The sequence below is a fragment of the Semicossyphus pulcher genome, unplaced genomic scaffold (assembly GCF_022749685.1).
Source record: "Semicossyphus pulcher isolate SPU_LCO1_2020_fin unplaced genomic scaffold, fSemPul1.0.p SCAF_21, whole genome shotgun sequence".
NCBI classification, from domain to species: Eukaryota; Metazoa; Chordata; class Actinopteri; order Labriformes; family Labridae; genus Semicossyphus; species Semicossyphus pulcher.
The window spans coordinates 22130933-22196217 of NW_027211695.1; the positions used below are offsets into that span (position 1 = coordinate 22130933).

Sequence of the window (65285 nt, forward strand, 5' to 3'; positions counted from 1 at the left end):
TTCTGTTCTGTCAGTGTTGTGATCACCTGTTGTACATGTTCCATGTCTCCCTCATTCTTCTCTAACTCCTCATCAAGTTTAGCCTTTGTCATGTCTAAGTACTTTATCTTTTCATCTTCTGTCCTGGGCTGCTCTGTGTCTCCTTCATTCTCCATCAGAAGCTGAAGTTCGATGTTTCCGAATGATGTGTTCCTCATTTTTCTTTCTCCTGGTTTAGTTTCAGCCTTTTGGTGCATCTTGTTTTCTATGAGAATAGAAAATGTCTTTATTTACTTTCAAATACTTTTATTTTTTTTGCAGTGTTCCACTGTGATGAGAAAAGTTTAAATGGGAGTTACAGCGTCACACAGCAAAAACCAAATAAAAATTCTAATTAAATGTGATATTAATCACCAGAAAATGAATCTGGTGAGCTGATATAACCTTTATAAAATGCAGCATCTTAAAGAATTCTACATTTTTTGATTTAGTTATTAAAGAAGTATTAAACATTCAGTGCACACGATGACAGTGAGAAGAGTTTTGTGTCACTTATGTAACCACCACCACCAGACAAAATAAACATCTGATTACCAACTAAGTTTAGTTTTAAGTGTGACCAAATAAACCAAGGTGGGAAAGAGAATAAATTGGTAACTCACTCTTGTTTCGTCGCCCTTTACACACAAGGAGGACAACTGCAACAACAGACATGAGGCACACAGCAACGCAGATGGTGATGCGGACAGCAGAACTAGACTGGACCATGAAGAGTTCAGCTGAAATAAAACATAAAACACGTGTTAAATTAGACCTTAAAAAAGTCCATACCTGATGAATCATTTCTCTACCTTGAACATGAAGGTGTGCCTCTCTGGTCTGGTTGATGTCCTTCTGTTGGACTCTACAGGTGAAGCTGTTGCTGTTCTCCACAGTCAGTCTGCTGCTGACAGTATAGAGGTAACCAGGACCTCTGACTGTCTCAGTGGGTCCAGCAGAGAGATGGTTTCCCTCACCGTCCAGCCACAACACCTCAGGCTCTGGATACCAGCCTTCAGATTTACAGTCTAACAGAACTCCACTGCTGACTGTAGAAATGTTTATAACAAGTGAGGAGACAGAACCTGGCAGAGAGGGGAAACCCAGAAGAGTTTTAATGTAACATAACCACAAAATGAAAATACAAGTTCAGCTCAGACACCACGCCTCCTGTGTGTTCACCTTTTCAACCTGAAAATGACTTTGCTCAGTAAGCTGTTTGCTCGTGATAGGCCTTTATATTGATTGATTGCCCCAATGAGATGCTCCAATCATTGATTGTTTTCCCTAAAGTAACCAAAGAAGTGCTCAACAATCTCAACCTGATCCTGCAGTGTGTCAAGTTGTACTAGTAGAAGGGTCAGTCCAAGTACCCCAAAGGTCCTGCTGAAGGGCAAAGGTCCCCTGTGGTCATCCCACCTACGTGTCAGGTCAGCCTAAGCGCCTTTGTTCTCCGCTCATGGGGCTCATGTTTGGCCAAAATATCCCCCAGAAGACCAAAATGCTCCTGTGGTTATTCCAAACGCTCCAGTCCATACTCTTCTGTCTGTTTCTATCTGAGAGCCAAGTGTCTCGTTTTACCTTTTTATGAACAACGTGGAAAATATCTTCTTTGTTTGTTGGTGTTTGACAAACAACAAACTTGAGTGGCTCTTATGCTACATGTATGGACTGGTTTCCAACAAATAACCAGTGCTTCCTTAAACATAACCCATCCACCACGTTCCCTTTTCTTTATGTGGCTGAATGAATGTCAAAATGAACATGTGCCTACTTACCAAAGACGAGCTGGACGGTTGAGTCTCTGTTGATCATGGGGATGTAGCACCTGTATGTTCCCCTGTCAGACGGTTTCACATTGGAAAGCTTCAGTGAAACGTCTCCATTCTTCAGCTTGTTGGTGTGCAGTGATGTTCTTCCCACAAAGGATGGATGCTGATCATCGAGTAGTTCTTGACCAGAACGCCACACGTGTACAAATCTGGGTCTGAGGTCGGGTCTCGTCCACTCCACGGTTTGGGAAGTGGCATCCAGGGCCGGTTTCAGGTGACATGGCAAAATGATGTCTCCACCAACAGTGGCCACTATTGGTTGAGATGGACCAATTACTTGAGAAAGACCTAGGAAGAAATGAGGTGAAATTGATAAGTTGAGGCAACACTAGCCCTTGCCTTATAACTAATAACCTCTTCACTTAATACTCATAATGACTGTGTGTGTAAGTTACCTTTACAGCAGCGCGGCAGCAGAAGCAGGACAGTGTAGTGGAAAACAAACACACTCAGGAGTTGTGCTTTTAGGGATTGTCCATCCTTCAGGTGAAACATCCTGGCTCTGAAAGTCACAACACATGTCAAACATCATACAGACAAAAGCCGGAAGCTTTTTGTAGACGCTTTGACATCAGACCGACTTAAAACTTTATCAATTTAAATGAAAAACTCCAGATCACCTTTCTCTTTCATGTCTTCATCTACTGTTAAAGCAGGTTGGCAGCTTTTATGCTCTTTGGGCTGGAGTTGGAGAGGAGGGAGGGGTTAACAAAGCTAATCAGCCTTTGCTAGTGCTAGCTTGGTTAGCAAGGTGCTTCACTTGTTCACAGATTCTGTGATGTTAATTGGGATGCTAATTTTGGCTAGCAAAACCAGGCTTTAAACAAATTGTACTTCAGTTAATAAGCTCCTCGGTGTGTTTAAATAAAACTCTGCACAAACTTTCAGGGTCCTGTGGAAGCTGGTCCCACGTCCCAAAACAAACCCTGCTTCATCGTCTGTTTTTCTCTAAGTAGAACCATCATTAACAAAGGAAAATAAATATTGTTTGCTGTTTGAAAGAATGAAGGTTGAAGGCACTGCTGTCATGGTTGCGATTTTCAGACCTGTTAAACTATAAAGTTGATGATACTATGATATGAGTAAAATGTGACTTTGCTTACAGTGTGAAACACATAAATTAGTAATTGCACATGTTGTGCTTTTACAACAGCAGATTAGGTTTTTCAGTATCTTGTCACAAATATGTCGATTTGAGTCCGTCCTCTCCGGAGCGAGACATCACGTTTGTGCTAACAGCATGAAGCAAACAAGGGTCACACCTTTTCTGACCTCACCTTTATCCGTTTCTTTCTCTAGAGGCCATTATTGATTTCTTTAAGCCAAAATGAATCAGATATGCACAGACGATAAAATATCAATTCTTCAAATCTCACATACCTGCTGAAACGTCTTTGCTGAGGAAACAGAGACATAAATTCTGCATGATCAAAGTCAAATGACCACATGGACTTTGAACCCACATAAAACTCAGATTAGTGATTCACTACATCACTTTGTCTTCATTGTTTCTGCAGTGCTCTGAAAGTCTGCACATTTTCCGCATCTTTAATCAGATGTACTGAAGTGATCTCATCTTTAACCACATTATAACATCAGTCAATAGTTGAAACAAAGTTCAGGAAGGAAGAGCACCTGTTGTGTTCCTTGAACTGCTACCTTCAGTTTCAGTTCTCGGGCCCTAGAACTACACAACCTGACAGCATTATTATATTCATTAAAACCACAGTAAGAAAAAAGGAGAGTTACGGCCACAGCCACGCCCCCTTCATTTTAAGTGTTCTGGGTAAGCGTGTGTGTGTGTGTGTGCGTGGTGTGTCCTCCAGGCCGGCCGTTATCTCATCCACCTGTGTTGTTGGCTGGAGCAGATTGAGTGGTCACAACAGAGACGTCCACCAATCAGGAGAGAGTTGAGTACCCACCGACACACTCCTTTTAAGGACCTGTGCAGCTCATCGTGGGGGCGGGCTTCTGACCGGGACCTTTCCCAGCCTCTCGTGTTATCAGACTTTGTTGTTAATCAGTAATTATCAGATTGTGAAGAGGCGCTCGTTCTGTCCGGACTGGGCCAGGTATGGATTAGGTTAGTATTCACACACGCTCACTCAGAATAAATCACTTTGTTAGACACTCTAGGTTTAGAGGTGCAGTTCACTTGTTTGGTCCGGGTAGTCGTATTAGTAAGTTGGTTCTCTTTTCCCCTCTAGCTGAGGCCTAACGAGGAGTTAATCCTAAAAGTCTGATAAAGATTAAAATCCAGCTGCTGTAGAGAAACAAACTATGAGTGTAAAAGGTTTTTTTAAGTGGTCAATATCGTACTGTACTTTACCTTCAAGATGATGTGTCAAGACATAATCGATTAGTTGATTTATCAATAGTGAACTGCAGAAATGTTTTCTGATGTGTGTCCTGGACAGAAGTCATGACAGATGTTTATTCTTTTTTTTTTCTTTTTTTTACAAAGCACCATATCAGTTTAAAAAAAAAGGATAAAAAAAATCTTATATATAAAACCACAGAAATTGTGACTGATTTGCATATTTTTGTTACGGTTTGATTTTCTTGTCACATGGGAGTGCTTGGAGGATACTCTACTAATTTATTGATTAGTAGGGATTTCTTGTTGTTTAAAATCTGAGCAAAGAAAATTTTATTTTAAACAATTCTCAATTCTCAATACAATAATTTAGAGTAACAAAAATGTCTAACATAAATCAATTCAGCAAAATAATATAATAGCTAAATATATTCAACACAGCAACATTATGAAAAGCAGTAATGATAAAAAAGACATTTTTCTTGAGAAAGTAAACCAAAATAAAAACGCATGAATGTTGATGAATTATCTTTGGTGTTGAGGATGGAAGCAAAGAAAAGACGGATCAAACTTCACGGTGATCACACTCGCTGGGAATAACAAAGGTATGATTACTTAAACTAACAATACTGCAGATCTAAATACACAAGACTTTGTAAATGTATGATTTTGAACACAATATGAAGAAAAACAATCAGTTATTGTCCTCGAATGATGGAGCATTTGTTTTGACTTCTCCCCCTGGCTGCTCTAACTGATGTTCCCTCTAAGCCTCATGTTTCCTCTGAGCCTCATGTTTCCTCTGAGCCTCATGTTTCCTCTGAGCCTCATGTTTCCTCTGAGCCTCATGTTTCCTCTGAGCCTCATGTTCCCCCTGAGCCACATGTTCCCTCTGAGCCTCATGTTTCCTCTGAGCCTCATGTTCCCCCTGAGCCACATGTTCCCTCTGAGCCTCATGTTTCCTCTGAGCCTCATGTTTCCTCTGAGCCTCATGTTCCCCCTGAGCCACATGTTCCCTCTGAGCCTCATGTTTCCTCTGAGCCTCATGTTCCCCCTGAGCCTCATGTTTCCCCTGAGCCTCATGTTTCCTCTGAGCCTCATGTTCCCTCTGAGCCTCATGTTCCCTCTGAGCCTCTTCTCTCTGTCTCTTCACCTCTCTCAGATGTTTGTTGATTTGCTCCTTGTCCTTCTCTAGTTTCCCCTTCCTTTCAGTCATTCTAACAATCATAGTGTCTGTTGTCTCCAGTAGTTTCTCTGTGGTCTTTAACAGTTCATCATGTTCTGTCTTTCTCGTCCCCAGATCCTCTTTGGTCTTTTCACGCTTCTTCATTTTGTCCCCTTTCTGAGTTTTTGGTTTGTTCTCCAGCTTCTTCTCATTCTCGCGTATCTGTACCCTGTCGTCGTGCTGCAGTGAGATGAGTTTCTCTCTCTGGTTCTTCAGATTGTTCTTCTGTTCTGTCAGTGTTGTGATCACCTGTTGTACATGTTCCATGTCTCCCTCATTCTTCTCTAACTCCTCATCAAGTTTAGCCTTTGTCATGTCTAAGTACTTTATCTTTTCATCTCCTGTCCTGGGCTGCTCTCCGTCTCCTTCATTCTCCATCAGAAGCTGAAGTTCGATGTTTCCAAATGTTGTGTTTCTTATTTTTCTTTCTCCCGGTTTAGTTTCAGCCTTTTGATGTTGTGGGGTTTCTATGTGAACAGAGGAGATGTTTACTACCTTACTTTTTATACAGTCTTACCCTTTGTTGAGAAAGGGTTCAAAGGACATGTAGCACAGCAAAGATGTGTTGGCATATAAAGCATAGCAGCATTACAAACAACACATTTGCTTTGTCAGGCCTAACTGGTTGGAAGGACTTGTTTAAATGTGGCATTGTGTTGGATTACGGTATAAACTGGATAATCCTCAACAATTTATATGTGCTGTGATTGCCATGGATTGACTTGTTGCTCTTCTAAGCACTTACCTCTTAACATAACCAATGTAAAAAATAACCTGCAAAGAGATGTGACATTAACTTGTTTAAGAAGTTCAATGAAGCAGAAACTTACTCTTGTTTCGTCCCCATTTCCACACAACAAGGACAACTGCAACTACAGACATGAGGCACACACCAACGCAGATGGTGATGCGGACAGCAGAACTAGACTGGACCATGAAGAGTTCAGCTGTAATAAAAGAACACAAAATCAACTGTCTATAAAACTACAACTACAACATCAACAGCTCATGAGCCATTTCTCTACCTGGAACATGAAGGTGTGCCTCTCTGGTCTGGTTGATGTTCTTCTGTTGGACTCTACAGGTGAAGCTGCTGCTGTGTCTCTCCTCCACAGTCAATCTGCTGCTGACAGTATAGAGGCCATCAGGACCTTTGACTGTCTTTGTTGGTCCAGCAGAGAGATGCTTTCCCTCACCATCAGACCACAACACCCCAGGCTCTGGGAACCAGCCATTAGATTTACAGTCTAACAGAACTCCATTGCTGACTGTAGAAATGCCGAGAACAGGTGTGGAGACAGAAGCTAACAGAGAGGAGAGATGTCCAAACAAGTGTTTCAATTAAAAAGTACCAGAAGATTGAAAATACAGCCCTTCCTTAATTAGCCTGTGTGCCCTCTTGTCAGTCCCAATGCCTTTGCTCCCCCCAAGTAGGCCTAAGTTATCTTCTTGTTGGAAGGAATGCAGATCTGGTCGACCAAAATACCTTTACAGCCCACTTACAGTACCGACACATTCTCATCCAAGGCTGTCAAATACCAATGCTTTGTCATTGATCATTAATGCTAACTTACCTACAGTCAGCTTGATCTCAGAGTCTGTATTGGTTAAGGGAACAATGCATCTGTATGTTCCTGCATCAGAGAGTTTCACTCTGGAGAGTGTCAGTGAAACGTCTCCACACTTTAGTTTGTCGATGGACAGCGATGTTCTCCCGTTGTACGTTGGATGTTTGTCGTGTAGAAGCTCCGAGCCGCCTCGCCTCAAGAGGACAAATCTTGGGTTTAGGTCAGGCCTCGCCCACTCCACAGTCAGCTCACGAGCATCCACGACAGACTCAGGGTGACAGGGCAAAATGATGTCATTACCAATCATCGCCACGATTGGCTGAGATGTGCCAATCGCCTGGGAGTGACCTAAGGGAAAAAACATCACAACCAGGTTTGTTTTTTACTCAGACTTATTCTCTTCTATAAGCAATGATCAAACAAGTGCAACAATATAGTGTCTGCTTTCTCATTCGCTCAGCCTCGACAGATGAACATGCCTGTGTGAAGGAGAGACGACAGTTTGCAACAGATCAGAGGCCACATGTTAAATGTTCAGGGCACAATGATATCCCATTATTTCCCAAATAACTTGAAGTGCTGACTTTTGTGTCAATGTCGTTGGTGCAGGCAATACTTCAGTGTGCAGTTATGTAGCAAGAAGTAAAGTTCCAGCAAGTTCCCGACACCAAACTGGGAACCGTCTCCCAGTTTCTGTGGTCCATGCTGGTGTAGCCAATGCTCTTTGACAATGTACGGGGAGCTACGGACAGATCTACAAGTACAAAAGATGGCTTGAACTTCTTCCTGTACTTATCAATATTTATCTGGCAGCTGTTATGGTTTTGAAGGTGGTATCACAAGCCAATCATCATCAAGGAATCATGTACAGTCAGGGTTGCAACTAACCACAAAATATTGGGCTGGCAAACACTGGGTCCATTTGATCGCTGAAGTAACGGAATTGTTTGGTTCACAGAAGTTCACACAGCCCAACACATGGTCCATTCAGCTTATGGGTGTGACTGTCTGGGAGGTGGATGGGTCTATACTTCCTCTGACTAAACGCAGGAGAATGATGATGAATGAGCCTATCACTACTGCAGCCAGAGATTTTAGAAAGCAAGAATTTAACAAAAAGTTGGCATTGAATGCAAAATGTAGCCTGGTGAAGAGTATTGCATTTAAATTATCTTTAGTAGCTTTTAAACTGTCATAATGTATGAATATACAGTTTGGGAAACCACGGCAACAACATGTTATTTATTAACTTTTACCATCGTGTCGCTAAACATCAATGTACGATGAATGAATGGCAAGATAAGATAACACGGCATCCAAAAACTTACAACAAAAAACTTCCGAGAAAATAAGACAAAAATAATCTTATTTTGTGTCAAACCTCGAATCAAAGTATTTCACCGTGTGTGTGTGTGTGTGTGTGTGTGTGTGTGTGTGTGTGTGTGTGTGCAGGATTTACCTCCCCGAAGGAGAAGACAGACCAGAGTGTGAAGCAGAGCCAATGTCCAGAAGTCACTGAGCTGAGCTTTCAAGACGAGCCTGCACTTCATGTGAGACATCATGGAAAGCTGGAAATAAAATAAACTCTAAATCATGCAAGACCGATTCAATCTGAAATATCTCACTGACACTGAGCAGTCTGAAGACAATCAGAACAGAATGCTGGAATCATTGGACGAAACCTGGCGGCACTGAGAAACTTTAATACATTTTCTTTAATTCTTGCAGCTTATGGTTCACTTTATAAACCATAACTAAGTGTATAAATGATATCGTCATTCCAATTGGAAGTTGTACTTTGGTTTTCCAAATGCTTGTTCTGACGTTAACTGATGACCTCATTTTGTGTTTTCTAAGCAAGTGAATGGAGCAACAAAACCCGCCAAGAAAATGCTGAAAACAGGCTGCAAATAAATAAAACAATGGCAAGTTAAAGAATGTGGCTAAAATTATCTAAAAATACATGTTTTTAATGTAAAGTTATTACGTACCAGTTGTGGTGTGTGTCAGTCACCTCACCCCGAAGGATTGCAGTCTGGAAGGTCGAAGTCCAGAATGAAAAGACACATCTACTTTAAACCCCGCCCTCTGCAGGGCAATCAAGTGCTGAACATTATAAAGCTTGTTAGAGTTCACAGATACATATGTCTGATGACCTTTGAACTAAAACACAGCTTTTAGCAAGTGTGAAAAAAAACAAACAAAAAAAACCAAATCACAGGATTTAACAAAGCAAAAGCACGTGCAGCGATCCAGTCACATTTATAGGTGAATATGTCGAGCAAAACAAAACACTTCTTACAACATCAGAGTCGTTTACACGAAATGGGTCAAATATACTGGTAATGAACTCTGTGTGTGTGTGTGTGTCCTTGTGTTGCACTTTCATTTTCTCTAGTCTGTTAATGAATGACCTGTTTTACTGACGGACCTGAGCTGAACTCTACAGCCTGCTACCTGCTGTAGTTTGTTACCTGCTGTAGGCTGAAGAAGGGAGACGTGTCGGCAGAACATGTGAATAATAACAATAGATGTGTTTGTCAGAATGTTACATTGGTTGAAATAAAAGTGTTTATGATGTTTTTTGTTATGTCTCTTTATTCTTTGTATCTATTTGTGTAATGTAACGCCTTTGGGTCTATATCCGTCCCAAATGTCCTTAGAGCATGGTTGTCTGTTCTTAGGCATCTTGTTAACCACATGTTGTGTTCTAAAAATCCGGTCCTCTGGCGCCACCTATTGATCATCAAACCCCCCCTTGTTTAAACTCAGAGCAACTCTGTCTCAGAAACCACCAAACCTGCTGCTTCCTCACTCAGCAGCACAGAAACAGGAAGAGGAGGAGGATCGAACTTAAAACATTTCACTTCAGTCTGATGTTCAGGCAGTCAGCAGCAAGGCAACATGGAGGTCACAGCTCTCTGCATCAGGCTGAGTGAGTACTTGGTCTTATGTTGCTAACTGACACACGAGGAACTGAATAGTTTCTTTGGTTCAAAGAAAACAGAAATGATAAACCATGCATGTGCTGTCTCTGAGGTCTGCATAGAAAACACAGGTAACACAGAGTCAGAGGAAACCCTGATAAACGCCGTGTCAGTGATGGACCTAATATAACGGACAATTACATGTTACAGGTATGTTATATGTTACATGTAAGACTGCTCTCGTGTCTCTGCAGTGATGACCGTACTGGTCCTGCTGGCTGCACAAGATGACTACAGTTATTCTCAAAGAGCCGGTGAGTAAGTTAGAAACTTGTAGTAGTTTTACCAACAACAACTTTAATAATCTTCAGTATATCCCATAATGCCAACTATTTCAGTCATGAGAATTCGGGGAACAAAAAAAACAGTGTGCTACAAAAGCTCGACAAATACATCTTAAGCTCTATCCCTTATCTAAGGTGATTATACCTCAGTGCTTACATGTCTAAACTAACAGACCAATACTTCATCTCATGCACAAAGTCGCATCTAAAGAAGACTTCTTAAACATTATAAGATTGTGTCATTGTGTTATGTTTGTACAAAACATCATTTTGGCCTAAATGTTCGAATACGGAACAACTTCTTTAAACAATGGCCGAAATAATAAAGTCCTGTAATTCTGTGTAATGTTATTCTGGAAAATGTGGAAAATGTAAAGTTGATTGTGACTTCTTTGTGTCTGTGTCTCAGATGCTGCTTTTCCTACGGTTGTTCCAAACAGACAGCAGTTCTTTAAATATGAATCCATTGTTGTCAGTTGTGAGGGGCTGGCAGGACTGACAGGATGGAGAGTGATGAAGAACGTCAAAGGAGGTGTTCAAACATGTTCTGGTCAGTGGTCGACATCAACAGGACCCTGCAAAATTCAAAATGCCTTTCCGGAAATCGACACTGGTGGATACTGGTGTGAAACTGGAGGGAGGAAGAGCAACACTGTCAACATCACCGTCACTGGTACGCAAACTCTAAAACACTCAGTACCTGTTGTAGAGTTTCATGTAAAGTTATCACATTTTCAGATATTGGTTTCAGATGTGCACGCTTTGTTCCCAGTGTAAAAGAGTGGTTTTATTGTCAATCCTGCTTCCCCAGAAAGAGGAAGCATTGACGCATGGTCGGGGTGCACAGGGAAAGAGCACATGAGCAAAAGATACTGCAAAACTAAGCTCTTAAGCATACGACTGCTCTATTTATGTCACTAAATTCAATGTTTATGGTTAGATAGATTTTTTGTTAAAGTGTGACTTTCACTTTGAAAGGACATCATTGTTTTGACATTTCCATGAGGATAAAACAGCCAGAAATTGGCTTTGAAAGATAAAGACGCTGCTTGAAACTCAGGAACTTACCTTCGTATCTTCTCACTTAATGTCTTAATATGTTTAAACGTGTTGTTCAGCTGGTTCTGTGATCTTGGAGAGTCCCGTCCTGCCTGTGATGGAGGGAGACAACGTGACTCTGTCCTGCAGAAAGAAGCCGTCGTCTTCCAACCTCACCGCTCATTTCTTCAAAGATGGCGTCTTGATGGATTCTAGCCCCACAGGAAACATGACCATCGACAGTATTTCCCAGTCTAATGAAGGAGTTTACAAATGCAGCATCCCTGAAGCTGGAGAATCAGCAGGCAGCTGGCTAATTGTCAGAGGTGAGTACCAGTGGTTAAATCTAAATCTAAATCTAAAGTCCATTCTTCATCTATCAGTAGCACTACTTTAAATGCCAAGCTGTATTTACAGGGTTATATTCTCATGAGCAGCACAAACCATTATCTCTCCAGCAGCTTCTGAGGAAGGCCCACCTTCCCCTGAACAAGTCCCTCATCTGTATGTGCTGCGCTGCGTTGGTCTGTGTTTATTCCTGGTTGTTATGTCGCTGTTGGTGGCATCACTGCAGTCTACAAAAGTTCAAACAATCATCATCACAGGTATCGAGAATATATATAAAGAAACCAACTAAGTTGCATGCTGAAAGTCAACTCTTCTTTGTAGGAAGTGGAAACATTATTTCAAACTGTTACAGTGGGTCATGAGTCATGAGAGATGTCAGTGTTGACTCACTGTTTGTTTTTACTTCAAACAGCTACCACTCCTTCATCCAGTCTCCCCCTCCTTGTCAAACAGGTGAGCAACACCAACCTCCTTTAACATAACTACTTCAACATGCTGCATTACATTGTATGATGGAAACTCTACCATGTAGGAGGATGAGCTAGGATGATAATCCCAATTTACTATCTGCCTTACACAGCCCTTACATCTATTCAGTTACATTATCAGATTTACATATTTCTTTTCTGATACATGTCCCATTGTCGGATGAATGCCTTGTGAATAGTATTACTGCTATGTAATGTAAGGAAAGTCATTTGAATGTGTCATGATGTAGCTCATTAAGAGTTATAGATTTAAAGCACACAGAAAGCAGCTGTTGTTCATGAGACCCCAACATTAACTTTGACTGAAGCAGATTAAATACAGTTATGTAAAAATGAGCAGAACAGCTTTACAATTCTAAAAAGTCATGAGAAAACCATGTGAAGCATAGTTCTGTAGAACCACAAACAAAACATTGGGTTAAAATAAGTAAAGAAACTTTAAAGTTGTAAAGTATAATTTCAAAATGTTTTAAAGCGAGGTCTGGGTCTGCCCCGGGGTCTCCTCCCAGTTGGACGTGCCCAGAAAACCTCCAAAGGGAGGCACCCAGGAGGCATCCTAATCAGATGCCCGGACCACCTCAACTGGCTCCTTTCGATGCAAAGGAGTAGCGGCTCTACTCCGAGCTCCTCCCGGATCTCTGAGCTCCTTACCCTATCCCTTAGGCTGAGCCCAGACATCCTCCGAAGGAAACTCATTTCAGCCGCTTGTATCCGCGATCTCATTCTTTCAGTCACTACCCAAAGCTTGTGACCATAGGTGAGGGTTGGAACGTAGATCGACTGGTAAATCGAAAGCTTTGCCTTCAGGCTCAGCTCCCTCTTCACCACAATAGTCCAGTACAACGCCCCCATTACTGCTGATGCTGCACCGATCCACCTGTCAATCTTACAATCCATTTTACGGCCTTTGCCTGCTGTCCGGTTTGCAACACACCCAACCCCTATGCTTATCCTTGCAGGTGGTTGGCCCACAATGTTGTATATGTTGCATGACAATATCGTGTAGATTTCTAATTCGAGTTTAAATGACCACAGCACAATTTACTCAAAAACATTGTTGAACATCATTAGTGTCGGGGCAGAAACTCTTGCTTCCCTTGCAAAATGTACTAAGTCAGACACAGAATGGCTTTGTTTTGCACATGTATCACGTTGGACATCACCTGCATAATGATAATGTTAAAACACAATCAAAGCTCTGGATGATTTGAACCAATGCTATAATATTTTATTGAAAAAGACATGAGCCAACACTCTCAATAAGTACACAACCAGATACAACCAGCCAGAATTTAAATAATTGTTGAATCATATTTTTATGTGCACTTTAAGCTCTCTGAAATTGTCTCTCTATCATAAAGGATAATCACGCGCTAATACCAGGTTAACACACCTTGAGCCTCAGAGAGGTTTGAGAAACAAACCCAGCTTAAATCCTGAACTGGAGTCCCATCGTTTGACTCCTGCTGTTCTAACAAAATTAGTGACCTACCAGGACACAATGTGTTTTTATCGAAGAGTAGGAATATAACAAGCTTAACCACATATAGATACATAGATAAGTAATTGTTTTGTATTGCCATACCAGCACAGTGTCTGTGGCAGTATGGAGAATGCTTCACACTAGCTTTTTGACGTCCATATCAGGAATCAGAGTCAGAATCAGGTTTATTCAACGTTTCACATACACCCATGGTATATTGGTGCATTCTATAAATATGGCAAGATTAAGATTACTGCAAAAGTCATGTATCAAAGATACTAGATATTCAATATAGATTGTGACATATGTAATGGACGCTTAACTAAATAAATAACATGACCAAAGTTTTATATTTTATACTCCACTACAGGACCAGGAGTATCCAGCTGCTCCACAGGACCAGTTCCCAGAGCAGGTTCCAACCCACTTTTAAAAGAAGAGGATCTCTAAAGTTACAGAGGCCCTGCATACCAGCCTTTAGACTGACAGTCTAACAAAACTCTACTGCTGACTGTACAAAAGCCAATGGAAGGTGAGGATTTCTGCCACTTGATGTTGACTTCAGGACAAAGTCTTTACAGACATCCTATGGAACAAAAATCGCAACCATGTTTGTTTTTAACTCTCTTTTATAAGCCATGATGATATAAGTACAATTATATACTATATTACAATGTACTACATTAAATGCTTTTCAATTTAACATGCCTCTGTCAAGGAGAGACTACAGCTGGTAACTTCTGCTGATCAGAGGCCACAAGTGAAAAATACAGTAGAACGGCACATTAAAGGTCCCATCATTTCCCATAATGTCCCAGAGCCAATCCTTTAAAGACTCAGGGTGACAACTTTTATGTGAAGTTAGTTAGTGCACAGACTACTGCCATAAAGAAGGGAATGGGTAAGTAAAAGCCCCAACAAGTTCCCAACACCAAACTGGGAACCATTTCCCAGTTTCTATAGTCCAAGCCGGTGTAGCCGTTGCTCTTTGACATTTACATGAAAGTCTGGACAGAGCTACAAAAGACTGATCTTCCAGCCTTTAACAATACATTCTTCATCTGGCTGGTGTTATGGTTTTGATGGGGCCATTTGTTGACTGTTTCTCAGACCAATGATCATCATCAAGGAGCCATGTATAGTCAGGGTTGCAACAAATGACAATTGTGGGCTCGCAAACACTCGGTCCATTGGCTAGCTGAAGTAAAATGCAATCAATGTACAGAGCAAATAAAACATTGATTGACAAACTCATTGAATACTGTATGTCTGTTGTTGGAAGTTATACAACTGTATGTTTTTCTTCTTTGATCAAACCTCTAATAAAGGCTTTCACCATCTGGTTGTGCGTGATTTACCTCCCCAAGAGTCTGACAGCAGAAGAAGAAGAATAATACATTTTATTTATATAGCGCTTTAAAAGGTACTCAAAGACACTTTACATGTTAAAACAACATAACAAAGACATTAAAAGCAATATACAGTATGAAACAATCAAGGTGCAATTAAACACACGGTCACAGATTAAAAGCAGATTTGAAAAGGTGGGTTTTGAGTCCAGTTTTGAAAGAGGGGAGTGAGGGAGAGTGTCTGAGGTGATGGGGGAGGGAGTTCCTGAGGGAGGGGGCAGCAATAGAGAAGGCTCTGTCCCCCCAGGTCCGGTGCTTGGATCGGGTGAGAGGAGTGAGGAGGTTGCTGTTGGCGGATCTGAGGTTGCAAGTGGGAGTGTATTGGTGAAGGAGGTCAGTGAGGTAAGGCGGGGCTAGGTTGTGGAGGGCCTTGTAGGTGATGAGGAGGATTTTAAATTGGATTCTTTGGATGAGAGTGGATTGCTAAAGCAGTTTGCAGAACAGACCTTTAACCTAAAACACACCTTTTAGCAAGTGTAAATGAAATTTAAAAACATTACAGGATTTCATTTCTATAAAAACTACAGCAACACAAAGGTCGACTGGTCGCTGCAGAAGGACGTGTGTCGGCAGAAAATGGCTCCATTGGTTGAAATAAAAGTGTACATGATGAGATATGAGGCTGCAACATAAATCTGCTCAGCAGACCAAACCAGTTCAAAAAATGATTATGATGTTTTTTGTTATGTCTCTTTATTCTTTGTTTCTATTTGTGTAATGTAACACCTTTGGGTCTATATCCGTCCCAAATGTCCTTAGAGCATGGTTGTCTGTTCTTAGGCATCTTGTTAACCACATGTTGTGTTCTAAAAATCCGGTCCTCTGGCGCCACCTATTGATCATCAAACCCCCCCTTTGTTTAAACTCAGAGCAGCTCTGTCTCAGAAACCACCAAACCTGCTGCTTCCTCACTCAGCAGCACAGAAACAGGAAGAGGAGGAGGATCGAACTTAAAACATTTCACTTCAGTCTGATGTTCAGGCAGTCAGCAGCAAGGCAACATGGAGGTCACAGCTCTCTGCATCAGGCTGAGTGAGTACTTGGTCTTATGTTGCTAACTGACACACGAGGAACTGAATAGTTTCTTTGGTTCAAAGAAAACAGAAATGATAAACCATGCATGTGCTGTCTCTGAGGTCTGCATAGAAAACACAGGTAACACAGAGTCAGAGGAAACCCTGATAAACGCCGTGTCAGTGATGGACCTAATATAACGGACAATTACATGTTACAGGTATGTTATATGTTACATGTAAGACTGCTCTCGTGTCTCTGCAGTGATGACCGTACTGGTCCTGCTGGCTGCACAAGATGACTACAGTTATTCTCAAAGAGCCGGTGAGTAAGTTAGAAACTTGTAGTAGTTTTACCAACAACAACTTTAATAATCTTCAGTATATCCCATAATGCCAACTATTTCAGTCATGTGAATTCGAGGAACAAAAAAAACAGTGTGCTACAAAAGCTCGACAAATACATCTTAAGCTCTATCCCTTATCTAAGGTGATTATACCTCAGTGCTTACATGTCTAAACTAACAGACCAATACTTCATCTCATGCACAAAGTCGCATCTAAAGAAGACTTCTTAAACATTATAAGATTGTGTCATTGTGTTATGTTTGTACAAAACATCATTTTGGCCTAAATGTTCGAATACGGAACAACTTCTTTAAACAATGGCCGAAATAATAAAGTCCTGTAATTCTGTGTAATGTTATTCTGGAAAATGTGGAAAATGTAAAGTTGATTGTGACTTCTTTGTGTCTGTGTCTCAGATGCTGCTTTTCCTACGGTTGTTCCAAACAGACAGCAGTTCTTTGAATATGAATCCATTGCTGTCAGTTGTGAGGGGCTGGCAGGACTGACGGGATGGAGAGTGATGAAGAACGTCAAAGGAGGTGTTCGAACATGTTCTGGTCAGTGGACAACATCAACAGGACCCTGTGAAATTCAAAATGCCATTCCGGAAATCGACACTGGTGGATACTGGTGTGAAATTGGAGGGAGGAAGAGCAACACTGTCAACATCACCGTCACTGGTACGCAAACTCTAAAACACTCAGTACCTGTTGTAGAGTTTCATGTAAAGTTATCACATTTTCAGATATTGGTTTCAGATGTGCACGCTTTGTTCCCAGTGTAAAAGAGTGGTTTTATTGTCAATCCTGCTTCCCCAGAAAGAGGAAGCATTGACGCAGGGTCGGGGTGCACAGGGAAAGAGCACATGAGCAAAAGATACTGCAAAACTAAGCTCTTAAGCATACGATTGCTCTATTTATGTCACTAAATTCAATGTTTAGATAGATTTTTTGTTAAAGTGTGACTTTCACTTTGAAAGGACATCATTGTTTTGACATTCCCATGAGGATAAAACAGCCAGAAATTGGCTTTGAAAGATAAAGACGCTGCTTGAAACTCAGGAACTTACCTCCGTATCTTCTCACTTAATGTCTTAATATGTTTAAACGTGTTGTTCAGCTGGTTCTGTGATCTTGGAGAGTCCCGTCCTGCCTGTGATGGAGGGAGACAACGTGACTCTGTCCTGCAGAAAGAAGCCGTCGTCTTCCAACCTCACCGCTCATTTCTTCAAAGATGGCGTCTTGATGGATTCTAGCCCCACAGGAAACATGACCATCGACAGTATTTCCCAGTCTAATGAAGGAGTTTACAAATGCAGCATCTCTGAAGCTGGAGAATCAGCAGGCAGCTGGCTAATTGTCAGAGGTGAGTGGTTAAAACTAAATCTAAAGTCCATTCTTCATCTATCAGTAGCACTACTTTAAATGCCAAGCTGTATTTACAGGGTTATATTCTCATGAGCAGCACAAACCATTATCTCTCCAGCAGCTTCTGAGGAAGGCCCACCTTCCCCTGAACAAGTCCCTCAGCTGTATCTGCTGCTTTGCATTGGGGTCTGTGTATTCCTGCTGGTTGTGTCGCTGTTGGTGGGATTACTGCGATGTAGGAAACATCAAACAGTCATCACAGGTATAGAGAAGATCTACAAAGAAGTCACCTGAGTTCTATGCTTAAAGTTAACTCTTTGTTGTAGAGTACGAAAACAGTAGTTAGTTCTGCATATTTTAGAAACTTTGCTGATTAATTTAAGAGCACCAAAACTGTTTTTATTCCAACAGGTACAACTTCTCCTCCCTCTATCCAGTCAGGTCCTTCCCCACAAACAGGTCAGGAACATCAGCGTTTCAACATGCTTAGTTTTTAGGACGGAAAAGATACCATGTAGGATAAAAGTCCCAATTTTCTGTCTTCCTTCAATCTATTGAGTCACTAATTTCTTAGGAGAAACAAGTGTGGCCGTAAAATCGTATTTATACATTTCTGATACATTTCAGATTGAGTGCAATAAATGCAGTGTGAATAGTAATGCTGCAGTGTAAGTTACAGAATGTCATGCGTGTGAGCACATTAATATGTGTACATGTGCAATGTTCATATACTCCTTTCACTAACGAGTGATATCTGTATATATAGTTCATTAGTTAAGGCGTGCTTTCATTATGCTCCAGTGTCTGAGGAGGACTGTACAGGCGTTGATATGCAGACAACATATGCTGCCATCACTAAACCCAAGAAGAAGAATGGTAAGGCATAGTAATAAGTCAAGTTACTTCATCACCACTGATTTAAGCATTTAGAAAATGAATGAATAGAAAATAGAAAAATTAATTTCATACAGCCACTTTCAGCAGCGGCTGTCCATGAGACTGTGATTACCTGCTTTCATTATGTTCCAGAGTCTGCGAAGGGCTGCACAGGTGTTCCAATGCAGACAACATATGCTACCATCGAGAAAGGTAAATAATTGATACTGAGGGAATATAATGTAATATCTTTAATATATCCTGTTATGACACAGCTTTTTATCATAAGGGTCTGACATCTAATTCTGATTGTAAAAGTTAATTATATTTTTAACTGTATTAGTTTGCATCTGTTTCTGGATACGTAGAGCTTCTGTTTTAGCATCTCAGACAAAAACCACACGACAAACCAACATACAAAAAGGAGTAGATCGGCTCTGCAGGTCGTAGCTGTTCTTCTTTTAATAGGGAGGCTGCTCAAAAGTCACGTAGCCCTAGTGAAAGTGCTACAAGACAATGCATGCATTCATTTAAGTCACCTCACACTCATTTCCCATTTCTGGCCCAGTGAGTCAGTGGTCAGGTTTTGTTACAGATAATTGATCCACAGCCGTAAAAACTACAGATATCTGCGAGGTTGCATGTAATTATTTGGTATTTTGGTGCATTCTATAAACACGGTAGGAGAAACAAAAAAAAGTTCTGCAAAAGTCGATTGATTCATAAATATAAGAAGAGCTGATATAAAGTATGACAAACATATTTTTAGAAAACTAGATACATAAAATGGAAAACTAATGTAAATAGTTAATTCTGTAAATACTGTAATTGTTGGAATATAAACTCTTGGCTACCACAGCGGACCACAACCTCTGACAGCTTGATGTTATAACAATAGAGACTTTAAACCTCCTCAGGGTGGTATAGATCACAACCAGACAAATGAAAAACTTAGTGTTGTTTTCAATACAGGATCAGGAGTATCCAGCGGCTCCATGGGACCAGTTTCCAGAGCAGGTACCAATCCACTTTTGAAAGAAGAGGATCACCACTATTATACAATTGATTAGGCAAGACTGAGGGTAATACAGGTTTCCAGTATCTCTCTGCTCTGTTCAATGCATCTCTGTTTCACAGAGACGTGGTACAGAAAGGGTGATCTGGCATTTGGGGAGGGGGCTGAAGGCATCTTCGTTAACACGTTGATCTTAAATGATACAATTTTCAAATTTGATTTTCCAAAAACATGAAAAAAAACACGAGTGTAAATGTTCCAACTGTCTTGACAGCTTCAGTCTTGGTATCTTGTGTGTGTTGCAGGTTACTGAGAGCAGAAACACCTGACTGAAGACGATAGAGACTATTTGAAGCCGTTATGAGTTCAAAGTAGAAAGTCACATGACCACACATAGGGCTTGTGAAGTACTGCAGGAGCTCTTTTAATAAACACTGACATTCTCTATTATTAACAAACAAGCCGTTTTGATCTGTTACACATTTGATTTTCAAATGATGTTGTGGTTTCACACTTAAATATGTCCGTTTATACAAATATATCAAGATACAGACAGCAGTATTACATGTTATGTACATTTGTAAGGAGGGTAACTATGTTCAATCCTAATGAATGAAAACGTGATTTGTTATAAAGATGATTCTTCATTATGTTCTAACAGTGAGAGCTGCAGCTAACTCACAGCATCGCTGCCTTTAAGAGGCATCAGTTCATTACAGTTCCACCACATCGTTCTCTCTGCTGTACAGAGCTGCTGCTCTAAAGAATTCACTGTGACCGCTGTGGTCACACTGCATGACACATGTGAGTAATAAATACCTGGAAGTGGTGTGAACGAAATGCTGAAAACCATCAACACAGGACCGCTCCGATAAATCTAAAGTTTCCCAACTAGTGAGACCAAGTATAAAAGTCGGAGTCACTGAGTGTGTAGTGTTTGTTGTAAGTTTGTTCAGTCACTGAGTGTGTAGTGTTTGTTGTAAGTTTGTAAACTGCATAGAATGTTCTGCTTAATAAAAACTGTCCATTAAAATAAAAACATTTCACACAGAAGCTGACAATTATCTTTGCTTTGAAAAGAACTTTTTTTTGCACATCATTTCTGGAAACAGTCTCTCTCTATCCATATAGATAAATGTAGACTCATATTTATCTTTTTATCTACATATATACATGTGTGTGAACAGAAAGAATGTGGACAACATTCGGGGTAATAGAATCTATAGATGCCACAGATTATCATACATGTCAATCACACGTTGCTGCAAGAGGACTGAACCAAAGTAAGAAGGGTTAATCAAACAATGGCCGCCTAAGTCCCATTCATCAACCTGACCTCCTCTCTGAGGCCTTGTGACTGTACAATAACAATGCTTTCCTCGTGACAGAAGACAACCTTAAATCACATGATGGTTCCAAAGGTTTGTTTTAGCTATTGAAACAAAAGCCGATCTAATGATAGATAAATTAGTCTGCTGTCTCACAGTTCATCCTGTTCATATCCATTTGTACTCAGTCATTGTTTGATAATCAGTCAGCAACTTTTTGAATGTATGTGACTGAATTGTCTGACTGTGGCTTCTTGGTTAGATCATCTCTCTGCGTCTTTATGTCCTCCAGTTGGGCATTCATTTCTTCCTTGTCATTACACAACGCTTCTTTCTTCTCTGTCACTATAGCAACTGAAAAAATCATTGATTTTAAACGAGTCTCTGTGTGCTGTAGTTTTTCCTTGAGCTCTTCTTTTACGTTATGAAGTTTTGTTTTGGTTTCTGCTTCAGTCTGATTCTCCTCAGAATATTTTTTCTTGTTCCCATTTTTCTGTTCTTTCATTTCTTGTGATGGAGGCTGATGCTGCTTCTCATCCATCTGTCTCTTTACCTCATTTAGCTGTTTTTTTAGGTCACATATTTCGTTGTCTATATCCTTCTTGTATTCCATTAATAAATGAACCGCCCCTAACACATCTCTGTGTTTGTCTTCTACCTGCTTTAACTGTACAACAAGGTTTGCTTCTTTCTCATCCAAGTCCTTAATTTTTGTGCTCTCTGCAGTGTCCTGCAGTGATTCGCTCTTCTCCTCATTCAGCAACTTAAGTTCTATGTTGTCTGTGTTGTGACTTAAAGTTGTTTTTGAAGATATTAACTTGTGACCTGAATAGCAAATAAACAAATAATTAGTGAAACTGACAAAGAAAGGGGGAAATATGCTATTCAATGATACTTACTTTTTTGTTTCCGTCTCCAGTTCCACACCGCAAAGGCAACTGCAATAATAACCATGAAAACCACAACCAAGCTAAGGATAACGGGAGAAGTAGAGGAACACTCAGCATTGAAGAAATCATCTGTAATGATAAAACAAATTACAACAACTAAAGCATAGATTTAAAAATTGTGAACATATGAAAATAGATTTTTTTCTACCTGGAACATGAAGGTGTGTCTCTCTGGTCTGGTTGATGTCCTTCTGTTGGACTCTACAGGTGAAGCTGTTGCTGTTCTCCACAGTCAGTCTGCTGCTGACAGTATAGAGGTCATCAGGACCTCTGACTGTCTCTGTAGGTCCAGCAGAGAGATGGTTTCCCTCACCGTCCAGCCACAACACCTCAGGCTCTGGATACCAGCCTTCAGACTCACACTGTAGAACCAACCTCCTGATGTCTCCATCAGTCTCCATCTTCCTAAAGCTGATGATGAGGGATGAGACTGCACCTAATGATGAAGAGTAGTAACATGTTTAAAATTACCAATTTAAAAATGTAATAAAATTGACAAAAACAAATGCTCTCCTCTTCATAGCTACCATTCAAATGCCCTTTAAGCTAAACAACTTTTAGCTTCTGCCCTGTTAAGCCTTTACAGTTTTTCCACTCACCAACCACAAGCTCGACAGCTTCCCTTTTCAGTGTGGGGACGAAGCATTCATATGTTCCTTTGTCAGAGACTTTGACTTTGTGGAGAATCAGTGAAATGTCACCATGTTTCAGTTTGTTGATGGACACCGATGTTCTCCCCACGTAGGCTGGATGTTTCTGAGACCCTAGCTCCACACCATCACGCCACACATAGACAAATCTAGGATTCAGGTCAGGTCTCCTCCACTCCACAGTCAGCTCTGTGGCATCCACAGTGGGTCCCAGATGGCATGGTAACACGATGTCTTCACCAACTGCTGCTACAACTTGCTGTAATGGTTCAACCACCAGAGACTGACCTGTAAAAAAAATCAAATGTCAGCAATTTAATTTAATGTGGAGTGAAACTGCTGAATTGAGTTGATTTTATTGTGTTCTCCAGAAGTGTTTGAGTGTCAGTACAATAAAGTTTAAAACACAATAAAAAGAAGCTGTTGTTAATGTGTCAAAGGAGAAATTAAACAGGTCCAAGAATTAAACCCTGTGGTACCCCACATGTCTGGGATGTACCAGACAATATATGATGCTTTTACACATGGAACGGCACTGGGCTTGATGTACTCGTGTACGTGTCTTCAATTGAACACAATCACATGCAGGAACTTTACATAGCGTTATATGCTCATGAACGTTAGCTACATACATCAAGTAATCTATGTACATTAAGTTATGCATTTTAAAATTTGAATGTTGCAGCTGTGAATGAGCATTTAAGCAATAGATTCATAGGTTAAATATATTATGCTCTACACAGGCAATAAGAGTAAAGGAGATGCAATTTATATTCAAGTATCATCATCATCAGTAACAACTATATTTCTGTAAAATTTTATGGATATTTGATATCAGGTGAGCAGCAGCACAACTCAGAGAAGGCAGCGTCCCTCTTGGGTGCTGAATGGTCACACAGGAAGCTATTTTCTAACAAATATTGCATATCAGCAAAACAACAAACTTACTTAAAAAAAACTTACATTAGTTTCAAAGACCAACTTTTTTTGATGCTATTCCAGCATAGTGTAAGTACAGGCAGGACATGCACCCAACATGCACTGATTAATCAGAATCAGTTCTTTCCATCCTTGATATTACCGTCATTCACAGCTTTGTGGCTCGTAGGTATTTATGGCCACTGCACCAGTTGTACAAAACACAATCAGTACAATGGCCACAAACACTAATAAATATAAAAGGTTATTGTGGTTCATATCTTGTATATATTTGCAACAGAAAACGGGGTGTATGTGAGCAGCTACTGAAACTCAACATCAAAAAAATGTGTTGAAGGATCCAATAACGGGTCAACATTCTGACATCATGTTCTGCATCTGCAAAAGTTGTATTTAGTAGACCTCAAGATTTGTGTAACTCCACATTGACAAGAAAACATTATTGGTCCTATCTGTGTTGTGAGTGCAGTTCAGGAATTTTGAAGGTTGTCTGATGTCTTTACCTGCACAACCAGGTGTTATGAGAAGAAGGACAACGGTTTGATGAAAAAGCAAAGCGCTGATGGCACCTAGCTGAGGTTCAGAGGGCCATCCATCCTTCAGGGGACGCATCCTTTTTGAAAAGTAGATTTAAAAAAGGTATTACGTTCAAAAGAACACATAATTGTACTTGTACTTATGCAAAATAACAGAATCAATAATACTGGAATAACTTTTACAAATAATACTAATAAATACTGTTTTTAATACTTTAAAAACAAGAGTTTACAAAGTGCTTTGACAGCCAAGCAAACAAAGTAAAGCAGAGAACAGCAGATCAGATAATAGAAAACTCTCATTTACATATGGGAGATACGCAGCTTATAACAATAGAGGCAGGCGTACATCAGTTTGAAGTTGTGTCTATACATTGAAAATCAAACAGTAAGAAGGAATTTGCAGAAGCTCTAATGTTTTCCCATTAACTATGAGGTCATAATAAATGTTTCTGCGTACCTGTTTGGTGTTTCTGCTCATGAAGACGGAGAAGTTATGTCCACAGTTAAAGTCCAGCAAAATCACACGTCCCATGTTCTGTTAATCTTTAATAAGCAGCACTTTGTAAGCACTGGTCGCTGCAACCTTTGTTACACTTAACTTTACAACAACTGCAATAACACACGTTAGAAAGCAGATTTAATATGCCCTGCAAAATGTAAAAAAGTCATGGTGAGAATTCCAGTGAATCTGTCATGATCCTCATCATGGCAGCCCTCCCTTCTCCCTATGTGTGTGTGTTGTCATTCCCTGTCTGTATTCCTCCTGTGTCTCTCCCCCTGTCTGTTCTGTGTGTGTGTGTGCAGGTGGGCGTGGTCTCCTTCCACAGGCAGCGCCAGGTGAATCCACTCCAGTAATCAACCCTTCCATAAAGCCTCTGGATTCCCTCCTGCTTGTTGCCAGATCGTTACTTCAGTCTACGTGGTTGTTTGCATCCTGGCTCCTCTGTGTTTTTTGCCTTTGTGTCCTGTTGCTAGCTTGTGTAGCTAACACCTCTGTGTCCTTTCCACCTCGCCACAGATTGCTGTGCTCGCCTCCTGATCACCTGTTTGTTTCTGCCCTGCCTGCCTGTTGCCTGCTCTCCTGTGTTTCCCCCCCTGAGTGAGTACGCTCAAGAGACGGACCTCACTGCGCTGTGCCGCAGCGCCGCCATTACCCCGTGGCAGACGCCACACCGAGACACACTCACCCTCACCTACACCAGTGACTTCACGAACCACGTCAGATCCTGGGACCACGCACCACCCCTCCCCCTTGCACTTGTTTTGTCACTTTAAACATTAAAGACTTGTATTTACTGTTTAAACCTGTTGTTTGAGTCGTGCATTTGGGTCCAGACTCCATCAAGTCATAACGGAATCTTTTTACGGCAATGTGACAACAACGTCCAATATCACATTCCCTCCATCTCTCTTTCTATTACCCTCCATCTCTCTCTTTATTACCCTCCATCTCTCATCTCTTGTCATAAAGACACATACACCATTTGAAAACCTTTGGTAACATTATTGTGGGAGCAAGCAAACAGGACAAAGGTGTTGAAAAGAGAAATGTTACTTGAATTTAATTGGTAAAACTCACCACAGCTCAAGGTTAATATAGAGTCTAAATATAAAATACTGAAACAGGAAAAGCACAAAAACGGCCCCACTGAGAGGAGGTCAACCAAACTAAAGAGCTAAAGCATGACATAACTAAACAGATCTTACTTCAAAGTCTTCTTCTTCGTGTTTTAATGGCAGCTTGCATCCATAGTGTTGCATCACTGCCACCTTCTGGAGATAGTTTTCTCCTACAGTCCAGCTTTTATATTCTTCATCAGGCCAGTTCTTTTGAGAAAGGTACTCACATATTTCCTGCCTTGGTCTTACTTCACAATGTCACATGTTGGGGGGGTTATATACATAACGGACCAGTCCAAAACAGACATAAGGGTAAACTCAACTGACCATAAAATCAAACACCTCACAAACTGAGAGATATACAAACATGAGTAAAGATCAAAATGATTTATCTCTCCTGAACAAAAATCAAGTAAACAAGAAAAGGTCTTTGAGGACTCAAAAGTCCAAGTTCCCCCTTTTCAAATCCCCCTGTTGGCCTCTCCCACTTCCTGTGGGAAGGGCTTAAAGGGCTATTTTTGGCGGGAGTTGGGCCTTTTGCCAGGAAAGCTTGGACAAACAGAAAAAAGGTAAGTATCACTTTGAAATTAAACCGAGTGACTGACTGTTTAATAAACTGTGTGCACCCAACTGACAAAACAAGTGTCCTCAATGTAATAAAGTGTGATTTATTTGAACACAAACCTGTGTGTGAGTAATCTGTGTGGGTTGGGGAACAAAATGACCAAGTATCAGATGTAATGAAAAACACTGGTGGACAGCAGAGACAAAGAATGGGATCATTTTGTATCCAAAACAATCCACTTGTTCTCAACTGATGAACATCAAAGTCTACGAAGTCTGCGTAACCAACTGTTCAAAATATCAAGTATCAATGATTCATTCACATTTTGACCGCTGTCACTCTTTGCTAGTTGTGTAACTTGCACAGAAGCATTGTTCATGTGTTCTTTCAGCTTACATAATACTCAACACTTTCAGCCTAAACTCAAACAGCCAGTTCACTGGATTGCTTTGAAAGCTTAACATTACAAACTGTGTATAAAAGGAGGATGGAGCTACTGTGACGTCACACGCTCGGTGTTTTGGCTGTTGGTATCTTGATTTTTATGGAGCAAGTAGTGACCTTAGATGAGATTGAGGAGCTGGTGAGAGGTGAGAAAACCTGAAGCTATCTGCTAACATTAGCACTTGCAGGTTAGCAAGGTGCATGATATTTATTGGGATACTAACAGCCTAATAACAAAACAATTGAGTTGCCCACTCCTCAGAGTGTGTAACATGTTTCTGTTTCTCTATTAAATCTTTTCATTTCTGTTTTGCTTGGTGACACATATAACTCTAGCATTCATTGAGAACTGCAATGGTGACCTGTCATTCTGTTTATTTATAGTCAATCCACAATCAGTCATAATTAGCATGATGTAACGCTAACATGCTAAACAACTGCTACACATCATGTCACCATTTTTATTGAGAGCATATTTCCATACCGGTGTTATCGTTTAGTTCGAGGCACGACTGTTTATTTGATTCTATATTCTAACTAGAGGTTGGTCTCATTGTTACGTCCGTCTGGTGCTTTGGTTCAACCCTCGTGTATTTAAAATAATCGCAAAGACTATTTCTACCAAAGTAGCAGCTCCATCTCTGACGTTTCCGATGTTTCGTGAACAGAACTAAGCCACACAGGAAGAGACCCCTTCACACCTACGCTACATTTCAGTCTGATTCTCAGACAGCAGCAAGACAACATGATGGTCGCAGCTCTGCTCATCAAACTATGTGAGTACTTCTCCTGTGACATTCAAAAAGTCAAAACGTGATGACTAAATAATAATAGTGAAGATGTTTGCAATTCGGCACCAATAATTTAATCCGTACTAACTTCCTGTTGACGTCTGAGATCATTCAAAGACTTTCATCTTTCTCTGGTGGAAGATGTGTCGAGTTTCTGCTGCCCTCATGTCACTGAGAAGGTCGTTCCACCATTGTTGAGCCATTAGATCAAAAATGTGTCTGCTCTGACAGCGAGCCAGTTGTGAGCCATTTGGCAGAAGAAGTGCTAAAGATCATTTCAGATCAAAATGATGGCAGTCAACAATCATAAAGATACTTCAGCAACTTCGTGATGTTCAGCTCTTTTTTGTGTTACAGTGTTAATGCAGCCGGGTGCTCATTTTCTGACAGTCGGTAAGTTGTTTTGTGATTCGTCTGCAAAACCTGAAAATGACCTAAAGACGCGATGACCTTTGATTCAACGTCAAATTCCCTGACGTGTCTTGTTTTTGTCTCAGATGCAGCTTTTTGGATCATTCCGACCCGTCAGCAACTCTTTGAATACGAGTCTCTGTCCTTCAAATGTACCGGCTTCGACAGCTTGACTGGATGGAACGTTTCAAGGAAGACCAAAGCAGACATTTCAACCTGTGGTTTTTCAAAGTGGGGAGTGTCAACCAAGTCATCCTGCACTATCAGAGGAGCATTCCTGGAAGACAGTGGAGTGTACTGGTGTGAGGCTGGAGGGGGGAAGAGAAGCAACTCTGTAAACATCACTGTGTCCGGTGTGTTCACATGAAAACAGCAAAATGTGTCTTAACTCATGTTCAGTGACCAATAACTATCCAACATCTGTCTTTCAGCTGGATCTGTTATCTTGGAGAGTCCCGTCCATCCTGTGATGGAGGGAGAAACCGTGACGCTGAGATGCAGAAACAAAACTACCTCCTCTATCTTCACAGCTTATTTCTATAAAGATGGTCGTCTTATTGGGAGCGGCTCGACAAAAGGGCTGAAGATCCACAGTGTTTCTTTGTGTGACGAAGGACTCTACAAGTGCAGAATCATCAATGAATCACCAGAAAGCTGGCTGGCAGTCAGAGGTGAGGGAATTAATGCTCAGCGCATGAATGTGTGTGTTTGTCTCATAAAGTATAACGTAGTAGATTGTACTCACTTTTTGTAACCATCCCAACTTCCTGCTTTTAGCTTTTAGAGCGATTTTATCTTCTCTACTTTATAAAATATCTCCTCTGAAATCTTTTTAAACTAAGGGCACTCAGAGACCGCAGACCTCCGCCAAGGAGTTGCCACATGTCTTACATTTCTGCTGAGGTTGCTGCTAAATTATGTCGTGTTTTCATGCCAGATCCAGATTCTGTGGGTTCTCACTTGGTCCATGCTTCACCTTCCACCAATCGTCATGTGAATGAGATCTTTAGTTTGTCCTGGTCCATGTGCTTCATTGACTCATAATACTTACTTCAGAAGTTGGAGTCAAGGAGGTCCACTCCAGCAGGCGTCCGAAAGGGCACACAAAACCTCCAGAAAGTTATAAAGTTAGTAACGTGCATACAGATGATATGATTGTATACAGATGGAGAGGGAGGGCGCTCGGTGTGTCAGGTCCCCCGACAGTCTCAGCCTATAGCAGAATAACTTGGTGCTGGTCCAAGCCAGAGCCAGCCCGAACCATAAGCTTTATCACAAGGAAAGTTTAAAGTGTCTGCCTCCTGGACCCTGATTGGTGGATGATTACGGGGGGGGTTCTACCTCCCACACTACTCTTAGAGACTTTAAGTACCACAAGCAGGCCTGCATCCTGGGAGCGCAATGTCCTAATGTAATAGTTTTCATTGTTTTATTCTTCCAAGACGATGGGATTAATTCTCACTGTAACATTATTTGTTAATATTCTAACAGAAAGGTGACATAACCTTCTCTGTCCAGCAGAAAGGGCATGCTGCCTCATGACTGTACTTTACCTCCTGTTGTCTTTGCAGCACAGCGACAAGAGACTCAACCGTCCTCCGATCTTTTGTTCGTCGTCCTCCGTAACATTCTCCCCGTTGTGATGATGGCTCTGCTGCTGCTGCTGCTGGGACTGCTCCATGGTTGGAGACTCACAGGTTAACAAAGACGACTCGTGTCCACCCAGAAAGGACAGAAGGATGACAAGTTTACTATTGAACACTTTAATATTGGCCACTTGTACACCACGTCTGAATGCATGGAACAGTACTTTTAAATATGAACCATTCCAAGAGGTCATGTCATGATTTCTTTCAGTTTATCTTTATCTGACAATGTGACAAAAGAAATGATTCTGCACGGCAACAAGAACATTTGGCCGTATCATTTAAATGTAATCAGATATTTTATATAATAAATAACATTTTGGTAATTTAATGATGTTCAAATAAAGCTGATAGAGTTGTTACGGATGACTTCTGTACATGAAGTACACATTCTGTTTGTTTGAGCACGAATGGGACGATGCTGCCCCTCCCACATTGTATGGAGTTTAATGATGCCTCAGCCAAAAGATTAGACGGTGCTGTTTCAGCTTAGCTGCTCCAACACTCCCTTCTTGCTCTGTTAGAAAAATTCTGACACTTTGGGACACAAAGACACAGCCAGAGCAAGTACCGACATGGGGTCTGTTGGCTCAAAGACACAGCCATGACGACATCAGCACCTTCATAAAAAGTTCAAGTGAAAGTGCTGGGAGCACTGACGAAGCAAAGCATCGCACGTGCTCCTCTAAAGAATAAGTGTACGTGGAACAGGCCACAGTCATTTTAAGCCTTGCTGATGCCTTGTTAAAGTGTTTGTCATTCGAGGTTAAATTTGTACCAACATTTAAATAGCACCGTGAGAACAACACAGGCTGCTCAGAAACACAGGAAGAACCTATATTACACTTCAGACTGATGCTCAGACAGTCAGCGGTGAAACAACATGGAGACCCTCTGCATCCGACTGTGTGAGTATGACTTTGTCTCTGACTGACATTATGAGGTTGGTAAAAACTAATTCTGCGACCTTTCGCTGGTTTACTGTAGAGGAACATTTTTTAAAATGAACAGCTTTCAGCTAAAGTATGTTTCTTTATCGGTTGTGAGCTCTAACAGACAACACTCTGCCCTTTGAGAGCGCCTGTAGTCGCAGCAGGAATCAGTAAAGTATATAAATGTTTGAGCTCTTTCCTTCTGTCCTTCCAGTGATCCACGTGTTATTCCTGCGGTGTGCACGTGGTCAGGAAGTTGGTAAGTACCAGTTAGTTTCTTGTTCTACTGTTTGGATCTATATTCTGGTGTTTCACATGGATAAGAGAACAAATGTCTTTCTTTCAGTTGTTTCAGATTCAGTGTTTCTTCATGCTGAACCAAACAGACTGCAGTTCTTTGAATTTGAGCCTCTAACCCTCGTCTGTGTGGACTCACATGGCTCAACTGGATGGAGAATTGTACATCATATCAAAGGGGAATTAACCTCATGTGAAACTACAACAACAACATCATCCTGCAGGGTTAGAAATGCTTTTACAGAGGACAGTGGAGTGTACTGGTGTGAGTCTGGAGGGAAGAGAAGCAACAACATGGACATCACTGTTACTGGTATGTTTGCATTAAGACAACATGTTTACATGAACTGATATTTGTCTTATATGAAATAAATATCAAACCTGTTGTTCAGCTGGTCCTGTGATCCTGGAGAGTCCTGTTACTGTGATGGAGGGAGACTCTGTCACTCTGCGCTGCAGCAACAAGATGCCTTTATCCAGCCGCTCAGCTGACTTCTATAAAGACGGCCTCCTCATCAGAAGCAGCTCTGCAGGAGAGATGACCATCCACGGTGTTTCAAAGTTTGACAGAGGATTCTACAAGTGTAAAGTCTCTGGAGGGGGAGAGTCAGCACAGAGCTGGCTGGCTGTCAGAGGTGATCATTTTATCTTAAAGGGTTAGACTGTTAGAGTGGGGTTCCCCAAACAGGGAGCCGAGCTGACAGCCATCTGCTGTAGGTACTAAACTGACTAAACTGTTGGGTCTCAATCCTTCCGTGCGGGCTGGTGAGCCACGTTGTTTCCAGGTTAATATTCAGGTTGTCAACATGTTCTGTGTTTCAAGTAAGCATTGATTTGTTCATTACTTCCTGGGACATTGTTCTTTTATTGTCCTCAACCAAGAGAACATTTGTCATGCTTTCTGACCAAAAGTGAAATACATTACACTTCATGTTTTTCTCATGAGTGTAGTCTGAACGTTTTGCACTGACAGCAAACAGCTCTGTTTCAACCTGGTGTTGTTTACACACTCATCACTGCGTCTGATGACATCACAGTACCTGCCTCCTGTTGTCTTCTCAGAACTTCGTCCGTCCTCCGATCTTTTGTTCATCGTCCTCAGGAACATTCTCCCCGCTGTGATGATGGCTCCCCTGCTGCTGCTGCTGGGACTGCTCCACTGTGGGAAACTCAGAGGTTAACAGCAACATCCCAGGTCACATGGAAACACAGATAACAAGAGAAGAGAATGTCATTTATACTAAAATCTAGTTTGAATGCCAAGAAAATGAAACAGTTAGGATCCCATCAAGCGTCATCTGGCTGCTTTATAGCTTTATGTATCAGCTTTGCATGTGTTACAAAGCAATGGTTCAGATACATACACTATATCTGATTATGTGCAGTGTGTATTCAGTGCATATTGTGTTAATACACATTGATATTGTTTGTAAAACTAGACTGGTAAATGTGTGAATAACGTGTGTTTGATAAAATGAAGAAAATTGCACCGTTTTTCTTTTATTGTTAAATTGATATTTTGAAGGTTCGACCAGCAGACGTGAGATCAGCTGTGACTGTGAAGAGGAAAACATCCTCACAAGACAAATGAAGACGTTTTGCAAACCACTTTTAATGTTTCATTTCCAGTCCACATTTAATAGTGACCTTTGACATGTGATAGACCACGTGCAGAGTGACCACAGCTCCTCCGACATGCAGCTCACAGCGCCATGACTTCCTTCCTGCGAGTACTTTCTGCTCATAACTTAAAGGAAAAATCAAAAGATAATAATTGTAAAATATCACACTGTGATACTTGTATGAAAAGGAGCATTGTGTCACAGTGTCTGTCAGTTAGGTGTCAATAAAAAGCCAATGCCAGCCTCGTGTGTGTCTTACTGTAACTATAAGTTATATTATTCATTAAATATGATGAAATTATTTCAAGACTTTGATTCACTTTTCATGTCGTGCAGCAGAGGGCGGAGTTGGACTCGTTCGTTAAATGTGTGTGTGTGTGTGTGTGTGTGTGTGTGTCTGAGAGAGAGGAAGGAGGGTTCTTTGTGTCCACTGAGACCATAACTACCATGAAACATACACACTTGCCCACATTATAGCATGAACAATCTGATTTAAAATACAACATTTCTGATGTTCAAAAACGTGGATTTCCATTTTTAACATAAAGAAGTACAGCTCCTTCTTGCTAGGCAACATCTGACTAAACAGGAAGTCCAGACGGCTGGACGCAGTGTTTGGAGACATCTGACTGACTGCATAAAGAAGAACTGTCTATAAGAATAGAATATAGCTCTGCATCCTGCCACACGACAGCAGTATAACCGTCTTTACTCCCTCTTTGTCACTCTCACACAGTCTGCCTTTCTCTCTTCCTCTTTTTCAGACGCTAACATCATCTCTCTATTCTCTCTTACCCCTCACGCTCACATGTGACTTCTCCTCATCTCTTTATTTAAGGAAAATTAGCTTTATATTCATGTTGTTGTTGTTGTTACATTAATAACCTCAGCTCCAGGCCCTTCAGCGACACCTCAGCGTGATGGTCCTCATATTGAGTTTAGCGTTGGTAAACCCAAGCACAAACCTGCAGCATCGGTGAGCAAAGTTCTTCTACAGCTGCCAGCCAATCAGATTCAAGTATTCTTATTGTTCAGTTCCAGCTCTGGGCATGTATGAACTCCGTGCAGGTGTTGAGCTGACATTCATAGTTCAGAAAGGACGAAGGTCATTCCCATCAGCCTTTAGTGCTGGTTCACATGGGTTAACAAGCTAACATGCTAAGCTTAAAGGGTGAGTCTGATAAAGATTGTATCTGCTTAACATCATTGTCCTTTTGAGTGTATTAGCATGCAGGTATTAGCCTTCAGCTCAGAGCATTAGAACAACCTAACAAAGCTACTAGCATGGCTATAGAGTCCAGAGTCTTGTTTAAAGCTCACTGACTGATTGAAAAAGCAGCGCTGGTCATTACAGATATTTTTATCTCTGTTTCTACCTCACGTCGGCTTTGCTCTTCGCCTCCCCCCACTGATGCTCAGCTTGTTATTTCAATCTTTAGGACAAAGTAAAGGTTGATAAGCCACACAGGAAGAGACCCCATCTCACATACGCAACGAGTCTGATGCTCAGACAGTCAGTAGCAGACATGGAGGTGAGGACTCTCAGCATCAGACTGTGTAAGTATGACTTTGTCTCTGACTGTCTTTTGCAACCTTTCGCAGGTTTACTGTAGAGGAACGGGTTTTGACATCAACAGCTTTCAGCTAAAGTATGTTTCTTTATCGGTTGTGAGCTCTAACAGACAACACTCTGCCCTTTGAGAGCGCCTGTAGTCGCATCAGGAATCAGTAAAGTATATAAATGTTTGAGCTCTTTCCTTCTGTCCTTCCAGTGATCCACGTGTTATTCCTGCGGTGCGCACGTGGTCAGGAAGTTGGTAAGTACCAGTTAGTTTCTTGTTGTACTGTTTGGATCTATATTCTGGTGTTTCAGGTGGATAAGAGAACAAATGTCTTTCTTTCAGTTGTTTCAGATTCAGTGTTTCTTCATGCTGAACCAAACAGACTGCAGTTCTTTGAATATGAGCCTCTAACCCTCGTCTGTGTGGACTCACATGGCTCAACTGGACGGAGAATTGTACATCAGATCAAAGGGGAATTAACCTCATGTGAAACTACAACAACAACATCATCATCATCCTGCAGGGTTAGAAATGCTTTTACAGAGGACAGCGGAGTGTACTGGTGTGAGTCTGGAGGGAAGAGAAGCAACATCATCAATATCACTGTTACTGGTATGTTTGCATTAAGACAACATGTTTATATGAACTGATATTTGTCTTATATGAAATAAACATCAAACCTGTTGTTCAGCTGGTCCTGTGATCCTGGAGAGTCCTGTTACTGTGATGGAGGGAGACTCTGTCACTCTGCGCTGCAGCAACAAGATGCCTTTATCCAACCGCTCAGCTGACTTCTATAAAGACGGCCTCCTCATCAGAAGCAGCTCAGCAGGAGAGATGACCATCCACGGTGTTTCAAAGTTTGACAGAGGATTCTACAAGTGTAAAGTCTCTGGAGGGGGAGAGTCAGCACAGAGCTGGCTGGCTGTCAGAGGTGATCATTTTATCTTAAAGGGTTAGACTGTTAGAGTGGGGTTCCCCAAACAGGGAGCCGAGCTGACAGCCATCTGCTGTAGGTACTAAACTGACTAAACTGTTGGGTCTCCATCATTGCGTGCGGGCTGGTGAGCCACGTAGTTTCCAGGTTAATATTCAGGTGGTCAACATGTTCTGTGTTTCAAGTAAGCATTGATTTGTTCGTTACTTCCTGGGACATTGTTCTTTTATTGTCCTCAACCAAGAGAACATTTGTCATGCTTTCTGACCAAAAGTGAAATACATTACACTTCATGTTTTTCTCATGAGTGTAGTCTGAACAGCAAACAGCTTTGTTTCAACCTGGTGTTGTTTATGCACTCACCACTGTGTCTGATGACATCACAGTACCTGCCTCCTGTTGTCTTTTCAGAACTTCACCAAGAGTGTCGTCCGTCCTCCGATCTTTTGTTCATCGTCCTCAGGAACATTCTCCCCGCTTTGATGATGGCTCCCCTGCTGCTGCTGCTGGGACTGCTCCACTGTGGGAAACTCAGAGGTTAACAGCAACATCCCAGGTCACATGGAAACACAGATAACAAGAGAAGAGAATGTCATTTATACTAAAATCTAGTTTGAATGCCAAGAAAATGAAACAATTAGGATCCCATCAAGCGTCATCTGGCTGCTTTACAGCTTTATGTATCAGCTTTGCATGTGTTACAAAGCAATGGTTCAGATACATACACTATATCTGATTATGTGCAGTGTGTATTCAGTGCATATTGTGTTAATACACATTGATATTGTGTGTAAAACTAGACTGGTAAATGTGTGAATAACGTGTGTTTGATAAAATGAAGAAAATTGCACCGTTTTTCTTTTATTGTTAAATTGATATTTTGAAGGTTCGACCAGCAGACGTGAGATCAGCTGTGACTGTGAAGAGGAAAACATCCTCACAAGACAAATGAAGACGTTCTGCAAACCACTTTTAATGTTTCATATCCAGTCCACATTTAATAGTGACCTTTGACATGTGATAGACCACGTGCAGAGTGACCACAGCTCCTCCGACATGCAGCTCACAGCGCCATGACTTCCTTCCTGCGAGTACTTTCTGCTCATAACTTAAAGGAAAAATCAAAAGATAATAATTGTAAAATATCACACTGTGATACTTGTATGAAAAGGTGCATTGTGTCACAGTGTCTGTCAGTTAGGTGTCAATAAAAAGCCAATGCCAGCCTCGTGTGTGTCTTACTGTAACTATAAGTTATATTATTCATTAAATATGATGAAATTATTTCAAGACTTTGATTCACTTTTCATGTCGTGCAGCAGAGGGCGGAGTTGGACTTGTCCATGAAATGTGTGTGTGTGTGTGTGTGTGTGTGTGTGTGTGTGTGTGTGTGTGTGTCTGAGAGAGAGGAAGGAGGGTTCTTTGTGTCCACTGAGACCATAACTACCATGAAACATACACACTTGCCCACATTATAGCATGAACAATCTGATTTAAAATACAACATTTCTGATGTTCAAAAACGTGGATTTCCATTTTTAACATAAAGAAGTACAGCTCCTTCTTGCTAGGCAACATCTGACTAAACAGGAAGTCCAGACGGCTGGACGCAGTGTTTGGAGACATCTGACTGACTGCATAAAGAAGAACTGTCTATAAGAATAGAATATAGCTCTGCATCCTGCCACACGACAGCAGTATAACCGTCTTTACTCCCTCTTTGTCACTCTCACACAGTCTGCCTTTCTCTCTTCCTCTTTTTCAGACGCTAACATCATCTCTCTATTCTCTCTTACCCCTCACGCTCACATGTGACTTCTCCTCATCTCTTTATTTAAGGAAAATTAGCTTTATATTCATGTTGTTGTTGTTGTTACATTAATAACCTCAGCTCCAGGCCCTTCAGCGACACCTCAGCGTGATGGTCCTCATATTGAGTTTAGCGTTGGTAAACCCAAGCACAAACCTGCAGCATCGGTGAGCAAAGTTCTTCTACAGCTGCCAGCCAATCAGATTCAAGTATTCTTATTGTCCAGTTCCAGCTCTGGGCATGTATGAACTCCGTGCAGGTGTTGAGCTGACATTCATAGTTCAGAAAGGACGAAGGTCATTCCCATCAGCCTTTAGTGCTGGTTCACATGGGTTAACAAGCTAACATGCTAAGCTTAAAGGGTGAGGCTGGTAAAGATTGTATCTGCTTAACATCATTGTCCTTTTGAGTGTATTAGCATGCAGGTATTAGCCTTCAGCTCAGAGCATTAGAACAACCTAACAAAGCTACTAGCATGGCTATAGAGTCCAGAGTCTTGTTTCAAGCTCACTGACTGATTGAAAAAGCAGCGCTGGTCATTACAGATATTTTTATCTCTGTTTCTACCTCACGTCGGCTTTGCTCTTCGCCTCCCCCCACTGATGCTCAGCTTGTTATTTCAATCTTTAGGACAAAGTAAAGGTTGGTAAGCCACACAGGAAGAGACCCCATCTCACATACGCAACGAGTCTGATGCTCAGACAGTCAGTAGCAGACATGGAGGTGAGGACTCTCAGCATCAGACTGTGTAAGTATGACTTTGTCTCTGACTGTCTTTTGCAACCTTTCGCAGGTTTACTGTAGAGGAACGGGTTTTGACATCAACAGCTTTCAGCTAAAGTATGTTTCTTTATCGGTTGTGAGCTCTAACAGACAACACTCTGCCCTTTGAGAGCGCCTGTAGTCGCAGCAGGAATCAGTAAAGTATATAAATGTTTGAGCTCTTTCCTTCTGTCCTTCCAGTGATCCACGTCTTATTCCTGCGGTGCGCACGTGGTCAGGAAGTTGGTAAGTACCAGTTAGTTTCTTGTTCTACTGTTTGGATCTATATTCTGGTGTTTCAGGTGGATAAGAGAACAAATGTCTTTCTTTCAGTTGTTTCAGATTCAGTGTTTCTTCGTGCTGAACCAAACAGACTGCAGTTCTTTGAATATGAGCCTCTAACCCTCGTCTGTGTGGACTCACATGGCTCAACTGGATGGAGAATTGTACATCAGATCAAAGGGGAATTAACCTCGTGTGAAACTACAACAACAACATCATCCTGCAGGGTTAGAAATGCTTTTACAGAGGACAGCGGAGTGTACTGGTGTGAGTCTGGAGGGAAGAGAAGCAACATCATCAATATCACTGTTACTGGTATGTTTGCATTAAGACAACATGTTTACATGAACTGATACTTGTCTTATATGAAATAAACATTAAACCTGTTGTTCAGCTGGTCCTGTGATCCTGGAGAGTCCTGTTACTGTGATGGAGGGAGACTCTGTCACTCTGCGCTGCAGAAACAAGAAACCTTCATCCAACCGCTCAGCTGACTTCTATAAAGACGGCCTCCTCATCGGAAGCAGCTCAGCAGGAGAGATGACCATCCACGGTGTTTCAAAGTTTGACAGAGGATTCTACAAGTGTAAAGTCTCTGGAGGGGGAGAGTCAGCACAGAGCTGGCTGGCTGTCAGAGGTGATCATTTTATCTTAAAGGGTTAGACTGTTAGAGTGGGGTTCCCCAAACAGGGAGCCGAGCTGACAGCCATCTGCTGTAGGTACTAAACTGACTAAACTGTTGGGTCTCCATCATTGCGTGCGGGCTGGTGAGCCACGTAGTTTCCAGGTTAATATTCAGGTGGTCACCATGTTCTGTGTTTCAAGTAAGCATTGATTTGTTCATTACTTCCTGGGACATTGTTCTTTTATTGTCCTCAACCAAGAGAACATTTGTCATGCTTTCTGACCAAAAGTGAAATACATCACACTTCATGTTTTTCTCATGAGTGTAGTCTGAACAGCAAACAGCTCTGTTTCAACCTGGTGTTGTTTATTCACTCATCACTGTGTCTGATGACATCACAGTACCTGCCTCCTGTTGTCTTCTCAGAACTTCGTCCGTCCTCCGATCTTTTGTTCATCGTCCTCAGGAACATTCTCCCCGCTTTGATGATGGCTCCGCTGCTGCTGCTGCTGGGACTGCTCCACTGTGGGAAACTCAGAGGTTAACAGCAACATCCCAGGTCACATGGAAACACAGATAACAAGAGAAGAGAATGTCATTTATACTAAAATCTAGTTTGAATGCCAAGAAAATGAAACAGTTAGGATCCCATCAAGCGTCATCTGGCTGCTTTACAGCTTTATGTATCAGCTTTGCATGTGTTACAAAGCAATGGTTCAGATACATACACTATATCTGATTATGTGCAGTGTGTATTCAGTGCATATTGTGTTAATACACATTGATATTGTTTGTAAAACTAGACTGGTAAATGTGTGAATAACGTGTGTCTGATAAAATGAAGAAAATTGCACCGTTTTTCTTTTATTGTTAAATTGATATTTTGAAGGTTCGACCAGCAGACGTGAGATCAGCTGTGACTGTGAAGAGGAAAACATCCTCACAAGACAAATGAAGACGTTCTGCAAACCACTTTTAATGTTTCATATCCAGTCCACGTTTAATAGTGACCTTTGACATGTGATAGACCACGTGCAGAGTGACCACAGCTCCTCCGACATGCAGCTCACAGCGCCATGACTTCCTTCCTGCGAGTACTTTCTGCTCATAACTTAAAGGAAAAATCAAAAGATAATAATTGTAAAATATCACACTGTGATACTTGTATGAAAAGGAGCATTGTGTCACAGTGTCTGTCAGTTAGGTGTCAATAAAAAGCCAATGCCAGCCTCGTGTGTGTCTTACTGTAACTATAAGTTATATTATTCATTAAATATGATGAAATTATTTCAAGACTTTGATTCACTTTTCATGTCGTGCAGCAGAGGGCGGAGTTGGACTCGTTCGTTAAATGTGTGTGTGTGTGTGTGTGTGTGTGTGTGTCTGAGAGAGAGGAAGGAGGGTTCTTTGTGTCCACTGAGACCATAACTACCATGAAACATACACACTTGCCCACATTATAGCATGAACAATCTGATTTAAAATACAACATTTCTGATGTTCAAAAACGTGGATTTCCATTTTTAACATAAAGAAGTACAGCTCCTTCTTGCTAGGCAACATCTGACTAAACAGGAAGTCCAGACGGCTGGTCGCAGTGTTTGGAGACATCTGACTGACTGCATAAAGAAGAACTGTCTATAAGAATAGAATATAGCTCTGCATCCTGCCACACGACAGCAGTATAACCGTCTTTACTCCCTCTTTGTCACTCTCACACAGTCTGCCTTTCTCTCTTCCTCTTTTTCAGACGCTAACATCATCTCTCTATTCTCTCTTACCCCTCACGCTCACATGTGACTTCTCCTCATCTCTTTATTTAAGGAAAATTAGCTTTATATTCATGTTGTTGTTGTTGTTACACTTATAACCTCAGCTCCAGGCCCTTCAGCGACACCTCACTGTGATGGTCCTCATATTGAGTTTAGCGTTGGTAAACCCAAGCACAAACCTGCAGCATCAGTGAGCAAAGTTCTTCTACAGCTGCCAGCCAATCAGATTCAAGTATTCTTATTGTCCAGTTCCAGCTCTGGGCATGTATGAACTCCGTGCAGGTGTTGAGCTGACATTCATAGTTCAGAAAGGACGAAGGTCATTCCCATCAGCCTTTAGTGCTGGTTCACATGGGTTAACAAGCTAACATGCTAAGCTTAAAGGGTGAGTCTGATAAAGATTGTATCTGCTTAACATCATTGTCCTTTTGAGTGTATTAGCATGCAGGTATTAGCCTTCAGCTCAGAGCATTAGAACAACCTAACAAAGCTACTAGCATGGCTATAGAGTCCAGAGTCTTGTTTCAAGCTCACTGACTGATTGAAAAAGCAGCGCTGGTCATTACAGATATTTTTATCTCTGTTTCTACCTCACGGCGGCTTTGCTCTTCGCCTCCCCCCACTGATGCTCAGCTTGTTATTTCAATCTTTAGGTCAAAGTAAAGGTTGGTAAGCCACACAGGAAGAGACCCCATCTCACATACGCAACGAGTCTGATGCTCAGACAGTCAGTAGCAGACATGGAGGTGAGGACTCTCAGCATCAGACTGTGTAAGTATGACTTTGTCTCTGACTGTCTTTTGCAACCTTTCGCAGGTTTACTGTAGAGGAACGGGTTTTGACATCAACAGCTTTCAGCTAAAGTATGTTTCTTTATCGGTTGTGAGCTCTAACAGACAACACTCTGCCCTTTGAGAGCGCCTGTAGTCGCATCAGGAATCAGTAAAGTATATAAATGTTTGAGCTCTTTCCTTCTGTCCTTCCAGTGATCCACGTCTTATTCCTGCGGTGCGCACGTGGTCAGGAAGTTGGTAAGTACCAGTTAGTTTCTTGTTGTACTGTTTGGATCTATATTCTGGTGTTTCACGTGGATAAGAGAACAAATGTCTTTCTTTCAGTTGTTTCAGATTCAGTGTTTCTTCGTGCTGAACCAAACAGACTGCAGTTCTTTGAATATGAGCCTCTAACCCTCGTCTGTGTGGACTCACATGGCTCAACTGGATGGAGAATTGTACATCATATCAAAGGGGAATTAACCTCGTGTGAAACTACAACTACAACATCATCCTGCAGGGTTAGAAATGCTTTTACAGAGGACAGCGGAGTGTACTGGTGTGAGTCTGGAGGGAAGAGAAGCAACAACATGGACATCATTGTTACTGGTATGTTTGCATTAAGACAACATGTTTACATGAACTGATATTTGTCTTATATGAAATAAACATTAAACCTGTTGTTCAGCTGGTCCTGTGATCCTGGAGAGTCCTGTTGCTGTGATGGAGGGAGACTCTGTCACTCTGCGCTGCAGAAACAAGAAACCTTCATCCAGCCGCTCAGCTGACTTCTATAAAGACGGCCTCCTCATCAGAAGCAGCTCTGCAGGAGAGATGACCATCCACGGTGTTTCAAAGTTTGACAGAGGATTCTACAAGTGTAAAGTCTCTGGAGGGGGAGAGTCAGCACAGAGCTGGCTGGCTGTCAGCTGGCTGGCTGTCAGAGGTGAGGCAATGTTTCAAAGTATGTGCTATGAATAAATAAGTTCTGTAGCTTCAAAGATCTGAAGCAAAGTTGGTAAGTATTTGTTGTTTTCCCCAGAAATAAAGCGTCATATTTACAGATTCTGGTAGCATAAACAAATGTATGAAACTTGCAAACTTTTCATCAATGTTTAAAGTTTAATCATTTTACATATACACATTTTACAATACTCTCTCCTGTGATACCAGAAAAACATGGCGAGACAACCTCCTCCAGTTCAACCCCATGGATCGTTGTCACGGTTTTATTGGCTTTGCTGTTGGTGGTGGGACTTCTTCACCACACCAGAGGTTGCTGCCACAGAGGTACAGAAACAGTTAACTACTTTGACGCTTGAGGACGTCCCCTGTGGACTCTGCATTTTAAGTGCTTTTAGTAGTTAGTGGAATGTTGTAATGATTGATGGTCAATAACAAGAAGTTCTAATGAGCAGGTTTGGGGTAAAAGCCAACAGAAATCAGTGAATGTGCATAGCAGCCCTGATGTCCTTATTTGAACAGGTAGCTACCAGTTTTACACATGAATGTATTAAATGTAAAATCTGCTGTCAGAATATAGAACCAACAGAACAGGAACACTTCTTGTTACACCAAGAATTTGCTGCATGTTATATAACGTCTGAAATACCGTCCTCACTACCTGGTTTTCTTGGTTGTTGTTTTACCTTTGACATACTGCAGCACTGATCCACCTGTCCACACTGGCAGCTGGATCAGGTTCAGCCGAGGATCGAACAGGTGAGAACACGTTATTGATTGCATCAAAAACAGCAGTAAAATAAAATTAACGAAGATAAAATAATCCACACACCGCTGGTGTAATTACTGGTGTTGAATGTTGAGTCATTAGTGGTATGAAATGATAAGGCTGTAGGTGAATAAGCAACTGAACAACATGAATATAAAGCTGTAGACCTATAAAACTAAAGGAACATAATATAAACTACATTTAAATGTCTGTCTATGTATTTGTCCGTTTACAACATGTACTTTAGTGTTTTTAATTTTCAGTTTCTGTGGAGGCCCGTGCAGACCAAGCCATTTATTCTGTGGTAACGAAAAACAGGAAGAAGACAGGTACATCACCTGACCCTCACCTGTTTAATGCTCCTTTGACAATATCAAATAATACAGTAATATGATAATACTATAGATTAATACTTTAAACCAGCATGTTTAAGCATACTCTGACAGTGCAAAGTAATGTCTACCTTGATGTATAACTTAAGTGAGGCAATTAAATAAGCTAGTAAATGATGTGAGTTTAATGCCATTAACAAACATATAGAGTTGGGTATCATCTGCATAATAAGGAATAATAAATCAAACATATGACACAAATAGGGCAAGGTCAAAGCAATAGAGGAACCAAACTTGAGCCATGGGGCACACCACACAACAGAGGAGCAGAAGTAGTTTATAGCCAAGAACTGAATTCTTTAAATTTGATAGAAATGTAGTCTAATATTTTAGTCTCATTTGCTTTCTTGCAGAGTAAAGTGAAAATATTACATCCTCTTAAATTTCTATGTGCAAAGTTTTAAGCTTATAGACGGAGGTTATAAGCTTAGCTTAGCACACAACTTTAATATAACTCTTATGTAAAAATGCATTGTGGGATACGGTAGGGGAGGCAGACTGGTCCGATGCATACAGGAGATTTTTTCCCAATCAGTACGACATCCTGGTATTTTTTGGCGTACTGCACATTTAGCTTTCGTTTGCATACTGCATTTAGGCCCCATCAGGACGTACTGCTAGGACAGTATGGCATTTCAAACAGCCTATGCTTTTCTCCTGTGGTTATCCTGGCTCTAGGGCCAGTACCAAGAATGGCATTGGTCCTTAAATGTAACTCACGAGAATGTGAATAGATGTAAATCCCTGAATCTCACACTAATCCTCAGAGATTTAAAGCATTCAAGGGAAACAAACCAATACTCCAGCTCAACCTTGAGTTGATTGAGTTCATATCATCTCAGGTATCTACTGACGAACCTTATCTCTCTCTGTCAGATGAGGGTGGATTGTCATCAGGAGCCCTTTACTACACTTTAGGAGACCTAGGTGGCACAGGTGAGACTTATTGTAATAAAACGCTGATTGAAATGTAACTGATGAAGCATAATTGAATCTATATTCAACACAGAGCCAGGAGCCTCCAGCATCCCAGCGACATCAGCTCCCTCACCTGGTGCCAACAGACCTTTAACACAGGACTGCTTCTACTCTACGATCCAGAATGTAAGACTTCGAGCGTAACTGGCTTTTATGTTGCAGTCAAATCATAGCGATGGTTAAGGTTGGGACATTTCCCCGACTAGTTTTGTTCCAACTTTCATTCTCATGCTTTTCAATTCTGTGGAAGACATTTGTATGTCAGTCATTTTCTTCAATTAACATACAGAAAATATATATATTATAATTTGTTTGTCATGATAACATCAAGCAAGTTTTGGGGTAAAAAAAAAAGAGTTGTCCTGAAAAAGAACGTATCTTCTGTCTCAACTTATAATTTCCACAATATAATAAATGTTTCTACCAAATGACCTTTTTTTCACTGTAGTCTGTAACTTATATCTGCTGTGTAAATCCTGTGTGTTTTTCAGGTTGCTCAGTGACTGCTGACTGAAGGAGAGCGGTAAAAGAGTTGATATGCTTTGAAACAAGGACGTAACAGTTTCACTCGATATTGTTGTAATTAAATAAGGGAAATGTTTGTAGTCTTTCAGCCCAACGTGTCTTTATTGTAATAAAAATATATCAGAAATTCTGTAAATAATACTGACTTGATAAATGACCCTTAAGTTAGCTAAAGCCGCTATTTTGAAGATGCATCTGTTTATTCTTGTGCAGCACTTGTTCCACCTGCTGTCTCTGTTCACACGAGAGCTGCTGCAGTTTTTAATACACTCGCTGTGGTCATCCGTTAACTTAATGGTGATGCATTATTTTTATCTGAAGCAGACTCACTGAGTTTGTGGTTAACAAAGAAATCATCCTGTGAACATGCTGCACGTCTCGAAGGTCATATTCTATATTCTTATTTTTGTGCTTCTTATGATGCACCACAGGAGTTCTTTCTCAGGGTCTTTTAATCACCGTGTGCCATGTTTAACAGATTAGTTTAACAGACTAAACCTCACTTCCTTTCTTTAAAATTGCACTAAACTTTTTTGTACCTTTATATATTTTATTTACCTGTAAGCCTTGTTCTCTGATTGTTTTCTTTTTCATATGTTCTTCATGTATTTGCTATTGTTGCTTCTGTTCTTTCTTTTATGTAAAGTGCCTTTGAGTACCTTTTTAAAGCGCTATATAAATAAAATGTTGGGTCATTGAAAGCAGTGGTCAACCGTTTAATTGGATTATAAACAACACATAGCCAGTTGACGGGCTGAAGTCACTGGGTGCTGTGAAAGTGTCACTCAGTCCGGTTCGAAATGTAAGTTAACCTGCCATGAAAAAATCCACACGCTTTATTTCAGAGACATTTTCAGACTAGTCTCGATCTCATAAAGTTCTGTGAACTATTTCACATCTACTTACTGAGGTCCCGTCAGGGGATTCACTTGTTGCAGAGATTTTATTGACACGCTGATTTTCTTTGGAAAGCTGTTGTGAGAAGGCCGTTAACGATGTTTATCGCATATCTGTGAAACAAAACTGAATCGCGTGTTAAAAACTAAAAGAATCCCAAGTTTGGTTTAATTTTTACATTTTTATGCCAACCAAAGAATGGAGATAAGGAGTACAACCAATATCAAACATAATAGACATAAAGACAGTAATTATGAGTAATTATCTCTCTAAAGAGCAGAGGAGTCGCAGGCGACACACCTTTATCAGGAAAATACTTATGACTCATACTTCTTGAGAATCTTGAGGTTACAAATAAATTCTAAGAATCAATCAATCAGCAACTGCAATAATACTTTTATTTACTTTAGTTCCTTTTTGAGAAATGTTCCCATGACATGGAAAGACACACACCCACTGATAGTTATCTGTGATGAGGGTGGTTTTCTCTTCATGAGATGTGACTTGTTGTATTAAATCACCTGATGACAAGGTCATGTAAATAAATCATGACATGAAAAATGAAGTATCTAAGAGGTAAGTGTTTTAGGTTCCTTTAACACAGCTCCTCAGAGGGTAAGATTCTGTCTTTAGAGACGATATTCATCAAAGACTAACATGAAACTTTGGTTATGAATAAGCATAAAATATATCTTCTAAACATCCAAGAAATTTACCGAATATGTGAAATGCTGCACATTTGATCAGAAAGAGAATGAGGTTGAATTTCTTCTGTTTGTTTGAATAACATGGAAACATTGCTTTTAATGTAAATGTAATATCAACGATGTTACGGGTCCCAGGAATGTTACCGCAGCAACAGAAATGAATCCTGCAAAATACAGGTGAAGTTCAGCAGCAGTGAAGACACACAGCACTCGGTTTGCGCCTCCTGCACCGAGTTTTTTGGGTGTGCCAAAACTATCAAGTTACAGATCTGTCAGGGAACACAGGTTTCCCCACATATAAAACATGCTGTCGCAATCCTTTGTCTTCATCTTCCTCCTCTTGATGTCACAAAACAGGCAAAGACAGAACCAGTGAGATGGATCTGCGTGAGGCCAAACGGACACTTTGTGAGTGTTTTCTTGCACAATTACTATTAGACATTTTTTTAAGCTAACACTTAATTATTTTTATGATGACTTGAATGTTACAGTTTTGAAAGCCTTAATTCTTCATTTAAATTAATTTATTACAATTTTCAATCTGATCTGGTTTGTTGTAAATGGGCTGAGGTATTGATTCCAAAGGGCTGCTTTTTCAGTTTGGATTTGATTTGATGACTGTATGAAAAAATGTGGAGAGTGCCTTTAAGTTTGAATCAGAAACCTTATTGGCTGTTGGACATCAAAGTGTGCAATTGCAAACAAGGTCAAGTATAGTCAAAGCTAGATCCAGGATAAGAACATGGCTTGATCAAATTGAATAAGACTTCATCCTTTGAGACACTGCTCTTCAGGAAAAGGAGAAAGCCTAACCATTTTATTTTGATGAAAGTTCCCTGTTCGGGTGTGCTTCCTTGTGTGTGTGTGTGTGTTTCCAGTTGCTGCCAGTGTGCTGCTGCTCACACTGTACCCCAGCCATGTTAAGCTGCAGAAACAGCTGTCTGATTGTCTGGCAGACATAGACTACGATGAGCTGCTGCAGACGGTGCAGACAGGCCTCCCTCACATAAAAACATCTCATCATGTGGTAATTGTTGGAGCTGGCGTGGCCGGACTGACGGCTGCAAAGCTTCTGCAAGACGCAGGACACAAGGTGCATGCAACAGGAGGATGTGCTTGAGTCAAGCAAATATTTTTTGGAGCAGAGGCCAGCGATTAACAAACCCATTGTTACCCCATTAGTTTGGGATAATTTGATATAATGGATTGATTACTGATTAATGATGTGATTTTGAAAAAGGGGCCGTCTTTAAGAGCCTCGATATCAAGTAGAATAACACAGACTATTAATCAAAGTAATCAAAGTCAAACTAATCAAACTAATTGGTGGATTTATGGCCCATAAAAGTTCCTTACACTTGCTGCTCGGTAATTCTAGTAAAAGCATTGGAGGTAACCCACCTACTTTGAACAACTACTACCTTTGAAACATAACTAATTTATCTTTTTTGACAAGGTTACCATTTTAGAGGCCAGTGGTCGTGTTGGAGGACGGCTGCATACACATCGTGATGAAAAAGAAGGCTGGTATGCTGAACTGGGAGCCATGAGGATCCCAAGATTTCATCAGTGAGTTTATGTCATTATGTTGCTGAAACATGATTGTGTACTAAGGTCACTAATGAGGCTGAGAACTAACGAATGAAAGCTTTCCATAACCATAAATCAACATAGCAGATGTGCAGGCAGCCAGTGTTGTCCTGTGTTACCAAAATAAAAAAAAACGTACATCCGAGAATCTACATTTGCCATAATTAGGTGTCTCGCTTAAATGTCAACAGGAAAGTAATGAGATCCTGCAGTCATAAACTAAACTGCCACCATCTTCTCCTCTATCAACAGCATTGTCCGCTGGTTTGCTAAGGAGCTTGGGGTCAAGATGAATAAATTCATCATGGATGACCCTAACACCTTTTACCTGGTTAATGGGATACGTGAGAAGACGTTCGCTGTGCAAACAGACCCTGATCTCCTGAAGTATGAGGTGTGGAAAAATGAGACAGGAAAGTCAGCTGATGAGCTGCTGCAGCACGCTTTGCGGAAGGTATGTACACTTGAGAAAAGGAACAAGGAAAGAGTCAAAGGGCATTGACTGAAAGCCAAGAACCTGCTGCTGAAACATTTCGGAAACTTCATGTTAAGTTTCTATGAAACACGAAAAACTTGAGCAAATACACACATCCAAATGGTTGGTACAAATACACAATCCAAGCAACTGTGACTCTTTTGTTGAGTTGTTTGTCATCAGCAAATTGAATTGAAAGGTGCAACATAACTTACAAGATAGGGACCCTCAGGCTCGTCCTTCAAAGGCCACTGCTGACAATATACAGTGAGAGTTACACATTCATGTTCTGTTATTGACGGACGGCTAACATGATTAGCTAACAACATGATCAGCTAACATGATCGGCTAACAACATGATCAGCTAACATGATCAGCTAACATGATTAGCTAACAACATGATCAGCTAACATGATCAGCTAACAACATGATCAGCTAACATGATTAGCTAACAACATGATCAGCTAACATGATCAGCTAACAACATGATCAGCTAACATGATTAGCTAACAACATGATCAGCTAACAACATGATCAGCTAACATGATAGGCTAACAACATGATCAGCTAACATGATCGGCTAACAACATGATCAGCTACCATGATCGGCTAACAACATGATCAGCTAACAACATGATCAGCTAACATGATCAGCTAACAACATGATCAGCTAACATGATTAGCTAACAACATGATCAGCTAATTAGATGATCAGCTAACAACATGATCAGCTAACATGATCGGCTAACAACATGATCAGCTAACATGATCAGCTAACAACATGATCAGCTAACATGATCAGCTAATTAGATGATCAGCTAACATGATCAGCTAACAACATGATCAGCTAACATGATTAGCTAACAACATGATCAGCTAACATGATCGGCTAACAACATGATCAGCAAACAATACGATCAGCTAACATGATCAGCTAACATGATCAGCTAACAAGATCAGCTAACAACATGATCAGCTACCATGATCAGCAAACAACACAATCAGCTAACATGATCAGCTAACAACACAATCAGCTAACATGATCAGCTAACATGATCAGCTAACAACATGATCAGCTAACATGATCAGCTAACAACATGATCAGCTACCATGATCAGCTAACAACATGATCAGCTAACATGTTCGGCTAACAACATGATCAGCTAACATGATCAGCTAACAACATGATCAGCTAACATGATCAGCATACAACATGATCAGCTAACATGATCAGCTAACAACATGATCAGCTAACATGATCAGCTAACAACATGATCAGCTAATTAGATGATCAGCTAACATGATCAGCTAACAACATGATCAGCTAACAACATGATCAGCTAACATGATCAGCTAACAACATGATCAGCTAATTAGATGATCAGCTAACATGATCAGCTAACAACATGATCAGCTAACATGCTCTGCAAACTACATGATCAGCTAACGTGATCGGCGAACAACATGATCAGCTAACAACATGATCAGCTAACATGATCAGCTAACAACATGATCAGCTAACATGATTAGCTAACAACATGATCAGCTAACATGATCGGCAAACAACACGATCAGCTAACATGATCAGCTAACATGATCAGCTAACAACACGATCAGCTAACATTATCAGCTAACATGATCAGCTAACATGTTCGGCTAACAACATGATCAGCTAACATGATCAGCTAACATTATCAGCTAACATTATCAGCTAACATGATCAGCTAACATGATCAGCTAACATGATCAGCTAACAACATGATCAGCTAATTAGATGATCAGCTAACATGATCAGCAAACAACATGATCAGCTAACAACATGATCAGCTAACATGATCAGCTAACAACATGATCAGCTAACATGCTCTGCAAACTACATGATCAGCTAACGTGATCGGCGAACAACATGATCAGCTAATTAGATGATCAGCTAACATGATCGGCTAACAACATGATCAGCTAACATGATCGGCAAACAACACGATCAGCTAACATGATCAGCTAACATGATCAGCTAACAACACGATCAGCTAACATTATCAGCTAACATGATCAGCTAACATGATCGGCAAACTACATGATCAGCTAACGTGATCGGCGAACAACATGATCAGCTAACAACATGATCAGGTACCATGATCAGCTAACAACACGATCAGCTGATTAGATAATTCTATTGACTCTTTTCTTGGAAGGTAATCTTTTAACTTTTATTTTTTTAGGTGAAAGATGAAGTGGAGGATAATGGTTGCATGGCTGCACTGAAAAAATATGACCGTTATTCTGTGAAGGTAACAAACAAATTGACATCAAACATATGCATTAATTAAACACATGAATTAAGTAAAATATTGTTTCCTGTCCACTCTATGTATGTGTGAGTTTAGAGTAGTCCTATTGTCTGTAATTGGGGTTAAGAGAAAGGCATTAAGAAAACTGCTCCCCATCTGCAGGTAAATATTCTAGAAAATGTGACAAAATGTATCAGCTTTTCCTTTTAAGACAGCCGGTAGCTTTAATAGTTTAATAGTGTGTCCTCTAACCAGAGGTTAACACTGAAGCAATTAAACTAACAATTAAAAGAAGCTTCTCAAAAAGATTCAAATGTGATACAAGGACATGCAATTCCCTGGACGGAATGCAAAAAAGGAAAACTCAGGGGTCATTTTTGATTGTAGTTTTAAATGGCGATTGAAACAAGTCCCCCTGTCAGAATGGCACCTAATGCATATAGGAGAGAGAGAACAATTTATTTGAACATTCTTATATTTAAATGGGAAAATTGGGTGTGCCATTTTCAATTGTTTGCCATTTGCAACAGTCAGTGATGTGTTAATGGTAAACTTGAATGAGAGAAATACACCTTGGATCAGCTTACAGTTGTGTTTGAATTGATGGTTGTCCTGCAAGTACTTTCATGTTTCACTATGGGTCACATAATGTGACCCTAAACAGAGTCTCAATTAGTAACTTTTTATTCTCAATGTTTGGAAACATTAAAGTGGAACATATTGTCAATATTTGTTATTTACCCTGAAAGCATTACTTGTTTGATCAACAGGAGTACCTGGAAGAAGAGGGAGATTTGAGTGCAGAAGCCCTGAGGATGATTGGAGACCTGCTCAACGAACAGAGTGTGATGTACACGGCTCTGAGTGAGATGATCTATGATCAGAAACAGATCAATGACGAAAATGAGTAAGGACCTACATCACACACCCGCAATGAAAATGGGAATTACTCTTATTGCTTAACAGTGTAAAACAATGAAACCACTAACCAGAAAGAGTGACAGAAAGATAACAGACTTCATGTAAGGTCTGTGAAACTAAGGATGTTCACTTCTATGCAGATGACTCAACTTCATGCATTGTTTCATAGTTCACTTTTTACAAACTGTTACAAATATGTTTTTTTCTTTGCAGGTACTATGAAGTGACGGGTGGTATAGATCTCTTGACTACAGCTTTCCTAACTGTTCTTAATAGTACCTCATTCCTCGTCAACTCGAAAGTCAAACGCATCAGCCATTCAGATAAGGGAGTAATTGTATCGTATCAGACAGGCAACCAGTCCTCTCTGACGGACCTTCGTGCTGACATTGTCTTGGTAACTACCACAGCCAAAGCAGCGCTGTTCATGGACTTTGATCCATCCCTCTCCATTAATAAGATGGAGGCCCTTAGGGCGGTCCACTACGACAGCTCCACTAAAATCATCCTCACCTTCAGCAAGAAGTTCTGGGAGGAGGACGGTATCCGAGGAGGAAAGAGCATCACAGATGGGCCATCTCGATACATCTACTATCCCAGCCACAGTTTCCCAAAAAATAAGAACATCGGCGTCCTCCTGGCTTCCTACACCTGGTCCGATGACTCCCTTCTCTTCTTGGGAGCGAGCGATGAAGACCTGAAAGATATGGCTCTGAGAGATTTGGAAAGGATCCATGGCAAGCATGTCAGGTCTCTGTGCACAGGGGTGGTTGTAAAGAAGTGGAGTTCAGATCCTTACAGCTTGGGTGCCTTTGCTCTTTTCACACCCTGTCAGCATTTGGAGTACTCTAAGGAGCTCTTCAGAAGTGAGGGCAGGGTGCACTTTGCTGGTGAACACACAGCCTTCCCTCATGCTTGGATCGAGACAGCTATGAAATCTGCCATCAGGGCTGCCACAAATATTAACAAAGCGGCGCTCTCGAATTCAGACGCAGATACTTTTCTGGCGAAAGAAGAGCTCTAAGGTCTGGAGAACTGAGCTTTATGGTGTAAATAAAACAACAACCAAAAGGGCCAATATGTCTGGTAACTACCAAAGAAATAGATTGTGTCTTCTAGGGATGTAATGATACACTCAACTCACGATTCGATCATCGCGTGCTAAAAGTTTACATGCAGGTGACAAAACAGGATGCAGCTGCTGGATTGGGACACAGCTACAGACTCTGATGCACTGATGAAGGGCTGCACAAAAGTGAGGTCAGATTGACTTTTCCTGCTGACAAATCGTGGAAAACCAACTGCACAGGCACACATCACAGTTACGACAGTTAATCTATATACTTACTCCTCTATTCAGCTACAGACCCAAAAGAAGAGAAGACGTCCAACAAGAGGAGCCAAAAGCAGATAGCGCCCTCTGCGGTTTAAAAAATAGTATCTTATCGATTTGACTCGTCACTAATATGTATCGATTTTTAACTGCATTGTGAGGTATCGTTACATCCCTATTGCTTTAAAGCAGCTGTGCGGAACTTTTGGTTTGTGTTGATTTTGGCGCCCCCCGTGGACAAAGCTGTACCTCTTATCTCTTTGCTGATTTTGTCCTGTTCATGCTTAAGTGGTGGTTTTTAACAATAAATCTTTTCCTGCTTTCTTTAACAGTCATATGTGTCACCGCCAGCGGTTTCAGGCATTAAAAATATCTATGTAGAAATAATCAATGTTGTCGCTGATGGTCGGGTTTGCTTTTGTAGCTCATATAGAGTCATCGGTATTAATTTCAGTCTGTTTCATGACATGAAAAACTGTCACAGGAGCTTTAATTGAATATTCATCAATAAAAACTTTCTGAAGTTGAAGTCATGAAGTGGTTTTTGCTTGCTGATTGCTTAAATGCACTAAAAGAAAAAATAAGTGTGACAAACAAAAACATTTGAAAATAAAAAACACTCAAACCACTTTATTCCTTTATTCTTTCAACCATACTCGTACCTCCCTTTACCTTCCTTGCCCCCATGATACCTTGGGTGAATTATGGGTAAGACATCTGTTGTGTTCTGCCACTTAATCTGAACTGGTATTTTCCAAGCTAACTGTAATCTAATTCAATTTCTTTAAGTGGAAGGGAAATGAAACACATGGGAACACCTTCTGTTACATCTCAAATTAAGTCATACCTCTGCCTTATTCCATCAAGCAATGGCACGAGGGAGGAACATTCAAAGGTGGATGCAGACTTTAAGGAGGTGGCTCAGATAAGATACACTTACCTATGCTTGCTCACTGACGGTGAGGGGATGAACAATCTGAAAGCTCTGGGACACATACATTCCTCCATAGGAAAAGGTTGGTTTGCATTTTGTTAAAGGACATGAGACGCAACTTAATTTACCTGAGAGAACTGGAGACTGTATCCGCCGACATTGCCCTTACCTCTGAGGAGATAAGTTGACTAAAACCATGCAAGCAAAATACGCTTAACGGAGCCTCCAGATCCCTTCAGTGTAGGGGTCAAACATTCAGGTGTTTCCCTTCATTTGTCAACTGTCAGCTAAACAATGAAATAGGGATGGGTTACTGAACCACACATCGTGACTTTATTGTCTCTGGTTATATAAAGTCAATGTGAATCAGTGTAATAAATAACTTGAATTGTCAGCGATATCATTGCCTATGCTTCTGTGATAATGCTGATCATAAAAAATTACTTATTTTCAAGTACATTACTTCCTCAAAAGCGAACTGGGTTGAAGACATCAAACCTCAGTGTGGTGCACCCTGAAAATCTGTGCTTGTTGGATTGAAAATATGATGATGAATACACATTGTATTTCCTTATTGTAGTTGCATTTTTAAAAGGTTCCCATAAGTTGACGCACAGCCTCCTCGATGATGTTGAGTCATAGAAATATTTTCTTCTGATCATGAGACTTTAGCGGTAATTGTAGAAATTCTGATTGCAAGAGTCTGTAAAAATGAAACTCTCTGAGGTCAGGCCGGTCAGGTGAGGAAAAATTCCAGCTCCCAGGACGCAGCACGTATAAGAGGCTCCGATTTCATACCAGATCAATGTAACACCAGCTCGTCAAAGGTAAGAGTCATTTTATCTAATGATAACTATGATTAAAATGTCATTATGAACATATGCTATAAAATGTAACAATATACTGGCTGTGTCAAACATCACTGTTGGTAATGTACACTTTTACAAGCTGTTGAATTGCATGTTTTCTAATTAACTGTTCTTTAATTTGTTTACTGTAATTATTTTGTCGTTGAATCGTACCACTTTGAATGAGATAAATACAACACACAGTATCAGATGACATACTGTACCTGTCTGAGATGCAACTTTGGTCCACAACCGTCCAGGATTTAGACATTTTAACTCCTTCCTGTCTCTGTTTTTCTCTCTTGTCCTCTTGCTGTCAAAGACAAGATGGATCCAAACGTGCTGACATTGAGATTCTGTGAGTATTATGCAATACTGTGATTTTTTGTATTCAGAGGAAGCATTGGAAACGGTGATCTCTTATAATCCCAACAGCATCAACAAAAAGATTTAAATTAATTTAAAGTCTGTTCCTTGATCTAAACTCTGCCTGCGGTTTTTACTCACTTCGGAAATGAGCACTTTGCTGAAGTTCTGCTTTTGAGAATGAACCTATCATGAGTTCAGTTTTATTAACATCACTGTGATGAAATGAGGAAAGGGAAGTCTGTGATTGACTCAAGTATTCACCGTGCATCACATGCTTAGAAGAAGTGGATTTACCAATGGACTAGTGGCAATTTTTTTTTCACTGAATTGTTTTTTAATTTCTGCACTTATTAAAAATACGCACACTGTATTTAATGTTTGCTCATATCATAGAGACATCCATTTAGAGCTGTTGATGTCAGATCAAATTAGCAGTTGTGCTTTTGATGACACGACTGATCATGATCAATGCATAAAGTCCAAAATGGACTAAATGTTGAAAGACTGCAAAAGATTATTGTGGCTGTTTTTTAAATCACCATGTGGCGCATGGTTTCATATTTATGATAGTAGCCATGTACAGCGGTGGGCAGTAACGCGTTACACTTACTCTGTTACGTGTACTTGAGTCATTTTTTCAAAAAATGTTACTTCTAAGAGTACTTGTTTTGTAGAATACTTTTTACTCGAGTAAATTTCCAATAAAAATATGTACTCCTACTCCGTCACATTGGGCTACACACGTCTCGCTACTTTTACTGACAGCAGGGTTTGAAATGAAGCACTTGCCAGTCTGAAGTGTAACCGTTAAGGATCAGTTAATGACTTCACCACAAACGTGGACGTGTCTGTGAAGCGGACAGCAGTACTCCCGTAAGCAGACGCCTGCGACGTCTCTGCTGCTGCGGACAGCTCCTGAGTTTACTTCACTCAGAAGATTTCTAATGAATAAGCTAACGCAACCAACCCCTGCTAAGTTAACCATCATCAGTGTCGTCTGCAAGCACCAGTTAATAACTTATCAACAGCTAACCACAGAACATAAAGGAGAAGAGTCGCGCAGAAACTGAAGATATTAAATAAAAAGTTCCCTGTTGGAGTAAGAGGTGTGTTTTGTGTTTCCAGTTGCTGTCAGTGTGCTGCTACTCACCTTCTACTGCAGCACCACTGCAACTATCAGCCTGAAGGAACATCTGGCTGATTGTTTAGAGGACAAAGACTATGATGAATTGCTGCAAACTGTACAGACAGGCCTCCCTCACATAAAAACATCCAATCATGTTGTAATTGTTGGAGCTGGCGCGGCCGGACTGACGGCTGCAAAGCTTCTGCAAGACGCAGGACACAAGGTACACGCAACAGATTCATGCTAAAGCTACACTTAACATACAAGTATGTCATGGTATTATATTTGTGTCTGTGCATCTTCTACTAACTGAGAAGGGTTGTAAATGTGCACTTTGGTTTGTACTGACAAAAACGTGTTAAGCAAAGAATAAGTCTTTGTTTTCTTAGACATTCTGCAACATCAAATCTTTGTGCTGCAAAAAAAAGGTATCAAAGTATCACAAATGGACAGGTATAGCTTATCACTTTACCTAATCTGATTTGAAAAGGTAACCATGTTAGAGGCTAGTGGTCGTGTTGGAGGACGGGTCGAGACCTACAGGAATGAAAAAGAAGGCTGGTATGCTGAACTGGGAGCCATGAGGATTCCAAGTTCCCACAAGTGAGTATATGGATACGTTTGCACATTTTGTTCCCAAATAAATTTTTGCCACAGAACAATCTTTGGGTGGAAATGGAAGCTTGAGTTTTGCTAAGTGGTATTACTGTGTATGCTAACTAATGCTAATCACAGAACCTTTTAACACTCTGGTGCACCATGTGAATATATCAAAGCCATTAGCTCTTGTTAGAAATGCTGACTTTCAATGAATGCTGTGTAGGAAGGCCGGGTACTGACTGTTTTGTACTTGATATCATCTTATTTACATTACCTAGCTGAATTGTCTAAATTGAAATTGAACAGCTCCATGCATCTGTTAAGTACGTAACCTCTTCACAGAATTGTCCGCTGGTTTGCTGAAGAACTTGGGGTTAAGCTGAATAAATTCGTCATGGAGGACATCAACACATTTTACATGGTTCGTGGGCTGCGGAAGAGAACGTATGCGGTGAAAGCAAACCCTGACATCCTGAAGTATAAACTGCCAAAAAGCGAGAAGGGGAAGTCGGCCGACAAGCTGCTCCAGCAAGCGTTAAAGAAGGTAGAGAGAGTGCATGGTCTGTTCTGTTCTGGCTAAAAGATGTTTTCACCACATTGTTAATGATGATGACGATCAGTTGAATCAGCTGTCTGTTGTTTCCTGATGTTACAACATTTATCCAAATACACTTCATTTCAATGCTCTTTAAAAACAGTTGCAACACAGGTGTGTTTATAAGGTTTGGTTGATTGAGTGTATGCAGAGGAATGTAAACGTCACTGATCCGTCCTGCAGGTGAAAGATGAAGTGGAGGCACACGGCTGCAAAGCTGCACTACAGAAATACGATCACTATTCTGTGAAGGTAAATTACAATACGATCACTATCACATTGTTATTTAAAGCACAACACTGAGCTGTGAATACGACGGTTTCCAGACTTACATGAAAGGTTAAATATGTGAGATTGAAGTGAGTGTGGGTTGAAAACATGAGTGTGCTGTTTTACAGGAGTATCTGAAAGAAGAAGGTGGTTTGAGTCCGGAGGCAGTGGAAATGATCGGAGACTTGCTCAATGAGCAGAGCCTCATGCATCTGGCGCTGACTGAGATGATCTACATCCAGAGCGACGTCAGTGACACCACCACGTAAGATTGGTTAAATGACCACGTTTGTGCCAACATTTGTCCAGAAAGATTTGGTGAAGTATCAGTTTAAAGCCAGTAAAGGACCTGGCAAGGATAACTTGGTGATACATGAAATGTTGTAGTTGGCCAAATAAATAAGACACAAGAATCTGCTGAAAGGATTATCAAACAGTGCTGACCCCATAAAACCTATAAACCAGGCAACATCATCAATTTATTCTCAATTCAATGAAAACAGAAGTATGTTTTTTCCTTTGCAGGTACGATGAAGTGACCGGTGGTTCAGATCTCTTGACTACAGCTTTCCTAACTGTTCTCGAAGTCCCCATCCTCTTCAACTCCAAAGTCAAACGCATCAGCCATTCAGATAAGGGAGTAATTGTATCGTATCAGACAGGCAACCAGTCCTCTCTGACGGACCTTCGTGCTGACATTGTCTTGGTAACTACCACAGCCAAAGCGGCACTGTTCATGGACTTTGATCCATCCCTCTCCATCAATAAGATGGAGGCCCTTAGGGCGGTCCACTACGAGAGCTCCACTAAAATCATCCTCACCTTCAGCAAGAAGTTCTGGGAGGAGGACGGTATCGGAGGAGGAAAGAGCATCACAGATGGCCCATCTCGATACATCTACTACCCCAGCCACAGCTTCCCAACAAATAAGACCATTGGCGTCCTCCTGGCTTCCTACACCTGGTCCGATGACTCCCTTTTCCTCTTGGGAGCGAGCGATGAAGACCTGAAAGATCTGGCTCTGAGAGATTTGGAAAGGATCCATGGCAAGCATGTCAGGTCTCTGTGCACAGGGGTGGTTGTAAAGAAGTGGAGTTCAGATCCTTACAGCTTGGGTGCCTTTGCTCTTTTCACACCCTATCAGCATTTGGAGTACTCTAAGGAGCTCTTCAGAAGTGAGGGCAGGGTGCACTTTGCTGGTGAACACACAGCCTTCCCTCATGCTTGGATCGAGACAGCTATGAAATCTGCCATTAGGGCAGCTAGGAACATCAACAAAATGGTTCACAAAGAGTCCGCTAAAACTCAATACAGAGACGAGCTCTAGGTTTTAAATCTAGCACTTTTGCTTCGAGGTTGCATTGCTTACCTGGATTACCAGGATCTTTTAGCAGGGAAAGATATTTCTTGGTAACCAACCTATGCTATGACTTCAGCATTAACTGTCATTGACATCAATCAATGTTTCTCCACCACCAATGTCCGTCCAATCTGTATGTTGTGGTAATTTCTGTGTGATCAAATAAGAACAACCTCTCCAAACTTTGCCCTCTACATTTCTCAACGTATGGTGCTCACTATGCTCCACCAAAGATTCATACATTTAAAGGGGTAGTTCGGATTTTTGGACACCAAGTCGTATGAATACTTGCTCGTAGTGTCGTGGATGCAAAGCTATTAGCTTACACGCCGAGTCCCGTGGTCTGAGTTCTGGCCGGTTCCCAATGTAGAATAAGTTGCTCCGGTGAGACGCCAGGGTCATGAAACCAAAAAGTTTTACCCTACAAAAACAACACGCAGGCGATGGTGATCCATTTTTAACACAAAATCATCATTTCATAATTTCTGGGCCGTTCTTTTGGCTCTATTTTCTCTCTTGCCACATTTAGACATGTACGTTCCTCTGTGACAACACACGTCTTCTCACAAGTTACCAATTCCAGCGTGGTCTCTTAGAAACAGCTGATTGATCATGTCAGCTGAGAAACCGGCCTGCCACAGGCGTATTGATACTGGATTTGTCAAGAGAGAAAATAGTGCCAAAAGAACAGCGCAGTATATCAAATCATAGGACGATGATTTTGCGTTGGAAATGGATCACCATTGCCCGAACTATCACTTCAAGCTGCTTAAAGAGCGTAAACTATGCCATCAAGAACATACAAACCATTTAGATATATTTTATTTCTGTGTTCAGTGATTGTATACAGCAATAGGCAGTCCATGACAACAAACAGCAATAAAAGATGGTTCTCACAGAGCAAAACAAAAACAGCTGGAAAGCGACAGTGTAAGACACTTCTCTGCAATTTAAATTGCCTGAAACACAGCAAATTTTAAAGCTGTGTTCAAGGCAACTTGTATTACGAATTTTGACGTATTTATACGATATTCTTGCCCTCTGTTTGATATATGATCAATAATCACATCAGCATGACTGAGATGGCCAGCACATCAGCACCTGACCGACTCGCCTTCAGCTCTGTTGCCAGGCACGACCTACCAATCAAATTATCACCTGACACCCCGCTCACGCCTGCCTCTCATTACGCCAGACTGTGGCCAGTAGGAAAACTTGTTGGAAATGTCTCTCGTTTTGAATTCATGTGAAATTTTCATGTGTTAATTGTTTCTTTATTGCACTAGTTATTCACTTTGTTCCCTCATGTGGGCCGAAACCTCCTCAAACTATTCAGCTGCTTAACTTCTTCACATAAACAATGTTGTGCTTGTCTTATCAATTATCTGTTTTACACTGTCTGGCTAACTTTGGCTCCTGTAAGTTGGGTGTATATTCGGCCTGCAGCTGTAGTTTCATGGCGGTTAGATAATAAATCACTTGCCTACTGTTGCCACGGTTGTAAAGCTAAGGTGGAGGTTTTTCTTGTTTAACCAAACTGTTTTATTGATAACCTGAAAAGATGAAGAAAATGTAAAGAAAAAAAAAAGTATTTGTGAGCCGAGTCATAAAAACCAATAGTTGAAATAATAAATTGTGCTGGTTTTTGATTCAAGATCAAATATTACCAATCTGCATCAGCAAATCTTATTTGGAAGAACACATTTTGCACAAGTTGAATTCAAATTTAATCTCATCATCGCAAATGCATCATAAACTTCTCTGCAAACCTGCTAATTTTGGGCCACGATCCACCCATCGACCCTATTATTCATTAATGGGATCCTGGTGGTACTGCTGTATATGCGGATGATACAGTTATTTAAACCTACCCTTTACGCTATAACTTAGTAAAATTAGTTCTAATTTGTCAATAAAGTTCTGTCATACTGAAACAGGGCGTTTATCCTGTCGCGTGGTTCACTTAACTCGCCTTAACAGCAGCAGACTGGTTTTCCTGCTCTGTGTAGGAACAGCAGAGGTAACACTAAGCTGCTGGGTAGACTGAACCAGTTTGCAGATGTCAGCACCACACAACTGGCACTCTGAGCCAGTAGTTTTGATGAATCCAAAACAAGAGCAACAAGGATCGCTGCAAACCACAACCAAAGCACTGCCATAATGGCCATGATAGTGTTGAAAGCCCTTTGCTTCGATTGATCAGCCCTGTCCCTGCCCACTTCCCCTGGCCCTGGACGAATCAGAACACAGAGAACACGAAGACTGCAAAAACACAAAACAGTTAACGAAATGATCACTAGGCACAACAAGTAGCCAAAGGGAAGCTCACTGATCCACAGAACCATTGCTCCACTCCATACAAGGGAAATGAGCCAAACACATACTGTGCTGATATTCCGGATCTTGACCCCACCCGACTGTCTCAGCCTTAGGTACAAGACGGGGTGAACAACAGCCAGGTATCGCTCTATACAGGTCAGGCTGTGAAAGAACATCTGTCCAGGCAAAACAATATAAGATATATGAAACCCCACTCTTATCACCTCTGAGGTATTAGTGTAACTGCCACAAAAGTAGATTGTGCCCCCCACTGCTGAGATCAGCTCCAGAGCAACCATGTGGAAGGTGAAGATGTCCGAGTGGCTCGTTGTTGCAAAGGAGCGCTGCCGCCGCCATTGTTGGAGACCCAGGTGGAGGACGAGGATGCAGAGAGGGAGGAGGAGGATGGTCTTGGTGATCATGTAGGCCGTGGAGATGAAAAGTCCATCCAAGGAGTCTGCACAGTGGACCACATTCGTGTTGGAGGAGTTGCCTGACATGTTCGTGTGCTTTTGCTTTCGTAGAGAAAAGAGAAGTGATCAATATTAACATGATGAGGCAATATTAACAAATATTTACATGGTTTTGCGTGGTGACCATTAGAAAACCTGCATATAAGTAATATTGCTTTACACGAATAAAGGACATTGAAAGATGAAGTCATAAAGACGGTACATGAGGATGGCAGTCTTGGAGTCAATAACCAGCTGAAATGGTAATGATAGGTGGCTGTTTCTTTGAAGTACAGAGTGTTGGATAAAATCTACGGAAAGAACGTATTTGAATATATACTCAGAAACGTTCTGTAATTAAAGGACACCCACCTTGTTATCAGCGTTTCTGATCGTCCTCCTGCACGTCTAAATTGACTGACAGCTATTCCCGGGTGTCTGATGCTGTGCAGACAGACTGCAGCAGACCTGTTGGTTGTTGCATGCCGTACAGATGACAGAAGTCCAAACTGAGAATCGTGGCAGGCAAATTTTGTTCTCATACAGGCAGGGTCACCTGCTGCAGAGCACCAATAATGTTTCACCAACAGAATTAGAATATGAATAATTGGTCAAAATCAATTATAATGAAGGAGTGAAGATTTAACTGCAACTCATATATATAAAAGCAGATTTATCACTGTTGTGGTCATATTTCTCCACACCTGTACGTATCATTTAGTCCTTCTGTCCATCATGTTTGACAGCATTCAAATGACCTGCAAATTAAGTGTTTATTAAAACTGAACAGGCTTATGCAGACTTGGATCATACAGACAGCAGTTTGGTGGACATCTTTCAGATGCTTTATAATGACAACAAATAGAAACGACTGTGTTACACAAAAAGAGATTATTTTAGCCCCAGTGTGACCCCAGCCAGGTGTGACTTATCCATCATAATCTTTAGACGTGCTTGAGCCCCAATGTTTTAGTTAAAAGCAAAAGAACAAAGTGAAGATACTGTTATGTTACAGCATAAAATTAACAATTCGGTCGACGTGGCAGGCCAGTAACATGACTCTGTAGTTATGTTGAAGCAGCGGGAGTTGTTCTGCACTCATATGCAGATATCTGTTTATAGAGATAAAATTCATATGGCATGTTTTACACGAAACCTAAAGTAAAAATCCAATATGATGCATGCCTAGGTAAATGTATCACTATGGTTGAAAATGTGTTAGATGAAACCAAGCGAATCAGATTCATAGTATTGATCATTTTTACTTGACCGTTAAGTTTGATAAAGTAGGAGAGGCTGCTGGTAAAAGTAAATAATATAATAGTATATATTATGTAATATTGTAAACCTGTAGTGCTTTAGGAAACAGGAACAACATAGTAGGATACAGTAGGATGCACTCCTGATTTTATTGAAAGGCAACTCATCAAAATAATAGAAATGAGTTCATGTTCACACGTCTACATGTCCAGTATGTTTATTTGTTGATGTATGCTTGACAGAAAACAGCGTATGCAAATGACTTACATAAAACAAATTCATTCAACAAATGAACACGAGGTCGTGAAAGTGAGATCAGTTGAGACAATATATACACTCAGTGTGGTTTCTGACTAACTGGTTATCAACTGGTTACGGAAGACTGACTGTTGTGGATTATGGTGACTCAAATAATCGCCTTAAATGCAGAAAATTTGGTGACATTAGAAATGTGATGGTCATGATAAAGAAAATGTCCTCATCCAAAAGAAGTGGGCCAAGAATGGATCCCTGTGGCACACCAAAATTGCTACCATAAAGCCTGATAAATATTTACAGGTTAAATGTTTACAAAAACTGTTTAGTCCATCAGCATCAATTTCCACACACACAAAATGTAGATTGTAATGAAAATGTAATGTATTATAAATGTGGGTGATGTGTGGTTCCCTCTTATCTTGAATGACCGTATGTCTTAGTCTAACCCGATTAAATCTTCATCCCAAATCAGTTTTGTCTACAGCCTGGCAGTTTGCCTGCTCTGTGTAGAAACATCAGAGGTAACACCAGACTGCTGGGCAGATTGAACAGCGCTGGAAGTTTGCCCACCACACACTTTACATGGTAGCTCACTGATGGCAAGGAAAGCACCACATTGCAAACCAGATTTCCTCCAAATCTCAACAACAGCACTCCCATGATGATCAAGATGGTTTTGAAGGCCTTCCGTTTTGATTGGTCAACCCCAACCCTGTCCCCACCTGCCTCCCCTGGCCGTGGGCGAATCAGAACGCGAAGAACAGAAAGACTGCAGAAAATCATGGCAAGTAAAAGTAAGGCCAGATAACAAACACTTGGTATAAAGATGTGATGCTGTAAGTTTTGGGTCACGAGCAGAAAACCCACCCCTACACAACAATTAAACCAAGCACACATGGTACTGATATTTCTGATGCGGACACCAATCCTCTGTTTCAGTCTCAGGTAGGTTATTGGCTGAACAACAGCCAGGTAGTGCTCTGCACTGGTAAACATTGGGAAGAGCATCTGTCCATTCCAGGGGAAAACTCCGATAAAGAACCCCACCCATGAAATCAGCGGGAAACCCGTGAATGTGCCACAAAGGCTGATGATATAACCCAATACTCCTATCAACTCCATGACAGCCATGTTGTAAGTGAAGAAGTCAGAGAAGCTCATGGATCCTGCAGAGGGAACAGAACGCTTTTGTTTCCATCGCTGGAAACCCAGATAAAGGACAGTGATGGAGAGAGGGAGGAGAAGGGCAATATATACAAGGGCAAGGCACAAGGTGGTATATGTGCTGGAGCATATGGGGACGCCGTCGGAGGAGGATGAGTTGACTGACATTTTCAAACAGTCCTAAAGTCCTGTTAACAGTGAAAGAAACAAAAAAGAATAAAGACATTCAGTTACTGAAATCTTGTTATGACAAGACACCCTGCATCAGTGCTAACATGCCGACAATGACAATGCTAATGCCTTGTTAAAGTGCTTCATGTATGATCCTGTTTAAATAACTCAAAAATAAGAACTATTGTATTTAGAGGCTTCACTTGCAACAGGAAGCTTAGGTTTCTGACGTTATTCTGTAATGTTACGAGCGAGTTATGAGCTTAGGCTTAACTTACACATCCTACATAGCCTTTAGAGTGACCTGATTTTAGGGCTTTCTCTCATGATACTCCAAGACAGGACATCACAATAAGCAAAAACAACAATCTAGGCACTGTATTTCTATGCCATATTATATATATGTCATATCCATTTTACAGTCACTCGTGAACAAGACCCCGAGACACTTGAACTCCTTCGCTTGAGGCAAAGACTCACTCCCCACCCGCTTCCGTCTCTTATTATGGTTTAATCACTTCTAATAACAATCTTTTTCTTAGCGCCTACGGATTTTACTGATATTGAAGCATTTGAATATACGCTAAGAAAATAACTTTTTTAGTTTGCTGCTTTTTCCAGAAATATCATTTGAAACATGGAATGGTTACAACATTATTTAACACATCCCAAACAAGATGGTAAAAAACTTTGACCTCACCAAATGTTTGGTTCCTGATCGTCCTCCTCTTGTGTTTTCAAAGTCATTGACTGATGTCCAGACACACACTGGTGCATCATTTGTGCTGTGTGTGTAGGGTGGTTTGTGTGGTTGTATATGTAATGTGTTGTTTGAGGACGGACTG

The 65285-nt window shown here is 40.9% G+C and overlaps 7 protein-coding genes and 1 long non-coding RNA gene across 9 annotated transcripts; 7 read left to right on the top strand and 1 right to left on the bottom strand.

Moving 5' to 3' along the window:
* Nucleotides 1-21146: 21146 nt before the first annotated feature.
* On the bottom strand, nt 21147-23030 carry LOC138600494 (selection and upkeep of intraepithelial T-cells protein 6-like). The gene is made up of 4 exons (XM_069671912.1): nt 23024-23030; nt 22494-22832; nt 22043-22330; nt 21147-21769 (listed from the first exon to the last, which is right to left on the bottom strand). Exons 1-4 carry the CDS (start codon nt 23028-23030, stop codon nt 21147-21149), a joined length of 1257 nt encoding a protein of 418 aa, XP_069528013.1.
* A 3721-nt stretch (nt 23031-26751) lies between these two features.
* Nucleotides 26752-29555, top strand: LOC138600495 (low affinity immunoglobulin gamma Fc region receptor III-A-like). The gene is made up of 6 exons (XM_069671913.1): nt 26752-26797; nt 27320-27427; nt 27800-27835; nt 27940-28206; nt 28285-28524; nt 29425-29555. The coding sequence occupies exons 1-6, from the start codon at nt 26752-26754 to the stop codon at nt 29553-29555; spliced, it is 828 nt and encodes a 275-aa protein (XP_069528014.1).
* Nucleotides 29556-30382: 827 nt separating this feature from the next.
* LOC138600496 (Fc receptor-like protein 5) lies at nt 30383-35391 on the top strand. Its single transcript, XM_069671914.1, has 11 exons — nt 30383-30407; nt 30646-30690; nt 30787-31041; nt 31121-31384; nt 31791-31904; nt 33256-33326; nt 33790-33907; nt 34123-34167; nt 34264-34524; nt 34604-34846; nt 35261-35391. Exons 1-11 carry the CDS (start codon nt 30383-30385, stop codon nt 35389-35391), a joined length of 1572 nt encoding a protein of 523 aa, XP_069528015.1.
* Nucleotides 35392-37331: 1940 nt separating this feature from the next.
* Nucleotides 37332-38873, top strand: LOC138600497 (Fc receptor-like protein 5). The gene is made up of 5 exons (XM_069671917.1): nt 37332-37407; nt 37623-37667; nt 37764-38018; nt 38098-38361; nt 38755-38873. Exons 1-5 carry the CDS (start codon nt 37353-37355, stop codon nt 38871-38873), a joined length of 738 nt encoding a protein of 245 aa, XP_069528018.1. The 5' UTR covers nt 37332-37352.
* Nucleotides 38874-40795: 1922 nt separating this feature from the next.
* LOC138600498 (Fc receptor-like protein 5) lies at nt 40796-42195 on the top strand. Its single transcript, XM_069671918.1, has 5 exons — nt 40796-40871; nt 41087-41131; nt 41228-41482; nt 41562-41819; nt 42047-42195. The coding sequence occupies exons 1-5, from the start codon at nt 40817-40819 to the stop codon at nt 42193-42195; spliced, it is 762 nt and encodes a 253-aa protein (XP_069528019.1). The 5' UTR covers nt 40796-40816.
* A 648-nt stretch (nt 42196-42843) lies between these two features.
* On the top strand, nt 42844-44693 carry LOC138601238 (uncharacterized). Its single transcript, XR_011308786.1, has 4 exons — nt 42844-42934; nt 43874-43933; nt 44007-44101; nt 44467-44693. It is a non-coding gene; the product is annotated as an uncharacterized lncRNA (long non-coding RNA).
* Nucleotides 44694-44790: 97 nt separating this feature from the next.
* On the top strand, nt 44791-54048 carry LOC138601076 (L-amino-acid oxidase-like). 2 transcript variants are annotated; one of them, XM_069672657.1, is made up of 8 exons: nt 44791-44884; nt 46462-46512; nt 46983-47197; nt 47561-47673; nt 47947-48148; nt 50392-50460; nt 51231-51367; nt 51595-54048. In XM_069672657.1, exons 2-8 carry the CDS (start codon nt 46482-46484, stop codon nt 52403-52405), a joined length of 1578 nt encoding a protein of 525 aa, XP_069528758.1. In that variant the 5' UTR covers nt 44791-44884; nt 46462-46481; the 3' UTR covers nt 52406-54048. The 2 variants fall into 2 exon arrangements, with proteins under 2 accessions (XP_069528758.1, XP_069528757.1); XM_069672656.1 differs by lacking the exon at nt 44791-44884 and having other exon boundaries at nt 46450-46512.
* Nucleotides 54049-54390: 342 nt separating this feature from the next.
* Nucleotides 54391-60414, top strand: LOC138600734 (L-amino-acid oxidase-like). Its single transcript, XM_069672225.1, has 8 exons — nt 54391-54475; nt 54819-54854; nt 55991-56214; nt 56482-56594; nt 56934-57135; nt 57370-57438; nt 57585-57721; nt 57982-60414. The coding sequence occupies exons 2-8, from the start codon at nt 54824-54826 to the stop codon at nt 58781-58783; spliced, it is 1578 nt and encodes a 525-aa protein (XP_069528326.1). The 5' UTR covers nt 54391-54475; nt 54819-54823; the 3' UTR covers nt 58784-60414.
* Nucleotides 60415-65285: the final 4871 nt, after the last annotated feature.

Bases quoted from the DNA above. Each gene is read 5' to 3' on its own strand.
- LOC138600495 (XM_069671913.1), top strand. From the start codon at position 26,752: ATGGAGCAAGTAGTGACCTTAGATGAGATTGAGGAGCTGGTGAGAG. The intron at 27,428-27,799 runs GTGAGTACTTCT...TTTGTGTTACAG, and splicing joins AGCTCTGCTCATCAAACTAT to TGTTAATGCAGCCGGGTGCT. The intron at 28,525-29,424 runs GTGAGGGAATTA...TTGTCTTTGCAG, and splicing joins AAGCTGGCTGGCAGTCAGAG to CACAGCGACAAGAGACTCAA.
- LOC138600496 (XM_069671914.1), top strand. From the start codon at position 30,383: ATGGAGACCCTCTGCATCCGACTGT. The intron at 30,408-30,645 runs GTGAGTATGACT...CTGTCCTTCCAG, and splicing joins GACCCTCTGCATCCGACTGT to TGATCCACGTGTTATTCCTG. The intron at 31,905-33,255 runs GTTAACAGCAAC...CAGGCCCTTCAG, and splicing joins CCACTGTGGGAAACTCAGAG to CGACACCTCAGCGTGATGGT.
- LOC138600734 (XM_069672225.1), top strand. From the start codon at position 54,824: ATGGATCCAAACGTGCTGACATTGAGATTCT. The intron at 54,855-55,990 runs GTGAGTATTATG...TTGTGTTTCCAG, and splicing joins CGTGCTGACATTGAGATTCT to TTGCTGTCAGTGTGCTGCTA. The intron at 56,595-56,933 runs GTGAGTATATGG...ACCTCTTCACAG, and splicing joins AGGATTCCAAGTTCCCACAA to AATTGTCCGCTGGTTTGCTG.
- LOC138600494 (XM_069671912.1), bottom strand. The intron at 22,331-22,493 runs GTGAGTGGAAAA...CTTCATCATTAG, and splicing joins AGCTGTCGAGCTTGTGGTTG to GTGCAGTCTCATCCCTCATC. The intron at 21,770-22,042 runs GTAGAAAAAAAT...TTTGCTATTCAG, and splicing joins GACACACCTTCATGTTCCAG to GTCACAAGTTAATATCTTCA.
- LOC138600498 (XM_069671918.1), top strand. From the start codon at position 40,817: ATGCTCAGACAGTCAGTAGCAGACATGGAGGTGAGGACTCTCAGCATC. The intron at 41,483-41,561 runs GTATGTTTGCAT...CCTGTTGTTCAG, and splicing joins CATGGACATCATTGTTACTG to CTGGTCCTGTGATCCTGGAG. The intron at 41,820-42,046 runs GTGAGGCAATGT...CTGTGATACCAG, and splicing joins CAGCTGGCTGGCTGTCAGAG to AAAAACATGGCGAGACAACC.
- LOC138600497 (XM_069671917.1), top strand. From the start codon at position 37,353: ATGCTCAGACAGTCAGTAGCAGACATGGAGGTGAGGACTCTCAGCATC. The intron at 37,408-37,622 runs GTAAGTATGACT...CTGTCCTTCCAG, and splicing joins GACTCTCAGCATCAGACTGT to TGATCCACGTCTTATTCCTG. The intron at 37,668-37,763 runs GTAAGTACCAGT...CAGTTGTTTCAG, and splicing joins CGCACGTGGTCAGGAAGTTG to ATTCAGTGTTTCTTCGTGCT.
- LOC138601076 (XM_069672657.1), top strand. From the start codon at position 46,482: ATGGATCTGCGTGAGGCCAAACGGACACTTT. The intron at 47,674-47,946 runs GTGAGTTTATGT...CTCTATCAACAG, and splicing joins AGGATCCCAAGATTTCATCA to CATTGTCCGCTGGTTTGCTA. The intron at 48,149-50,391 runs GTATGTACACTT...TTATTTTTTTAG, and splicing joins TGCAGCACGCTTTGCGGAAG to GTGAAAGATGAAGTGGAGGA.